The sequence below is a fragment of the Platalea leucorodia genome (assembly GCF_965183815.1).
Source record: "Platalea leucorodia genome assembly, chromosome: 6".
Classification (NCBI taxonomy): domain Eukaryota; kingdom Metazoa; phylum Chordata; class Aves; order Pelecaniformes; family Threskiornithidae; genus Platalea; species Platalea leucorodia.
The window spans coordinates 37,055,802-37,124,646 of NC_138828.1; the positions used below are offsets into that span (position 1 = coordinate 37,055,802).

Consider the following 68,845-nt stretch of genomic DNA (forward strand, 5'->3'; position numbering starts at 1 on the left):
GGGTAGAAACATGTTGGTGTGAGGTGGCAGCTTGGCTGAAAGCAGGACTGGCTGGAGGGGTGAGCAAGAAGTGTGTGTGGCTGCTGTGAAGAGTGTAGGCACTGTGCCAGAAAGCATGATGGGGCACAGAGATGAGGCCAGAGGAGAGAGTGAAGGGTCAGCCACTGCCCACGAGAGCTGGCAAGACAGCCGTAATGATGAATTCAATCTGCGGTCATTATAAGCAGCAGTGAACGCTGCCCCTTATCCAGCCACAGCATTGCTTAATCTTTGCAGGCAATCTCACCCATCCATGCAAGAGACACTCAGCTGCTCATGGGTGGGTTGCCCATCTTCCCACGCTCTTGGCCATAACTTGCAGCAAGGGGAGACAGCAGCACTTCACACTGCTTTAAATACTGGGTCCGGGATAAGCTGACCTCATGGACCTGCCTGGCGGGAGACACCTCAGTGGAGCAGAGTATCAAAGGACTGGAAACAATCCTTCAACATCCATATCAGTGTGTGTGAATCTATATATGCATCTGTGTATATGCGTGTATGTACATGAGTGTGTGTGTCACCAAGTGGAAGGCCCCTAATGTCCTGCTAGCACAGCAATCCCCCAGAGAGACCTGCATGCCTGCGACCCTGGGGAGATGCTTCTGCCTTGTTGGGGTGGGCTGACAGTGATTTTCCTTCCTGCTCCCGAGGTGGAAGGATCAGAGCCCCAGAGCCAGGTCAGAGCTACCAGGGGTAGGAGACTTCCCCCCCCCCCCCCCCCCCATCATCCTGTCCTGGGCTAAACCTGGGCTTGGCCTCCTAGCAGAGTCTGTATCGTCTTGTCCCACCTCCTCAGCGAGGGTGCAGGGAAGCTTCGAGCAGGGTTTGGTGGCAGCCTGTGAGGCTGGAAGGTGGGATGTGCGACAAGGGTGCTGTAAGGCCGGGTGTGGGCTATGGCATCGGCAAGTGGAGGTCCCGAGTTCCTTCCCCGTTCTCGCCAAGTCTCAGGGATAACTCGCAGAGCCTGGGAAGAGCAGGACAGCAAGGCAGGGCCTTCCTGCAGCCTTCTGCTGCTCCCCAGTGGCGGCGTGGACAGCCATCACAGGCGGGTCCTGATGGGTGAAGCCCTGACGGGAGAGGGTGCGGGGGCTGTGGCATCCCTAAGCGGAGGGTCTGCTTTCCTTCTCCATCTTCCCCAGGTCTCGCAGATAACCCTCACCGGGCTGGGGAAGAGCAGGGTGACAAGGGTGTGGGGGAGATGCAATCGCAAGCCTCGAGTTTTTTTGAAAATAAGAAAACTTTTTTTTAGACCCTCTTGAGCACTGAACAGTACCTTCTGGGTTTATTTTCCAGAATCAGCGAAGGAGGTCGAAACCGGCTCAATTTCCTTATCCTGATAATTCACTTGCTTCTTAAAAAGATTGTCCTCTCCTGTTCTGTTCTGAAACAAACGGCGTTAGGGCAAACACATCAAGTTTCCAACCACTTCTAGGGTGATCAGAGCAGCGTAGCCCTTGTCGTTACTGCTGAGAGCAAGAAATTGTTTCCTCAGGGCATTCGTAAAATCGGTCCTCCAGATGGCCTGAATGTCATTCCTTTCAAAATTAACCCTTTTAACTAATGGAAAGAATACTATGGTAAAGGATGCTGTGACTTTAGGTTTCTTGCAAGGCTGCATCACAGCAGGTGCTGTTTCCTCGTTCTCCCCAGCAGCGCCTTAGGTTTGTAAACTTATTTTTCCAGGGCTGTTTGGCCTTTGGGAGGTGGGAGGATTTGCCCACAGGTCTCAGTGTCGGTGCTCCTCCTGCCTACGCTGAGGCTCTTGGAGGCTGGAGGTACCACCTGTGAGACCACTTTGTTGCTCATTAAAATACCCACCAAGGCAGATGCTGCTGCTGCTTGCTTTGGGGCTGGTGCTGGGCACGTCTGCTGGCCACAAGGGTATAGGTGGGAGGGACGTTTAAGCAAAAGAAAGACAACGCTGCTAAGAGAGAAAGGTAGAAAAATGGCAAATGAAGGACAATGTCTCCATCCTATCCCTCTGGCAGAGCATCTGTCACCCACTTTGCAAGGCTGCCCCAGGCCAGAGTTACTGGGATTAGCTGGTATGTCAGGGAGTCTTCCAGCACTGGAGCACCACTCTGCCAGTCTTACAGGAGCGTTGCAGTCAGTGTGGCGGATGCTTTGGGTTGCTGTGGGCCAGACCCTGAAGTAGGAGTTGTAGTTCTTGGGCACAAAGTATTCAGCCTGTTTGTTCAGGACTGAAAAAGGGATTTTTGTTATCTGGCAAAAGCATCAGTTTTTGAAACTGAAATTAAAAATACCTTTATTAAAATAGTTTGGAATGCTCTGAAATTTTATTTTTAGTAACTTCAGCATTGAATCAGATGTTTTCCTAGGAAGAAATGCGTGTTTCATGAAATCCAGTTTTCCTGCTGGAATAAATTTTAGACAAACAGATTGCAGGCAGTTTAATTTTCAGCACAGACACACAGCACAAAGTCAATTAGAACTGTACTTTCTGTAGGGGAACAAGGTTGCAGTAACTTAGTAACTGGTGTGAGGCAGGGTGTCCCACTGGATTTTTTTGGTTTGTTTGGGTTTTTTTTGGTTTTGTTTTTTACAAGCATGACATCCCTCATCTTTAGGAAAAGAGTGCTTAAAAGTTACTGGAAAGGAAACGGAATAGTTTAAAACTTCTTACACCAATAAAGAGAAGAGAATCTGATCAATCATATAGCAGAAAGGATGCATGTAATTTTAGTGTGATCAATTTTATATCGTTCACATATTTAATGTGAAACTGCCTTTAAATATTTGAAAAAATTGTTTGCTGTACTAGGAATAATTACAGGTGAAAATGTTATTTTGCACTTATTAGGATGTGGTGCTGGACTTTTGTATAGCATTTTGCATGCTGCTGTTCAAGTGAGCACAGATTTGCTCCCGCCCATCGTTTTGGTGGGAGCCTTCTGCTATCTTCAAGCCCCTCTTAGCTTTTGGAGGCAGGGAAGGGAGAATCTAAATGTCAGTGAGAAAAGGGGAGTTCCCAACTGATGGAATTGTAAAGAAAAACCTGAAAATATCTGACAAATCTCTCCAGAAGTTGGGGCAAAAACCCCCAGTACCTCGCAGAGCAAAAGCCACTGTGTATGCATATGAATATAATTGTGTACAGTGGGCCACTGTCTGTGCATACATACACCTGTATGTTCTTCTGTCTATACGCATATATTTAAAATACTTTGACTTAAAATCATGCTTTTAAAAAAAAAATCTCCTGCATTTTAAGAGGCTGGCCACACCGGGTGTCCTCTCCATCACTGCTGGCCCAGCTCCCCAAGCTCATGCTCAGGTGCACTGGAGATATCTGCTGCACCCACTAACTTCTGGACCCCTTTCCACAGTCCCTCTGCTTCCACCTGCCCTTCCCAGCCAGCTGCTGCAAGGAGCTACTGCTTCAGTGGTGTGGTTATACCACAGGGGAAGCCTGATATCAGGGGAAGGCAAAGGCCACGCTGGAATTAAATTGAACGCAAGGACAGGTGGGCAAGGAGAGCCCACTAGTCTTCCAGGAGCGATGCACATTGCAGCCCCCAGCCCAGAGAACTATTAGGGGCTTGCACACCCACCTGGGCAGGCTGCCGGGGCCCCTTCCCTGCCTGAGGAAAGGACATGGAAAGCAGGAAAAGGACTGTATGTGCTGGGCACCCCAGGGAGGCAGGAGGGACCCTGCTGGGTCCTGCCCAAAGTGCTGTCCTGCTCCTTCCCATCACAGAGGTATTGCTCTTGGGGGAAGTCTCTGTCCCCTTCCTTGGGCTGGCTCTTGCAGGTTGGTACAGGCTCAGTGCCTGGGTGGAGGCAGTGCTGCAGATCCTGGGGAGAAAGGAGTGTGCTGGGGGTGGCAGAGCTGGGGCAGCCCCTGGAGATGGGGCAGATCGCCAGGAACCTACCACAGCTCTCAGCGCTGGCCTGCAGGGGTGATGAGGGCATCGGGGCTTTCTGCACCTGGGAGTGCCTGGATACTGGTCTGTTGTGCGTCCGTCTGTCCTTTCCGCTCCCTCCTCCGACCACTGGGACCCCCTTGCCTAGTATCCCTGCCCCAGGGATGCTCATCATCCCTGGGTCCTGCACACTTCTGGTCCCTGGGGAGTGCCTGGGGAAACCAATTGCTCAGGGGCACTGGGATGCTGCCCCAGAGAGAGAGGACAGCTCGGTGAATCTGTCCCCTGGGCTGCAGCACTGGTAGGGGTGCGCGTTAGGGCTGTACTGCAATGCTGTACATCTTGTATGTGCCTGAACATCTTATAGACAGACAGTGGTGCCAGTGAGTGTGTACCCACAGTGGTAACTGCCCGGATTCAGCTCATGTGTGGGAAGGTGTCGTGGGGAGGCTAGAGAGGACAAACGCACAGCATCCACGGGCGATGGACGTGCTTGAGGCACAGACTGGTCCTGGGGGTGGGTGGCTGCCCATGCCACCGTGCGCAGCTGGCTGGGGAGCCGAAAGCCGTGGAGGGGCAGCAGGCCTGCAGCTTCCCCCGGGTGGGTAGCGAGGGGGCCCGCCACCCCCGTGCCCGTCTCCTCGGCAGGGGCAATGCCCCTGCGCTTCGCGGGGTGGGAGGGGGCTCCTTTCCCAGGCGGCGGCAGGTGCCTTATCCTCCTGCTGTTTTCCTCCCGCAGCCGCTGCTTTCCCTCTCCTTGTTGTGCTCCAGCAGCTTCTCCACAGCCCTCAAGGTCGAGGGCCGGCGGCGGCCGGGCGGGCGGCAGCGCGCAGCCCCGGGGCCCGTGTTTTCGGAGGCTGCCCCCGCCTTCAAGGCTGCCGCTGCCTTCCCACGCCCGGCGCAGGTGCTGCGGGGCCCGGTTCACACGGCCGGCTCTCACAACAACCCCGGCCGATAAGGCGGCCCCGCGCAGCGGGACGAGACGGGGCAGCCGCGGGGGCCCGGGGACCCTTCGCGCCCCCCGGCTCCCGGGGGGCGGCGGGCGCCCAGCGCGCCCGGCCTGGCACCGCAGCTGCCCCGCCCGAGGCCGGCGCCCCCCGGGCCCCGCTGGGGGCTCCCCGGGGCAGCGCGGCGCAGCCCCCGCGGCGGCGGGGCGGGCCGGGGTCTCCGGCGGCGGCGGGCGGTGCCCGCGGTGCCCAATGGCCGCCCGCGCCCGGGCATAAAGGCGGCGGCGGCGGCACCGCGCTCCCCTCCGCCGGCCGGGCCCCCGGAGCCGCCCCTCCCCGCTGCCGCCGCCATGGGCCGCCCCCCGCCGCCGCTCCGCCTGCTCCTCGCCCTCCTCAGCATCCTCCTGCCGCCGGCCGGGATCGCCGCCGGCGCCGGGACCCGCCGCGCCCGTGAGCCGGGGCCGGGGCCGGGGCGGGGGGGGAGGTCCCTGCCCCATCCCGAGGGGCTGCGCCCGCCGCCGAGGGGCTGCTTGCTGCCCCCCGCCATCGGCTTTGGGGGGGGCCCTGCCACCTGGGGTGTCCCCCTTCTCCCCACCCCCCGGTGATGAATGGGTCCCTGCCCTCTGGGGCATCCTTCCCACCCTGACAGCATGGGGGGTCCCTGCACCCTGAGGAGCCCTGTCCCGCTGCCTAGGGGGCTTGGGGGGTCCCTGCCTTCCCTGGGGGAGGGCCGATAGGCTGTAGTTCTCCCTCCAGCCCCTCAGGAGGTCCTGGGGTGCCCCTGGCTGGGGCCAGTCCCCCCCTCCGCAGGGCTGTGCTGGGACCCCCAAGCGGGCAGCTGCATGGGGCGTGTGCCGGAGGGCGCTCGGCGCGGCTGCCCAGGCTGACTGCGGGCCGGGCTCCCTCTCTCCCGCAGTGCCCACCGGCCCCACATGCGCAGCCTCACGCCAGGCCGCCTGCGGTGCCGGCTGCATCCCCATTCCCTGGCTCTGCGATGGCGAGCAGCAGTGTCCCGATGGGACGGACGAGCAGTGCGGTGAGTGGAGGGAAGCTGGCACCCATCCTCTGTCGTGGGGAGGCTTGGGGGGCTGCACTGCATGGGCATCGAGGGGCCCTGGTGCCTAGGGGGGTGGTGGGGCAGGGCAGGCCAGAGGCACCTCACTCCTTGTTGGCTCTGCCAGTGGCTCCTGTGTGGCACCGTGCAGGGACGCGTGTGCCCCAGAGCTCCTGGGGGACGTCTGCGGCATGGGGACATATCCCGGATCCCATGCTGAGCGAGGCAGCCCCCCACCTGCCAGAGAGCCCTGTTGCGGGCTGCTGTGGGCCAGCCCCTTGGCAGAGCCCCGCGGGCATTGCCAGCACCCGCCCCGTGGCAGGACAGAGGGGACCCTTGTGATTGTGCCAGAGCAGTAGGTCCCAGTGACTGCGTGCTGTCCCTGCAGATGTTGCCTGTGGTGGGGACCCCCATGTTTGGCAGTGTGACGATGGCCGGTGTGTTTCTAGCAGCTGGCGTTGCGATGGTGCTGCTGACTGCCTGGATGGCTCTGACGAGCAGGACTGTGGTACGTGGTCTCTGCTGGGGGGGCTGAGTGGGGGTGGCTGAGGGCACAGGGCAGGGTGCGAGTGCTGCTCTGTTCCCTCAGTGTGCGGGGCAAAAAAGGTGCAGTGTCCCGGCACCCACCACTGCATCCCGCACTGGGAGCTGTGCGATCGGCACCAGGACTGCGAGGACGGCTGGGACGAGGAGGGGTGTCCCCAGCAGCCCTGTCTGCCCGGGCAGTGGCAGTGCAGGAACAGGGTGTGCATCATGGCCGAGTGGAAGTGCAACGGGATTGATGACTGTGGCGATTCCTCGGATGAAGATGTCTGTGGTAAGCGAGCACGCTGGATGGTCCTCAGTGGGGTGAGACCTGTCCAGGCCATGTATGAAATAGGGGGTACTTTGCCTTCTTGGGCTGCAGCTCCCCTTGGGATGGTGGGAAGCATCCCAGGAGCATGTTGATGCTTTGCGGGGCCTCCCCGTGAGTCTGGAACCCATGGCTTCTCCTGTGCCTGCCTGGTATGGGTCTGCCCTCCTGACATGAGCTGTGTGTGCCATAGCCCCCTGCCCGCCTGGCATGGTGCGGTGTGATGAGGGGAAGTGTATCCTGGAGTCACTGATGTGCAATGACGAGGACGACTGCCTGGACGGCACTGACGAGCCCAGCACGTGTGGTGAGTTGTGTGTGGCTGCTGGCCACTGCCCGTGTGGCTGGGGCCGGGGGGAGCCGCAGAGCTGTCCTGCGTCATGTCACCCCTCCGCTGCGTCCCTGCAGGTCGGAGCTGCTTTGTACGCAACGGGGGCTGCGCAGAGACGTGCACTGACACGCACTGGGGTGTGCAGTGCTCCTGCGGGGCCGGCTGGGTGCTGCAGGCGGACGGGCAGAGCTGTGCTGGTAAGGAGAGGTCAGGGTGTGCGCGCTTTGGGCATGCATGGCCTCGGCCACCAAGAGCGGGGTCTCCCTGGAGCCAGCACTCCTGCAGGACCGCCCACCTCAGCCCCGCTCCTGCCTGCGTGTTGCGCCTGGCCCCGCAAAGGCTGTGTCTAGGTCATGTCCCAGCAGCAGCTGGTGCATTTTGGGGCTGGGGCCCAGGTCCTGGTATCTAGGGAGCCTGCCTGTGGTTCCTGGGGAGCAGTGGCGGTGCGGTCTGGGGGCAGCTAGCCAGCCGTGTGGCAGGCTCCTGGCTGTGCCTATCCCCACAGATGTGGACGAGTGCTCCCTGGAGTACAGCCCCTGCAGCCAGCTGTGCAGGAACACCCCGGGTGCTTTCAGCTGCGCCTGCCTCCAGGGCTACACCCTGTGGCATGGCACCGCCTGCGAAGTGGCAGGTAGGGTGAGCTGGGGAGCCCAGGCTGTCTGAGGGGCTGGGCAGTGTCCCCAGCTAGCTGTGTCCCCGCTCATCGGGTGACGTCCCCCTCGCCCGGGCAGACAACGCGACACAGATCCTGGTGGCCGTGGGGCAGGACCTGGCCCTTCTGGATGTGCGGACTCAAGCCTACCGGCCCCTGCTCTCCACTGAGACCGAACCCCGCGCCTTGGTGTATGACCTGCTCCGAGAAACCTACTACTGGCTGACAGAGGATGGCGAGCTCCGCACTCACCTCCCGGGGAAGGGCACACGGCCCCTCTATGCAGGTGGGGAGGAGCGAGGGCGCTGGGTGCCATAGCAAGGCTGAGATGGGTGCTGAGAGCTGGCCTGCCACCTCAGCCCTGCCTTTCCCATAGAGGAAGGAGCAACCCAGGTTTTTCCTCCTGGCCTGAAACAGGGGTGCTGTGCCTTAAACTGCTTTGTCTCTGCAGATGCCGGGGAGGTGAACAGCATCTCCGTGGACTGGTTCACAGGGCAGCTGTACTGGGCCAGCAGCCACCCTGCAGCCATCTGCGCGGGGCTGGGCGATGGCCGGGGCTATGTGACAGTGCTGGGGAAGGACGTGGCACCGGAGCAGCTGACAGTGCATCCGGCTGCAAGGTGAGGAGCGAGTGAGCCGGGGTTGGTCCTGGGCTCCTGGGTGAGCGATGCCGGTGCTGACCGTGTCATGCCTGCTGTGGAGCTGTGGCAGCACTGGTGTTATGCCGTAAAGTGGGTGCTTAGTGCCTGCCCCCAGGTCCCTGTACTGGGTCAACCGCGGGCAGAGGGGCCGGACAGTCATTTCTGCAGCTGGCATGGATGGCTCAAACCGGCAGGAACTCACAGTGGTGTCCATGGAGGAGCCTGTGGGGCTGACCCTGGACCATGTGGCTGGCAGGCTGTACTGGATCAGCGAGTACAAGGAGGTAGGGATGTGGGGCAGGAGGCTCTGCCCCCTCCCACGTGCTGGGAGGCCAGGAGGTGGGAGTGGGGAGGGTGGCCCCGGTTCTCCTGTGGCTACGGCCAAGGCATGGGAGGGAGCAGGGAGCGGTGCCCAGGTCTGGCACACATCCCTGGGCTGGGAGGGGGAAGGCACCGTGAGCCCCATGGCTGCGGGACAGTGCCGGAGTGTGGGGGTGCCACGCGGTCACCATGCCTTGCCTTGTCCCCAGTCCATTGAGACGCTGCGGGTGGATGGCAGCGGGCGCCACTCCTTTCCCGCTGTCCTGCGGAGCCACATGGAGCCACTGGGCCTGGCTGTGTTCGAGAGCCGGTTCTTCTGGACTGACGGCACAGAGTTGGTGTCAGCCACGCGGGCCTCTCCCCAGGATCACGCAGTGTTGCTCCGTGCCCCTGTCACGGCTTTCACTGTGCTGCATGCACTGCAGCAGCCTCCCCGTGAGTACCCTGCCGGGAGCCCACAGTGTGTGCAGGGCTGGCAGCACCCCCACCGCTTCCCTGTGTGCTAGGGGAGGCTGTGCTGGGTCCTGGAGCTCACCGGGTCCTGCCTGATGGCTATCCTGGTCCTGTGACGAGGGGTTGTGGGGTTGCAACAGGGGGGACATATGAACCTGTAGGAAAGCTGCTGAGTCCCATGGCTTTGGGTAGAGCTGAGCCCTCCTACCTCATGTGACACTACTACCCTGCCTGGGGTAGCCAGCCCATATCCAGCCCTGGGACAGCCTGTGGTTTTGGGGGATCGGGAGAGGCATGGGGGGTCATGGCTGCCCGAGGTCTTAATGTCCCCTTGCTCCCAGGGGACACTGCTGCATGTGCTCCGGGCCTGTGCAGTCACCTTTGCCTCCTGTCCCCTGTGCACCCTCGGGGCTACAAGTGTGCGTGTCCAGAGGGCCTCTTCCTCCTGCCCTCGGGGAAGTGCGCAGGTGAGCAGGGTCTGGGAGGTGGGCTGGGCTGCCTGGGGCAGGATGCATCGCTGCGGGAGTCGGAGGGGGGCTGTAAGGGGCTGTGGCTTTGGTGGGATGAGGTTCCCAGCACACACCAGTGCTGTTACGTTTCTGCCTTGGTTCATGCGGGTGACCCCATCCGTTGCCACCAGGGCCACGCTCACACACTGCCCTTGTACCCTGCAGAGCTGTCCATCGTATATGCGTCGGGGAAGGCCATCTCCCTCGTGCAAGTGGGCCCTGGAGCACACAGCAAACGGCTGCAGGAGTGGCGGGAGCCCCTCCACCTGCAAGATGTGGACTGGCAGCGGTCAGTGCTCTATGGGACGGATGACCGTGGGACACTGCTGCGTGTCATGGGGCACCCTGGCAGGAGAGAGACCATTGCAACTAGGCTGCCAGGTGAGATGCTATGGGGTGATGGAGGGCATGCTCCCCTTCCTGGTGCTCCCTGAGGATCTCCTGGGTGCAGAGCACAGCAGTCCCATAGTGCCCACACTGGGGCTGTGCTGAGGCACCAGGCAGCTGTGCCCTGGTTTTAGGGGCAGGGAAGAGCCAGGCGGAGGAGCAGGGTCATGGGACAGCCCCGTAACTGCTTGCCTGCCTGCTCTTGCCAAGTCTGCTCCGCCCATGTGGACATCCGCTCGGGGGACCTGTACTGGCTCGCATGTAACCGGAGGGACATCGGGGTGATCCAGGCATCTGACATGTCCCCACGCATCCTGCACCGTGCTCGCAGCAGCATCCAGCACCTCTTCTTGGACTGGCAGCGGAGCACCCTGTACTGGCTGGCCCGTGGGCAGCCCCTGCAGCAGCTGAGCCTGGCTGGGGGTGCCCCACGGGATGCCTGGAACGAGACGTGGCCTGGAGACCTGCCTGCAGTCATGGATAGCAGAGCCTTCAGCCTGCTCTGGAGCTCAGCCCTGGGTGAGCCCTGGTGGTGTCTGGGTCCCTACATGCAGCAGGTCCCTGCCCAGGCAGTGGGGTGCTCATGGGGCAGACTCTGTCCCATGGCTGGGCCCTTGGCCTCAGCCATGAGGTCCTTGCCATAGCTGTGGGTTCTGGGGGCACAGGGTGGGCCACGAGGGGTGCCTGCGGGCCCCAGGGCACTACTATCCCTCTGCCTTGCAGGCCTGCGGGCACTGAGTCTGACCAAGCGGCAAGCAGTCACCCTGGCACCCAGCTGGTCCCACGGCCTCGTGGCTGCCTTCGAGCCATACCTGGTGTCGGCAAACGGGACAGCTCTGCTGCTGTGGGACCGGAGGACGCTGGCCCTTGTGCTGTCCCTGCCAGCAGCAGGCGTGCAGGGAGTGGTGGCCTTCGTGGGCTCAGAGCCGCAGGCTGGTAAGAGTGGCCATGGCTCTGTGCCTGGTGCTGGTGTTGTACCTGATGGGGCTGGGTGGCCCGTGTTGCTCCGAGCTGAGGCAGGGTGCCTGGCTGCTGTTGGCTATGTGGGGTGCTCTTGGAGGTGCCCAAAATGTGGGGAGGGCACAGCCCCAAATCCAGGCTCATGTTGCAGTGCCTGTGCCTCTGCCAGTGCCACCAAGCAAGGGGTCTGCCCTGCCGCTCCCTCCACCTGTGACCACCACTACAAGGACAACCACAAGCACCACTGCTGCTCGGCCTACCACCTCCGCCACGAGACCTACGCCAAGCAAGACCACCACTGCACTCACCACTACTCCTGCACCAACCAGCAAGGCTACCACAACACTAGCCACCACCACCAGCCAGTCCACATCAACCAAGACCACCCCTGTGCCAACCACTGCCCGGACCACACCAACCAAGACCACCACTGTGTGGCCAGCGACCACCAGCACCACCACCACCACTCGGTTCTTGCCAATGAAGACCACTGCCCCACGGCCAACTACTATCACCCAGCGCCCAACCAGCCCTGCACGAGTAGTGCCACCTACCCCACCCCTCCTGTCCAGCCCTGCACACCCCCTGACCCCAGTCCCCCATCTGTCCTGTCCTCGCACACATGTGCCCTGCCGTGACGGCACCGAGTGCGTGGCCCAGGAGTACATGTGTGATGGGGAGAAAGATTGTGCGGATGGCTCTGATGAGGACGGGTGCGCCCAGCTCTGCGACACCCCAGGTAGGAGCTGTTCTTCAGTCCCCTGCGCAGCTGGGTCTCCCCGTGCCAGGGTTTCTGGCTGCTTCCTGGTGGGGTTGGTGGGATGGGACCCTGGGAAGGTCTGAGTGTGTTGTGCACCCTGAAGCTTGTGATGTGGCATGCTGGTTTCTTCTGAGCTTGGCACTGGGCTGGAGGTGCTGCGAGTCAGAAGGGGACGACAACACTGGCCTCACTGCTTACTGTGACCTAGATGCGGCTGAGCTGAGACTGCCTCAGTCGCCTTGCTTGGGACCTAGATGCACTGGGATGCACTGACTAGGAGGGACCAAGCCCTGTTGCTGTACTGTGGGGCTATTCTAGGTTGCTGGGGGGCTAGCAGGTCTTGCTGGCTGCCTACTGCAGGCTTAGCAAGACCTCTTGTCTCCCCAGGGGCCTTCCACTGCGCGAGTGGAGCCGTGTGCGTCAGGGCTGTGGAGCGCTGCGATGGGGTGCCGCAGTGCCCTGATGCCTCGGATGAGACAGGCTGCTGGAGCCCCACACAGGAGTGTGCCCTGCGCTGCGACGCTGCCACCCGCTGCGTCCCCGAGAGCTGGCTGTGTGACGGCCATGCTGACTGCCTGGACCACGCCGATGAGCAGGGCTGTGGTGAGACCCTGGCACTGGGTGGGACGGGGGCTTCTGGGGGTTGCCTGCCCCACAGATGGGTGCACCAGGCTTCCCATGGGTCCAGAAGCAGGCACTGCCCAGGGCAATCCGCTGAGCGGCTGGAGGGGCTGTACCCTGCTCAGTGCCATGCCGGGGATGGGGATGGGGATGGGGATGGGGACGGTGCCCCTGCTCAGCCTTGGCCCTGCCTGCAGTGCTGAAGAAGTGCGGCCCGGCTGAGTTCTCCTGTCGGAGTGGGCAGTGCGTGGCCCTGGCCCTGCGCTGCGACGGCGACCGTGACTGCCGGGATGGCTCGGATGAGGAGGGCTGCGCCGTGCCCCGGCCGCTGCTCTGCCGCACGGGCGAGGTGGCATGTCCCCACAGCGGGGAGTGTGTGCCGGAGGCCTGGCGCTGCGACAGCGCCGCCGACTGCGGGGATGGCACAGATGAGCAGGTGGGTGGGGTGGCGGGGACACAGCCTGTCCCCGCTCGCTCCCAAGAGGGCTGGTGGCCCTGTTCACCCTCTGCTCTTGCAGGGCTGTCCCTGGGAGGAAGGGCTGTGTGGGGACCGGCAGTGGGGCTGCTCCCATGGCCACAAGTGCATCCCTGATGTCTGGCGCTGCGATGGAGAGAATGACTGCACAGATGGCAGCGATGAGGCTGGCTGTGAGCAACACCCTGCTTTATCCCCAGTGTGTCTCACCCAGTGGTGGTTGGTGGGTGCCCAGCACAGAAGGAGGTGGGGACGTGTCTGTGCCGAGGCGAAAGGCCACGTGTGCTCGTTGCCTCTTCCCAGCATCTATGGTGGCTCCAGGTCTGTTGGCCCTGTAGGGTGGTGGCCTTGGGATTAGGATAGCCTGAAGCCAGGCTACAAGCACACAGCTCTGGATGTGGCTGCAGTGAGCCCTGGCCACCCTGTGGGAGCAGCTGCATCTGCCCCAGCTGAGCAAAAGGAGCTGGTGGGCAAGGCTCAGAGCAGCCTTCCCTGCATGTCCCTGCAGGTCAGCCTGCTCCCTGCCAGAGTCACGAGTACCCATGTGGGCCGGGGGCCTGCCTGAATGCATCCCTGGTGTGCGACGGCCGGCAGGACTGCGCAGACGGCTCGGATGAGGGGGGGAACTGCTCTGTGCCCTGCCAGCGGTCCTGCACTCATCTCTGCTACCCCTCGCCTCAGGGCCCTGTGAGTGCCAGCAGCCTTGGTCCAGGGGCTTACCCTGCCATGCTGCCCTGGTCCGGCTGCAGGAGGGAGCCTCATGTGTCCCCAAGAGGGGACCCTGACAGCCCCTTTCCCCACAGCGGTGCTGGTGTGACCCGGGCTATCGGCTGGCCGAGGACGGTCTGTCCTGCATGGACATAGATGAGTGCACAGAGTGGGGTGAGGAAGCCTGCAGCCAGACGTGCCTCAATGCCCCGGGGTCCTACAGCTGTGGCTGTCTCCCTGGCTACCTGCTGGAGCCCGATGGCCGTGTCTGCAAACTCGGTGGTAAGCCCTGGGACAGCCAAGCAGTGCTGAAGGTCCCTGGCACTCTAGGGTACACCAGGAGCTGGTAGGTGCCTGTCCCCCTGTGCCTGCTGCCCACGGGGAGCCTTGTATTCCCGCGTACGGCCCTGTCCCATCTGTTGTGGCCTCCCAGGCCCCACTCAGCTGTGAGCTGCTGCTTGCCAGCCCATGGCTAGTTGGAAAATCCATCTGCACTAGCTGGGGAACATGCTGTGCAGTAGGGCTGAGTCCCAGCAGGCTCCAATGCCTGCGAATGCTGCGTTCCCTGCCTGCGTATGCTGGGGCTGTGGGGCCACCAGCGCTGAGCAGGGTCCGGGTGGCTCTGTGTTGCCCCAGGTCCAGAGCCCATGCTGCTGGTGGCTGTGCAGTCAGAGCTGCTGTCCTGTGGCCTGCGGAGTGGGCACGAGGAGGTGCTGCTGCCCACTGACAAGGACCGCGTTGTCTTCTCGCTCGACTATGACCTGGTGGAGAGGAAAATCTTCTGGATGGACCTCGCCACAGAGAGCATCCGCTGGCAGGACTTCGACTTGGGCAAGAAAGGCACACTGGTGAAAGGTGGGCTGTGACAGCGTGGGGTTAGCAGGGCTGGCCTCTCTGTGGCTGTGCAATCTTCAGGTTGCAGTGGGGTGCCAGGCTGTGTCCCCTTGCATAGAGAGGTGCTGGTGGGAGCAGGGCTGGGAGGAGCTGGAGCTCCTGGGATGGAGGGGACCTGGGCTGGGAGCATCGTGCCAGAGGGCCATGCAGCTGTCACCCCATGGGTGCTGACTCTTGGGCGCATTGCAGGTGTGAGGTCGGACTGTATAGCAGTGGACTGGCTCGGGAGGAACCTGTACTGGACAGATGGGGCAGCAGGGCAGGTGCTGGCCACTCGCCTGGGGGCTGCCTGGCGAGGGATACCGGAGTACACTGTGGTGATGGATGGAGACCTGGACCGGCCCCACTCCCTGGTGCTCCAGCCTCTGGCAGGGTAAGACTGGGACAAGAGGACATGGGGACCTCCTTGCCATCCTTGCCCTGCCCCATTTTCCTCCACAGAGGCAGGCAACAGGCTGGGGAAGAGTTGGGATGGCCTCACCTGGGTGCTGTTGGGGCTGTGCGACTGGGGAAGGAGCCCACCTGTCCCTGCCCTGGGTGGAGCTCTCAGTGTGTCCCTGGTGGGATGGGAAGCTCCGTGCTGCTCCTCTGGGCTGCCCAGACGATGGATGTGGCAGGTCTGTGGGCCAGCACCTCTCTTCCCACCAGGCTGCTGTACTGGTCAGAGGTGGGGAGCCACCCACGGCTGATGGAGGCCACCATGGATGGGAGTCGGCGGCATGTGCTGCTGGCCGACGGGCTGGGCTGGCCTACAGCACTGGCCCTCGACCTCCCCACCTGGAGGATCTTCTGGCTGGATGAGAAGCTGGGCAGCGTCGGTTCTGCACGTCTGGATGGCACCGGTGTGAAGGTGTGTGGTGCGGCTCTGGTGACGGGGCCCTGACGGGGGCCGGGGTGCGCGCTCACAGCCTCTCTGCCAGGTCCTGCAGCTGGGCTGGGTCCAGAGCCCCTTCGCGGCGGCTGTGTGCGAGGGCGAGCTCTACTGGTCGGAGAGGAAGGCATGGTCTGTGCAGCGGGTGGACAAGGCCAGCGGCAAGAACAGGACTGTGCTGCTCAAGCGACACGGGGAGCCCCACGGCCTCCAGGTACCTACCTGGGGGAGCTCCGAACCCTGCCGCACCAGCTTTGCTCTGAGTGCGGAGCCACTGGGAGCTGTACTCCCGTCCCGGTGGTCCTTGGGCAGCAGTCCCTGTGGTCAAGAGTCTCCGGTTCTCTTGGAGCATCTCTGCCTCACCATGCTGCCCCTAGCTGGGCCGTGTCAGGCCTCGGGAGCATGGCACGGTGTCGGTCATGCTCAGCTCCACTGCTGGGTGCTGGCAGGGCCGTGAGGCTGAGCCTGCCCTTCCCGCAGGTGATACACCCAGCCCTGCGCCCCGTGGCCGCTAACCCGTGCGAGACGCGTGGATGCTCCCACCTGTGCCTGCTGAGCGCCAGGCACACTGGGCAGTGCCGGTGCCCCACCGGGCTGACGCTGGCCGCTGATGAGACCACCTGCCTGCCCCTCCGTGATTCGGCCTTTGCCCTCCTGGTGTCACCGGCAGCTGTGGCGCAGGTACCGTCCTCCGGAGCCAGCCCTGGGGGCTGCTGTCCTTGATGTTGTCGGGGGAGCGGGGTCCCAGTCCTAGTGCTGCCATCTTCTTCCAGGTCTACCTGAAGGACCTGCCCACAACGGCTGGATCCCATGGCCTTCCCCCACACCGGGCCCTGCCCTTGGCCAAGGTGGGCCGCCTGACAGCCGTCGACTACGCAGTGAAAGACAAGAGCCTGTACTTTGCGGAGGTGGGGGGTGACTCTATCGGGCTGCTGCGCCTGAAGGACTGGGGCCGGCTGTCCTGGAAGCAGGCGGTGGCTGTGGAGGGCACGGTGACATCCCTGGCCCTGGACTGGCTGAGCGGGAACCTGTACTGGATCGGGGGGCAGCCGCCCAGCATCCATGTGGCAGCTCCCGGGGGGCGGTGGGCCCTGGCGCTGCTCAGCGAGGGGCTGCAGGGCGCTGCCTGGCTGGCACTGTGCCCTCGCGCCTCCACCATGTGCTTTGTCACGGCAGCCAGCAGCCGCAGGCCCGGCGCCATGGTGGAGTGTGCAGCCATGGACGGCACCGGCCGCAGAGTGGTCTGGAGGAAAGCCCGGGCTCCCACTGGCCTCGCCTTTGGGGGTGCTGGCACCCGGCTGTACTGGGCAGACCGCGGTGAGTGTGGGCTGAGCCAGGGCACCGCTGGGGATAGCGGTGGTGCGGGTGCTCGGTCCAGAGGGCACCGCCGGGCACGGCTCCGAGGGGCAGCCCGGAGCCCTCTGTGCCCCCGCATCTGATGTCCCTGCATCTGTGCCCTGCAGAGAGAGGCACCATCAGCAGCGTCGAGCTGGACGGGTCCCGCTTCCGGGTGGTGCGGGAAGGGCTGCACGGCCTCTCGTTCTTCGCCGTCGGAGAAGGCTTTCTGCTCTGGAGCACGACCTCAACCAACGGTGAGTCTGTTTGCTGTGCTTTGTCCAGCTCCTCCTACTGTACCAGGACACAGGGGTATCTGCCAGTCCCTGTGGGGTGCAGGCTGCCCCACCCCGGGAAGGGCAGGCTGGGGGACCCCACCTCCCATCCCGGGCATCCTTGCGGGAGGAGGTGGAGCAGTGCTGACCCCATGTGTCTCCAGGCTCCAGCAAGATCGGGCACAGCCGGCTGGAGCGGCCCGAGAGCTGGTGGTTCCCAATGGAGCAGGAGCTGGTAGCCATGAGGATTTACAGTCAGTTCTCACAGGAAGGTGGGTCTGGGGCTGCCCCAGCCCAGGGCATCTGGGGGGTTGAGCCATGCCCTGTGGTGTCCATGCTAACCCATGCTGTTTTGGCAGGCACCAACGGCTGTGCGAAGAGCAATGGAGGCTGTGCCCAGCTCTGCCTACCCAACCCTGCAGGGCGGCTGTGCCGCTGCTCCCCCGGCTACCACCTGGTGCGTGGGGTGGCATGCACGCTGGCAGTGCCCTGCCCGACCCCGCTCCAGCCCTGCCCTGACCTCCAGAGCTGCATCTCTGGAGAGCAGGTCTGCGATGGACACCCTGACTGCGCCGATGGCTCCGATGAGTCTGACTGTGAGTGCCTGCCCGCAGCCGGGGCGTGCAGGGGTCCTGGCTGGGCACAGCGGGGGCCTGCCCAGTCTCCCCCAGTTCAGGAAGAGGGTCTCACCTGGGTCTCTGCTGATCTATGCCCATCCCTCTAGGCTCCTCCATGGAGGTGAGGAAGCAGGTCCCCACAGTGGCACCATCAGGAATGTCCCATGTGGAAGAACAGAAAACAGCCTTACCCACAGCTGCACCCAAGCCTCAGCAGCCCAGCCCCAGCCTGCCCACAGCCCCGGGCCCCCGGAAGCATGGAGAGCCCTTCCTGGTACCCCCCAGCACTGAGGAGGTGCTGGGGGCCGTGCCGTGCAGCAGCGAGACGTGTAACCTGCGTGGGGACTGCGCCATCGAGGGTGGGCGAGTGACGTGCCACTGTGCCCTGGGCTATCGTGGTGACTACTGTGAGGAGGCAGAGGTGCAGCCCGTTGCAGGACCTATCGCCCTGGGGGTGGCCGTGCTCCTGCTGCTCGCTGCCGCTGCTGTGGGGGCCCTGGCTTACATGCGGAGGCGGGACAGGCGGAGGAGGTGAGCTCTGGGGCTGGGCTGGGCCAGGTACAACTGAGGATGGAGAAGGACATGGTCTCCCTGCCCAGGGACAGCCTGGTGTCCTGAAGCACTCCTGGGCTATGTGGAAAGCTCCCATCACTCCTGCAGGCTGTTACCGGGGGTCGCGGCAGGACCTTGGGATCTGCCCCATCTCTAGGAGATGGCCATGCCATCCTCAGTGTACTTTTTTACCTCCCCAGGACCTCAAGCACTGCCTCCACACGGGTGCTGACCTTGTACCACCGTGAAAGCGACCCTGAGGAAGAGGACGAGGAGGAGGAAGAGCTTCCCCCCAAGAGTGATACCTTTGTGAATGAAGCTTACGATGGGAAAGAGGTGAGCAGCATCTGGAGCAAGCCCTGGTAGGGACTCCCCTGCCACTCTGGGGTGCCCCACGGTCCCCCTGATATGCAGATCCCTCCCCAGGCCCAGCACTGGCATGGTGCCCACTGTTGAGGCAAGCTCTGCCCTCCTGCTGGGGGAGAGGGGCAAGACCTGGGGGTGCCTGGAGCCTGGCTGGTACAGGGGCTGCCTGTGGCTGGAGCCCCTGTGCCAAGGTGTGGGGCGGACCCAGGGAGGCTGGCTCAGACTCATGCCTGATGCACCCATCTGTGATCTCTGCAGGAGCTGCCAGCCCCACTGAGGAAGGGATCATCTCGCCCTGACACTGTATTTTCATAAAGGAACGTTGTGCAGCATCTCTGGTGCCATTGTGGTTTGTGTGTGGGCCAGGGAGGGGAGGTTGGTTTGTTCTTCCCGGATCTCTAAGCTCTGGGGAACTTACAGTCCAGAGCAAAAAGCTTTGGGAGGTTTTTCAGGAAGTCTCCAGCCCCAACACACTCTCCGAGCGACCTGAATCTGATCCCCCACCGCAGGGTGCATCCTGTACCATCCCTTAACCGCACTTGGAGCATCTCAATCCACCGTCCCTCTGCAGCAAGGCTTAGCTTGCTGACCGGGGTGCTTTGGGCTCACCTGGGGTAGAAATCTGGCTGAATAGTTCTGCAAGGAAGCTGGCTCAGCTCTTGCTCAGCACCCTGCATAACAGGGCAGGATTTTATAGTGCAGTTCTGGCGTCCTGAGTGTCCCCTACAAACCAGTAAGACCAGTTTTACTGCCTTGCACCAAGCTAATGATGAAAGGGGAAATATACGCTACTTTTTTTCCCTGCGATCTTTTTTTTTTTTTTTTTCCTTCCCTCCCCCCCTCCCCCCCCCCCGAAGTGGCTGTGCTCAAGGAAGGAGAAACCTCTTCCAGAGCTGATTTTGACCATGGGGGAAAAGCCCTTGAGGAAGATGCTATAAAAGCCACCTGTCCCCTTCTACAGACCTTTCCTCCCTGCTTCAGGCAAAAGCACGGGAGAGCTGGGTTAGCAGTGCCCGCTGGCTCTCAGCCACGCCTGCCTGGCAGAAAGCCCATAACCATCCCACAGCACAGACCCGTTGCTCTTCATTTATTTTGCTCTTTGCACAGCCCTGAGTTGAGCAGAGACGTGTGGGAGGTGCTCCCCTCCCCTCTTCCCAGCCCTGAAGGCTACACGGTGCTAACCTGCACCTTGCTCACGTTGGAACACCGGAGCTGCCTTTGCCCAAGCTGCTGCACGGTGCAGGAGGATGAGCTAAAAGCTACATGGAGGGGCTGGAGCCAGGGCTGGTCCTCAACCCAGCATGGCTTTGGCACAGTTGTGGGATCTGGAGCACAGCAGGCTTTTGAGGAGGTTGCAGAGATTCAAGCCAGGTCCTTGGTCTTGTTTCCAGCCTGCTCTGAGGTGCCCCAAGAGAAAGGCATGGCTCAGAGGTGCAGGGGCCAGTGCTGCTCTCCGCGCCAGGCACATGGGCTTGCCAGTGCCCGCTGCTGTCCCTGTGCTGGGGCTACAAGTCGGAGTCACAAGGCAGGGTGCTTCTCCAGTGTTGTCCGTCTCGCTCGTCCTCCAGCACGTCCCAAGGATTGCGGTAAGCCCCAGGGGGGGAGCACGGCCCAGCCTCCAGCACAGCGCTGGGGGGCAGTTTGGGGGCCCTGCGCTCCTTGCAGCAGTGGTGGAAGCTGAGGGTGAGGGCCAGCCCCCCCAGGATCTCCAGGCAACTTCCCAAGTAGTTCAGCACCAAGCTGTAGCCTACAACCAGCGTGCTGCGAGCTGGTGCGGGCAGTGCCCACAGCTCATGGGTGTACCAGGAGGCAGGCACGAGGCTCAGCAGCCCCGAGAGGAGCAGCACAAGCCCTGCCACGCCAGCCAGCAGGTGCCGTGGCTCCTTCCGCCAGCAGCGAACCCCCAGGGCGGCCACCACCAAGCCCAGGAGGGTGAGCACCAACGAGGTGGGCATCAGCCCTTGGGCCACCCGCACGGGCACCTGCGCAAAGTAGCCCAGCTCATCGGCCTGCCCGCAGCGGCGCTCATGGCTGCTCTGCTGCTCTCTGCACATGTCCCAGATGCCCTGCTCCAAGACGAGGTCAGCAGGCTGGTCGGGTAGGAGGCTCACCTGCCTCCAGCTGGGGGTCAGCGTGCCCGTCAGCGTCAGCAGGAGCCCGCAGGGGCACAGCACCAGCCCCACGATCATCGCCGTCGGCGTCCGCATGCCGGGGAGGTGGGTGCAGCGGGCTCCAGCGCGCTCCTGCTTGCCAGAGGCAGGGAGGTCCGGGGGGGCTCCGGGGGAGCAGGGGCTCGCTGCTGCCGCCCCTCACCTGGGCAGAAGAGGTGGCCCTGGTGCCCCAGGGCTGCTCGGTGCAGGCAGGGGGATCCGGCGGTCGGCCAGTAGTCCCAGGGCCCCCCGGTGCGGTGGGCGAGCCCGCGGAGCTGGCGCTGGCCACCGCCCTGGCTGTGCCCGGGGCCGTGGGGAGGTGCCAGCGGCAGGAGGAAGTGCGGGCAGGGGGGAGTGGAGTGCGGGCAGGGAGGAGTGCGGGCAGGGGGGAGTGGAGTGCGGGCAGGGAGGAGTGCGGGCAGGGCGGAGCCCGGCGCAGGCAGGGCCGGCCGGCCCCCAGCCCCGGCTGCGGCGGGGGCAGCGCCTTCCAGGGCCGCGGGAGCCTGCGGGCAGGGCCGGAGCTCTGCCCCCCGCTCTGCCTGCAGCCGTCCCCGGGCTGCAGCTGGCACCGGGACGTCTCGGCGACACCCTGGGGCTTGGCCGCGCTCGGTCCCCACTGCTCCCTGCTGGGGAAGCACAGGACCCTGGGATGGCTCACTTAACCGAACGGGCTGGGAACTTATTTTACTATCAACTGAATCAGTTTATGAAAATCATTCATTAAGATGAAGTGCTAGCAGCTCTCATAGTTGGTAAGGGGTCCTCCCCAGGCCCAGGAGATCTTCCCAGCCCCTGGCCTTCATCTTCTTGCTCTTCATCCCAGCAAGCATCTCCCTGTCCTTCAGGGACCACTCCTGACCGCTCTTCCCTTCCCAGGCTGCGCTCAGAGGCCGCCCTCTCAGCGGGAGAAGTCCCTGGGATGTCCACTGAGACAGGTATGGGAAGTCACTGCATTTGAGAACCCCTGTGTGGGCTTTTGAGCCCCCAAAAGCACTGGTCTTGGGCCTCCCCAAATTTCCCCGAATTTCTGCCAGTCACGCTGAGCCCAAGAGAGGGCAGCATCCTCTGTGGATTAATTTGGGACCAGCAACCCCAGCTGATCTGGAGGGCTGGCTGTATGTGTACCCCAGAGCATCTTTGCTGGTTTCGTGGCCCTGGCCACCTGGAGGGCTGGGTGGGGCTGCTCTGGGCCAGCTGCTCCCCGGCTGCCTTCCCCACTCCTCCGTCCTACAGCTGTTCCCTGAGTGCCCCGAAACCCTGCTGCTCTATGGGTGCCAGGTCATTTTGAGGATGGATGGTGGAGCTGTTGATGACTGGATCTCAGCCCAGCTGGAAGGCAGAGGTGTGTTGGACTCAGCCAGAGGCTCACGTCCCCAGCTGCATCTGCAGGGCAGCAATGCTGACAGCCAGCTGTGCGTAGCTCCAGACTGGGGACACCTGGCTTTGTCATATGCAGCTAGTAGTTTTCTAAAATTTGGCACTCCTCAGCTGAGAAACTAAGCTAGGGATTGCTGTTTCTCTTTCTATCCCATTAATTTTTTTTTAACTTTTACCCTGCTCCAGCCATTAACTCCGTACCAAGCCACCCATTACTGCCCTTGGAGCTGTGGGTCCAACCAACACCCCAAATGCTGCCTGCCTGATGTGTTGCCTGAGGCTGCCTTATGCCATGGGACCTCCATCCCTGACAGAAGCAGGCGCCAAAAGAGCCTGAAATCTTCTAGCAGGAGGCTGCATTGTCCCTTCCATTTGGACATGAGGTGGAGGTTGGCTGTGAGAAGACGTAGTCCTCCTAGGGGAGAGGGAGGCAGAGGGAAAGGGCTGGTAGCGGGATGGGTGGCACGGTGAGCCTGGGTGCTATGGGTGAGGGCCTGTCAGTGCTGTTTGGCTCCTCTGGAGCTCAGGAGGTTTTTACTAAGGTGACAAAACACAGCTGGGTGGCAATGCTGGCAGGTAAAGCAGTGGTCACCTGTGGACCAGCCAGGCCGAGCTGTAGCTGTGAGCAGGTGGGAGCAAGCCCTGAGCCCTGAGTGGCGGGCGAGGTCTTTGCTCCCCATCCCAGATGGGCGGGCGGGGTGGGTGCCAGCCCTGCTGGAAAGGAAGAAATTCTGCATCTTGTTGGATTTGGCCACGTTTTTCCCAGACAGGCCAAGAAACCTAGAGGCCTGTTGTTTGCGATGCAAGGGGTGCCACAGGTACCCCACCCTGGGCTTTGCAGTGCCTGCCCTAGGGTGCCTCTCCCTGCAGCGCCTTCCTTCTCTCGTCTGCTCCCCCAGCGATGCTCTGCCCCTTTTGCCCTCGCTCCCACAGGCTTGGGTTTGGGAGGTGGCTGCTGCTTGGATCTGCAGCAGCAAGTAGAAGCTGGGTGCTGGGAGCGTCGCAATTAAGCACTGGGGTCAGGTTTAACAACCTGGGCCTTTCCAACTTACTAATAATGCCCAGGAGGATGCAGCTGCCATTTGGGCTGGTGCCCAGGCTCCTGATTGCAGGGCAACAATAAGCAGATTAGGCTATGTGGCCCTGATGCTGGGTGACCTGCCCTGAATAAGCTCGGGGAAGGAAACGGGATTAACAGAGCTGTTTCCCGATGCCATAAAGTTATAGATTGTTCATTTCTTCCCTTTTACTTTCTAATGAGGTGGTATGAAAAGCAATTCAAAGCAGAGCATGGCCCTTTCCAAGTTCTGGGGAAGCATTTAAAACCATCTGGTCTCAGAGATAAAATGGTCTGGCTGAAACGGCCTTCCTTCCCACATTTCCCTAGCTGCTGGGTGGGGAGAGCTACCTTACTTGGTGTTTCCTACTTCTCCAAGGCTGTGACTTAGTTTTTCCTACCTTGGTGAAGTCACCTCTTTAAGAACATGATGGAAACTATCCAGGCCTGGTCAAGTTGGCTTGCATTTTATCATTATTATTTTTTAACCCTGCTTTGTAAATTGGAGGAGCAGCAGAAGGCCTTGAGCTAACTGGAACTGGAAAAGATCCAGGGCAGGATGGTCAGAGCTTGAGATTGATTCCAAGGGAAAAAAAAAAAATTTTAAAAAAAAAATCTATAATCGGCTATTGAGTGTCGGGTTGCTGCTTCCAGCCTCAGATACCGTGCATTGTTGAAGGCTGGGAATGCATTCAGGGCAATATTGCTGTATTCAGCCTTTTCTGTGCCTCCCTAGGTGTCTGCTGCCAGCCACTGGTGGTGACAGGACCCCAGACTGGACAAGTACTAGTGCCTCTTAGGTGGCAGTGGCTCAGCGTAGGATCAGTGTGGATAGGACTAGCGGCTTTTGGGTTACACCGCTATCACACCAACCGAGCAGAGTTTGGTGTAATAGCTGGGCCTTGCCTGATGCCAGAAAGGGCCACAGCTGGGGAACACGCGCACACAACAGTTTCCAAAGCTTCCTCTGTGATCCTTAGCCTGATCCAGAACTCCTGGGTCCAGCTGAGCTTTCAAAAAGTGGCTCTGGAGAGGAGAAGAGCTTCCCTGCTCTGAAGGCAGCTCTGGCCCTACACTATCTGCTGAGCTCATGACACTGAGACCGGGGTGGGGGGCACGTATTTGCGAGGGGGTTACTTTGACCCCCTTCCCCTCGCCACTGTGGGGCTTGTCCTCAGCCGCAGCAGGATCTCTCAGCATCCTGTTTGCCGTCCGGGGAAGAGCCGGGGCCAGGGCTGTTTAGCAGGACCCTGCAGCTGGTAATTCCTGTTTACATCCCACTGACCCCGGGGCTTCGCCTGCGTCACATACAGCAAGATCCCCCCATACCACCACGCTGCCTGCACGTCATGCAAGTTACGTTGTACCTGACCACTTCTCGGGCTTGAAGTGGCCTCGGCCCATGCTGGACACTGAGCCACGTGGCAGTCAGGTCTGCGGACATGGCAAATGGCAGTGCATATGCTGTGCCTTCCTGGGCTGTCCTACGTCTGGCAGGTGCCCAGAGGCACAACGCTTGACCCTCGCTGATTATCCTTCGCCTTCTCTCTCACTTTAGGAGAATTTGCTTTGCAGAGCCCGGCAGCCCCCTGTGTCCTGCGTGCTGTAGAAGATGGGGACTGGCTGGGAACGGCACCTGCGGGCACTTGGAGGGGGTTGCAATTTCCTCTGCTCTGGCCCCTTGGACAGGTCCACTAGCCACCTGTGTCTGCCTCCCTGTTGAAACCCTGAATCCCTGCAGACTTGGAGCAAAGCAGGATGGCTCGAAGAGCCCATGCTGGGTTTTTTAGCATTAGACCTGGTTGTCTAAGCCTCTCCTCCATCTCCATCCCACAGGAAAGTCTCATTAGGCAGGTGTCCAGGTTGAAGGCCTTGGTTCTGACAGTTCTGCTGCTTTTTCTTCTAGAATTTGGAGTGGGGGAGTTTCTAGGAGTGCAAAATGAGGGTTCCCCACTGATGACTCCTTGCTTTCAAGCCATGGCTCAGGCAGCATGTGAGTGCAGCCGGGACGTGCTCCGCATTCTGCAAACAGCTGCAGTTGCAATGGGCTTCTCTCAGGCCAGCTCCCGGCTTCCTCCCCAGACACACACACTGCTGCCTTTGTGCCTGCTGGGAGGCCAAGGATGAACCCCTGGGCAAGACAGGGTCTGCAGTCCTCCTTGCTAGCTGAATGTGGAACAGACGTCCATGTGTCCTCCCCAGAGCATGGGCAGCAGCGGTTGCCACCCAGTATGCAGCTCTGTGCCCCAGCTCTCCAGCCTTTGGGGCGTCACTTCTGGAAGCAGATTTATTAGCCTGCCATTTGCCCATTGACCTGCCAGCCTCCAGACTGGCCATGGTGGTGATGGCAGCCCCGAGAATGCACTTCAGAGGGGTTGTCGGAGACCAGGGGATGTGTTGGGTGTGCAAGGGCTTGCAAGCTCTGTGCTGGCAGGTCTCACTCCCGGGCTGTGACCCAGCAGTGGCTTATCGTAGTCATGCCTGTGGCCCATAGGAGTCATGGCTGTTCCCTCTGCTCCAAACTCAGTGTAAGGGAGCTGCATACACCCGTGCAATCTGGCGGCAGCATCCTGTTATGCCTGCAGGGAGCAGTAAATCCATCAGTGAGCGCTGAGGTTGTTCCCGCTCTGTTTCTGCAGCCCAGCTGTGACTCTGAACACTATTCAGGCTAGATCCTGGAAATGAGTTGTTGAAAGCCTTATTAGATGCCCCCCAGGTATTCACTCATCCGTTAAACTCCCTCACTTCCAAACTGCTGCACTTGGACTTGCCAGATTGCCCAGTGCTGCTTCTGGGTCTTTGCTTTCAGTTCAGAGAATAATATAAAAAACATTTTTGCAGCTATTTCTATTTTTTGTCTGACTCAAATCCTGAAATGGTTGAGAGTGGTGACATGAAGCACTTGTACTGGGTTTTGGAGGTGCAGCCCTTTTCAGACAGGGAGAAGAGAGTGGTTAAAGCTGTGTCTGGCTGTGGAAATTGCATGTTTGTCCAGTTCCTGGGCCACAGAGCTTGGGAGCTAAAGGGCAATGCCAATGCCCGTGGGTGCAGAGCACGTTGCAACTGGCAAGGCGAAAGCAATGCTTCATGATGGGGTTCATCTAGTTACTGTAAACGTGACTCATCTGCACGTCCTTTGATCTCTCATTGGGCTGAAAGGCCTGAAACTAAAGCGCAGATGGCTTATGACTGTGCCTTCACGTATTTTCTAGCAGTTCGGTCAGCTCTGTGGGTCAAACCACTGGATGTATGGCCAAGGCTGTGGGAGAAAAGACCTGCTTAAACCTTTCCTCTTGAGAAAGCCCTGGACGGAGGCAGCTGTGTCCCATGCCTGTTCTGGTGAGTGAGAAACAGTGGGACTTCTAGCCTATGGGAATTTGATTCTGAGATTGGACAGGATAAGAACATGGGTGGGACGAGACCTCCATCCTGATGATAGCAAATTCCCCCACTGTATTTGCAAAGTATGCGGACGTTTTGGATGAAAGGATAGTTGCATCTTGTTCCCATGTTACTTGCTGGTGAACAGACTGCCCAGTTTTGCTCTGTAGGAGGATCCTGCCTGCTTTGGAGGAAAGCACAAGACTCTTCCAGGTTAGTCAGAGAAATCTTGCAAATGAAAGGACAATACTTTTCTTTTTGGCAAGGTGTCAGATCTGCGCAGTACAGCCCACCTTCAGTGTACCTGATGATAACATCAACACATACTTTCAAGGCAGCCAGTACATCAGTGGAGACAAAACTAATTGATTTTGGCATGGAAAGGCCAGTGAAATCACCAGCTACAGAGAATGTGAAGCACAGGTACAAGCAGAGCAGGGTTAGTCTTGGGTACTTTGTGCCTTCCCTTTTATACCAGGGTAAAAATCCACCTCTCTAGATCTGTGCCCTGCAGTTCTGACAGCGTCTGCTTCTTTCTAGCCTTGTGTCCCCTTGGGGAGGACAACAGGCAACCCCTGCAATCCCAAAGCGGTGCGTGCTGCCTGGACCTGTCATTTGAATGTTCAAGCACACATGCTTGGCTGAAAAGTCACTGACCTACGGGCTGGGAGGGGGAGCGCATGAGGGGGAATATCGCCATTCACCATGGTTCCTGTCCTCTCAGAATAAAAAGTCACTGGGTAAACAGCATCACTGGCAGCCCTATCTGGAGGACTTTTTGCTGCTGAATTTCAAAGGCTGATGCTAAATCATCAGGGTGAGAAAGTTCTTTATGAAATGTCACAGAATTCCTCTCTTTTCTTAAAATGCCAGGCTGCTTCAAAGCTCAGAGAGACTGCTCGAATCCCAGAAGGATGCTGAGTGTGCCACAGCCTGTATGAAGTGCCTAACAGGACTTGCTGCTCACATGAGGTACAGGATTGCCTGCCGGTTGGTCCTGGGATGTACTGGGTACCCTCACTCAGAGACTGGGGGGCTTAATACAGGTGACAGTGGGAAGCTGTCATATGGGTGGATGGGATTTTGGGTACCTGAGAAAGTATGGAGGGCTGCAGGATGGTGGTCTTGCCTCCAGGATGGGATGGCCTGACCATTCTTGCCCTGGAGATAGGAGAGGTTTCTACTGGTGGTGTTGGTCTGTGCCCTGCTCAGACGGGACTTTCTCACTGATCTGGCTATGGTGGCCAGGTGTTTGCAGCTGGCTGCTGGGCTGCCCTTCTCTGGGGGTGTCCAGGGCAGGCTGCCACTCACTGGCCACAGTATCCTTCAGGAATCAGCTCCCTCTCAAAGCAGGCATAAGTGGCAGTCCACATGGCAACTTGGTACCCAACACTATTCCCAGCCTGGTGGAGTTTCATTAAGGCTATGCTGTAATGAGAGCAGCTGGCCCTGGCTAGCTGCCTGTCCCCATCACCCTTGCCTCTGCCAGCCACTTGGGCAGGAAGGAGAGGGCAGGTAGACACAGCAGTCATGGGCAGGGTAAAGCTAGGGTGAACTGTCTCCATCCCCTAAGTATGAATCCCTCTGTGGCACCTATTTGGTCCCTGAGACTTGTTCAGCGATGGGAACAGAGTTGCAAACATCCTTAAAATGTGTGACGTGTCCTCCTCTCCACCACCCAAGGAAGGCTTGCTTCCAGCATGCTTCCCTGCCCAGTTTGCAGCCTGTTTCATCCCACGTCCCAGTCTTTCCTTGCGTTGGATTGATCTGATTTCAAAGCATTTCACACCTGACTTGATTGAATTTCATCTGACTGATGTCAAATCCTGTCTTTGCCAGGTCTCTAAGGTCATCTGATGAACCTACTTCCTGGCATTCCTCTGGTCTCATTTTCTTTAACATCATTCACAATGTTTCTAAGGCAGTGTAGCGTGGCTTCTAGCCCACAGTATGGAAGCATTGTGTAATACCAAAGCCAGGACCATTTTCCTGCTGTTCCTTTCTGTGTATGTCCTTCTAGTCTGACCATAAGCCATCAATAGCTCTTGTCCCCAGATCAAGGTGCTATTTTTGCACCAATTTTACATCCATCTTTCATATAGATGGTATTTCCCTTTCTGACAAGAAGTCTGAATGGGATAACACAAACTCCTCTATGGAGGTCAAAATTATCATATCTGCTGCTTCCTCTTTATCTGCCAAATCTTTGAGAGACGAAATTAAAATAGTTTGGCATAAAATAGTTCTTAAGAAATGCCAGTTGTCTGCTTCTCAGCCCCCATATTAGCCCCTTGGTACCTCTGAATTAGTCCTTTGTGCAGGTCTATTTTCCAGGCGCTGAATTATGGATCTATAACTTGACTTCAAGCCTTTTAAACAGGATGCTGTGCTCGTTCTTTGCCATTTCCTTGGTTCTGCTCCAGCCCTCCAGCAGTTCTTGGAGAGCCTGGCTTGGGAACTGGAGGTGGCTCCTCCTCTGATAATGAGTGTTGCTGTAGCTCATACACATTTCACCTAGCTGAAAGTTCGTGAACCTCTTCTTTCGCAATCCTGGCCCATTTCCCGACCCCTTTTCTGTTCATCGTCGTGGCTAAATGCCGGGGTAAGGGTTTGGCTGTAGGTGCCTAAGAGAGAGACTGCAAAGTCTCAGCTAGTTATCTTTTTATCTTGGTGGTTTGTGGAGGGTAATTGATCCCTTCAGTGAGTTATTTACCTCTAGATTCAACTTTTATGTGAAAGCTAAATGCAAGAAAGGCAGCAGAGTCACCAGTTTCTTCCTTTTGCTTTCCTCAAATGAACGATAGTGATGGCATCACCTGCCCCTTGGTCCTTCCTCTTCACCCTCCTGCAGTTGCTTCTCACGTCCATCACTAGCTTTTCAGCATATAAACTATATCTTCTCACTGGTAAGCAATCATTGGCAAGGCAAACACTGGGCACAGAGCTAGCCAATTCAGTCTAAGGCCACCCGAAAACATTTGAGCTTTGCTAATTCTCAGATCTATCCTCTGCTCTTCTCTTTTCCTCTCTCCTCCCTTTTATAAAAAGCCACTTGCAAGGAATTGCTTCTACAGCACTGGGACTTTAGGAAAAAAATCTTCCCCAAGAGGAGAGGCAGCTCTGGGACAGGTCCTCAGAGTGGTGGTGGCTTGCCACCCTTGGGGGTTTCTGAGTGTTGCTTAGACAAAGCTGTCTGGCCTGCATCAGTGTTGATGATAGTCTTGCTTCAAGAGTAAGGCTGGACCAGAGACTGTGGAGGGCTCTTCCAGACAATGCTGCCACGGGTCTGCAAAAGAAAATATTCAATACATACCAAAGCTGGGTTATTCCCCTGCATCAGGAGCACATCTGCATTGCACTTGGACACAACAGTCCTTTCTTTTTCTTTGGCCAGGCATTAGCACCCTGTGAAGTGGCCCCATATTACTCATATGTACAATGGAAACACAGTGCATGCAGAAGAGCTGACCTTGCATTCCTCCCTCAGGCCTGCCACTGCATTTGAAATAGCCTTACTGAAATGTCTGAACTTGCAAGCTTGTTGCTGAGCTTCCTGAGCACCAGAATCTGGGATTTAATAACCAGGGCTGGGAATGCTTGCATCCCTTCCCATGGCCAGGACTGCTCTGGGTGCCCTGGGTGCTAGTGCCTGTTCCGTTGTTTTGCTGTCTTTGCTGCTACAGCAGTAATTTGGATAAGGTATAATTACAAAGTTTGCCTTGGGACATATGAAAGGCCACTGAGCTGCATTGCAAAGTTCTCTGTGTTTTCTGCTCCTTTTCCTTCCATGACAAATGCCTGACCTCTGGTTTAAAGTGAGAAGCTAGTGGTGATGTAGGTATGAGCTGGTACTGAGTTCCTTGCTCCCTCCTTCATCCTCCAGACCTTGCCATTCATCTGGCCTCTCCAGAGTAACCTGTGGGTACTCCAGATGTCAAAGACTCTTGCCAGTTGTAGACGCAAACAAATTATTGTAGCTTAGGTGCCTGGCAGAGAAACCAAGGCCAAAGAATCTGGAGATGCGTCCTGGAGGCCAGCAGGAGATGGAAAAATAAAGGTGCTCTCATCTTTTGGAGACACCCAGGATCATCCCGGCAGCACCAGTGAGACGCTTTCTCTTGCTGCCTGGCACAGAGGGCTCACTGGAGATGTTTTGGGAGGGTGGGCAGAAGGTATCACATACAGATGGCTCAGCCTGGCTCTTCTAGCCTTTCACACCAGTGCCTACCTTTGGAGGATGGAGCAAGGGGCTTGCTCCCAAAGCACACCCCAAATCTGGCAGCAAAGAAGACCCAGTTTTTCCAGGAAGTTCACTGCAGACCTTGGAAAACAATGGCAGTTTACAGCTCGGTCCCTGAATAAACCTGTGCATGTCTTTGCTAACTACCACTGATACTCTTCCCTCAGCCCTCTGATTCACCCAGACCCACCTTGTTTTTGCATGCCAGCAATGCCTCAGAAGCTGGGCAGTTATCAGAAGACAATGAATCACCTAAAGCATCTGCTAAGTCATTCCGTAGGAGCTCGTCTTACAGCACAAATTCCAGCTCTCAGCTGCTCTGAAAATGTTCTACCCACAATATATTCAGCCACTCCCCATTTTGGCCCATCTCAATGAGGGACACAGGCCCACATAGCTAGAAGACAAGGTCAGCAGCTGTAAACCTCACATAGGGACCAAGGCTTTCCCTTCCATTCAGGAGGAGACTGGTACCCATTCCTGATGCTTGGTTTTAGAGAAGGTGGGTTTTTTTATGGCAGACGTTCCCTTTTGGTTCTGAGTTTGTCTGGCATAACACCAGACAGGGAATTTCACTTGGTGACTGGTGCTTCTAACCCAATAATATGCCAGCAGGCTTGTTTTTGCAGGGCTGACCTTTCAGAGAGATGTTCAACTTGATGTCAGCTACAGCTGCAAAGCCAAACAGGATCCAGTTCCGATCCTGCTTTTTTTTCTACCTTGGCTGGAATTGCTCCTGGACTGCTTCATAAATTATTGCCCAGTGATAAAATACCAAGGGGGACTGGGTTTGTCTCATGCTGCTCTTGAGAGGTCAAATCTTATCTTAGCAAAAACAGCTCCTGGGAAAGGGGATAGCACAGAAACATACTGTATATCTTCCCACCCCTCTGTGTTTTTTTCTGCACTGCTCCAAGAGCCGGTTGGTACCAAAGCCAAGGTACTCTGCCTGTTGCGTATCGCAGCCTGGCACAGTACCTTGGCATTTCATCATTCCTGGCAGTGATCAAGCTGCTGTCTCCAGTCCCTGCCCTGTTTCGGTGCCAGTGGGACTCTCACCACGCTCTGCATGAGCCTTCTCCATAGGTGATACCCGCCCTGGGACAGACGGTATTGCATTCTGCTTGTAAACCAGTCTTCTCATCAGCATTATTCTCATATGCAGTGCCTTGTGTCATCCTTGCATGCTGTTTGTTGTGAGCTGCTATGTTGGTTAGGCTGTGAATACGATCCACAGGGGAGCACCAACAGCCTGGTGCAGTGCCTGGGAGGAAGAAAGAGGATACAACTGAGGGACAGTATGAGAAAGGTAGATAAATCAATGTATGCTGAAGAGGGCATGAGTGTGCACTGCCTTTCCAACACAAGAACTAGGATCCAGAAAGTGTTGAATAAAGCTAGCAAGTGACAGGTTCAAAATAAGCAATAAGAGGTGGTTCTTCCCGCAGCCCAGCGCAGAGTTGCAGAATTATGTGCAGCAGGATGTTGCGGAGGAGCTCCTACAATTCCTAGGGACGCCAGGGGAAATTGGAGTTATTCATGGAAGAGTCTGGGAATGGTAAATCCAAAGACACGAACTTTGACCCAAGAAGCCCTGCAAGTTTGCTGGAGATTGGGAGACCTCCAGGTGCCTGTGCTTTTTGGCCATTGCTGGACACATGATTATGGCCTTCGTGGACCTTGGGTGTTCTTAGGTAGGAACATTATTGTGGACCCTGGAAGAGGCACAACAGTATTATCAAGTGGTTGTGCTTCAAGGAATAGGAAGATTTGGTCATCTTGGATTTGTGGCATAAACCCTTAGGAGTCCTGTGTGGGTTTCAAGGGGGGATCTGGTCAGCATGGCTGTACCTTCTTGTACCCATATGTCTCTGGACTGTGTCCTTATCCATCACACCCTCTGTGCCAGAAAGCCTGTAAGGTGTTACAGACCTCAGGTCCCAGGTGGCTTTTTGGAGGTGCATCCTCCAGGCAGCCTGGGCTACAACATTCAACCGGTAGGCTCTGTCACCCCATTTGGGGTGCTGTCCCCCACCTGGGGGCTGTCCCGCAGCATCAGCTGGCTCAGCACAACTGGTTCCATGGCATAAGTGTGCCCTCCTGTGAGGGGTTAGAGCTTTGCAGAATCACAGAATGGTTGAGGTTGGAAGGGACCTCTGGAGTTCACCTGATCCAATCACCCTGGTCAAGCATGGCCACACAGAGCAGGCATGTCCAGTCAGCTTTTTAATACCTCTGAGGATGGAGACTCCACAGCCTCTCTGGGCAATTGTGCCAGTGCTCGGTCACCCTCACAGCAAAGCTGCCTTCCACATGGTCGGCCCCCATCATGTGTCAGAGTTGCTCCAAGGATCAAGACTGTGCAACTTCTCTGTGCCAGTGCTCAGTCACCTCACATTAAAAAAGCATTTCCTGATGTTCAGATGGTACCTCCTGTGTGTCAGTGCCCATCACCTCTGGTCCTGACATTGGGCACCACTGAAAAGAGCCTGGCTCCATCTTGTTTACACCCTCCCTTCAGATATTTGTACATGTTGATAAGATCCCCCCTGAGTCTTCCCTTCTCCAGGCTGAGCAATCCCAGCTCTTGCAGCCTTTCCTCATAGGAGAGATGTTCCAGTCTCTTCATCATCTTCATGGCCCTTGATGGGACTTTCTCCAGTACGTCAATGTCTCCTTTGTACTGGGGAGCCCAGAACTGGACACGGCACTGCAGGTATGGCCTCACCAGTGCTGAGCAGAGGGAAGGCTCACCTCCCTCCACCTGCTGGCAGCACTCCTCCTAATGCAGCCCAGGATACTGTTAGCCTTTTCTGCAAGGGCACGTTGTTGGCTCCTGTTCAACTTGGTGTCCAGCAGGAACCTGAGGTCCTTTTCTGCCAAGCTGCTTTCCATCTGGATGGCTCACAGCATGTACTGATGCCTAGGATTGTTCCTTCCTGGGTACAGGACTTTCCATTTCTCTTTGTTGAACTTCATGAAGTCATTGAACTTTGTTTGCTGTCAGCCCACTTCCCCAGCCTGTCCAGGTCCCTCTGGATGGCAGCACAACCCTCTGGCATATCAGCCACTCCTCCTGGTTTTGTGTCATCAGCAAACTTGCTGAGGGCACACTCTGCCCCATCATTCGTATCATTAATGAAGATATTGAACAGGATCGGACCCAGTCTTGACCACTGGGGCACACTGCTCGTGACTAGCCTCCAACTAGACTTCCTGCCACTGATCACCATCCTCTGGGCTTGGCCATTCAGCCAGTTTTCAATCCACCTCACTCTCTGGAGTTAGAAAAGCTAAAGGCCAGCTAGAATTGAATCTGGGCAGAGATGCTTGGACAACATTTCTGTATTCCCCCCCCCCCCAGATTACCCATCCTTGCTTTCACTCTCTGTATGCTTCCTTTCTGTGTCTGAGTTTGGCCAGGAGCATCTTCTTCATCCACGCAGACCTTCTGGCATTTTTGCCTGGCTACATATTTGTTGGGATGGAGCTCTCTTGAGCTTGGAGGAGGTGATCCTTGAATATTAACCAGCTTTTTTGCCCACCCTCCCCTCCCTGCCCCCCGCCTTCCCTCCAGGGCCTCATCCCACGGGACTCTTGCAAGCAGATCTTGGAAAAGGCCAAAGTCAGCTCTCCTGAAGTCCAGGGTTGTGAGCTTGCTTCTCACCCTCTTCCATCCCCTTGGGATTGTGAACTTCACTATCTTACGGTCACTGAAGTGAAGGCTGCTTCTGATCTTCACATCCGCAACGAGCCCCTCCTTGTTGATGAGTATGAGGTCCAGCAGAGTACCTCTCCTTGTTGGCTCCTCTGTCACTTGAAAGAGGAATTTATGATCAGTGCACTCCGGGAACCTCCTGGATTGCTTATGTCCTGCTGTGTTGTCCCTCCAGCATATACCAGGGTGGTTGAAGTCCTCCATGAAGACACCAGAGCCTCTGAACATAAGGCTGCTCCTTTCTGTAGAGGGCCACTTGTTCTTCCTGGTCAGGTGGTGTATAGCGGACACCCACTATAACAACATCACCTTTACCTGTTCTCCCTTTAGTCCTAGTCCATAAGCTCTCAGCTGGTTCCTTATTCATGCCCAGGCAGAGCTCCACACACTCCATCCACTCTCTCACGTGAAGGGCAACTCCCTCTCCTCATCTTCCCATCCTGTCCTTCCTAAAGAGCCTGTATCCCTCTGCTGCAACACTCCAGTCGTGGGAGCCATCCCACCACAAGATTGCAGCCTTGCAACTGCACGCAGATCTCTAGTTCCTCATGTCTGTTCCCCATACTGCATGCATTACTGTACAGACACGTTAGAGAGGCTCCCCAGCATGTTGAGTTCCGGGAGACGGTTTGGGGGATTTCTCCACAATGGTGCCTTGTAGGCAATTCCTTGCTTACACGTGAGTTCTGGCAGTGACCCTGCTTAAGCCCCATTTTGTTGATTTTGCGACCCCTTCCTGTCACACCACCCTTTGCTCAGCCATCATATCCATCGCTCCCTCATGGGGCTGCTGGCTACTTTTTCTCTCCCCTGTCATTCCTAGTTCAGAAGCTGGCTTTGAGATGTAAGGGGTGTGAGCACACAGAAACTCTGACGTTTCCTCGCAGACATGCCTATGCTCATGGGTGTGTCTGCCAACACTAAGTGTGTCCATTAGCTAATTGAGTTTTGCTGTTTTCTTAAATTGCGTAGAGGTAATTTGCATTCAGTTGTCTCCATTCTCCTATGTAGTACTGCTGACTGCAACCTTTTAGGAGCAACACACCTCCAGCAAGCAGATAGGTCACTGTCTTGCATTTTCCTGCAACTGGGAGAGCACAAATTGGGCATAAGAAGCTTCATCCTCAGCCCGAGCACCTTACCGATATGTTTCTAGGGGTGGCACAGTCCTGCTGGAGGCTGAGTGGCTGATGACTACATTTAAACAGCCCTGCTGCAGGTGAGATGGTGCCTCTGTTCCCTCTCGGGGCTAACTCCGGTAACTGCCTTTTTCACTTCCCAGTTGACTTGGAGAGTTCTCATTTCAAAAATGTCCTAGGAGGACTATCTGCTGAATCATTGCAAATAGAGCTCAGCTCTGAAATCCACTGATTTTCCCCAAAATAAGCCCCCCTTTGGGATTTCTCAGGCTAGGTGCAGCCTAGGGTGGGGTGTTCTCTGCATTTGTTGCTCCCTGACAGCCAGGCCAAATGCTTCAGCGGCTCTTCTCTGAGTAAGTGCAGATGGTTAGGATGTCAGCAGAGATGCTAGTTCTGCTAATGAAGGTGTTTCTGCAGGGAAACCTGGTCATGAATGTAGCCCTGGGAAGGGGAACAGCCTCTGTTGGAGTGAGAAGTGACCCCGAGGTTGATATCAGGTTGATCCCTCCCCATAGGTAGCTCCAGGCTCCAAATGACCTTCAAAAATTGCACCACCTTCCTGGAAACCTAGGGCTCAGGTGGTTGTGTTCTCTTCAACTCTGTGCAGGTCTGTGCACTTTGGGGTCTTCTCAGGCTTGTCTCTGCAGGGCAGTAGAGGTCAGCTGCCCTGAACTCCCCCAACCATCCCCTCTGTGGTCATTGGGGCTGCCTTGCCTTGATGTCAAAAGAGTCCTTTCTTCCAAAGCATGAGGGCTGCTGTCCCTGTCCTCCACGGCCTCCCCATCCATCCACTTCCCAGGCGGCGTGAGCCCATGTGCCTACAGCTGTGCTGCCCAGACATCCAGACCTTGCGTTTGGCTCTCTCCCTTTTCTCCCCCTCGCTTCAGTCAGGCCACCCTGTTTTGAGGGCCAGGTCTTAGACCTTGTTCCCCGCCAGCCCTGTGTGCTGGCACTGCCTATGGAGGGGGGTGACAATGCCCATCCTGAGGAGAGGGGGTGTTGTTGTGATTTGCTTTTAAATTTTCAAGAAAGGCATTCCTGCCTTTTTGAGTTCTCTTTGTGGTGGCCTAGGAGGCAAATTACTTTGGCGCATTGCATAATTTGCAGAGAAAAGCCAAACGCTGCAGTACCCCTAGGGGTTTTACCAACTCAAACCTAATCTACCTTCTTCTCAGTGTCTTCACCCTCCCTTTCTTGATGGCACAGGATATGCAGGGTTGCAGCCTGCACCTTCCCAACATCCTTCCAACAGCCCTGGGCTGACATGTACTACTGGGGCCAGTTTGGCAGATAAATGGGAACGGATGGTCTGGGAAGGAGCTGTGATGGTCTGGGAAGGAGCTGATGGTCTAGGAAGGAGCTCAGTATCAATGCAGATCCCCGCTACTCAGGACGAGGTGCTTTTTGTCAATGTTCTGCCCATGGCGTGGGAGCAGAGACAATACAAGATCACCAGGAGCTGGCAGCTGCCCTGTGGCAGGACACCTGGAGATGCAGAGCTCAGCTTCTTGCTTTGGCCTTCGATGTTCCCAAGCTGAGTTTGAAGGTCTCCATGGCCAGAGCATTTCCCTGCATGAGGGGAGTGCTGTGCTGTTCACAGGCCTGGAGAGGCCCGGGGAGCCAAGGAACAGTGTGTGACATTGAAAAGCAGCAAAGTTGAGGGATATTTGTTGGCTGAGCTCATGGAGGCTTCCAAAGCTTCTCTTGGGAAGTACCCTCCTCTGCCTGTGCTGTTTCTTCCCGTTCACTCACCTCCTAGCCCCACTTTCTGGGACACTGGTTTTGTTTCCCTTCTGTTTACTGGCTGTAGAGGAGTCCTTGGGTGCTATCAGCATCTCCTTCTGTTTGGGCTAACCCAAGTGGTTTGCCTTATTTTCATACTTTTCCTATCAACACATGCACCCTGGGGCATGGAGAACTCTCCCCTGCTTTCCAGCCCGTGAAATCACAGCGGGGGGGCAGACCATCAGTCCCAGGGCTCTTAGCATGCAATATAACCACTAGTGGTCGGGGAAATCTCTTCCCCACAGGAGTCTGTGGAGATGGGGACCAGGTCGCAGCACCTGTCAGTAGCTATCCTATAGGTACATGCAGCTCTGGTCCTCCCAGGCCCTCCCACACAGTCCAGCTGGACCAACCCCCAGCAGGGAGGCACGGCGAGAGCAGGCACGTTCCTCTTCTGGCACTCATCCTTTGAGGGAACTGTGTTTGGAGGCTTCCTGCCTTCTCTGAGTCATGTCAAAATCAGTCCCAAATATTCTCTTTGAAGCTCTTCACGCCGCGCTGAAGCGATCTTGCCTTCAAAGCAGCTGCTGGAGACAGGCAGGCTGCTTAAAAGACACTTGAGCGCTGTCACATCATGTTCAGGCTGTATTAAAATTTTACTGTGCTGTTTCGCACCTCAGATGAATCACAGTCGCTCCTGAAAAGCATTGGGGGCTGAGGGGAAGGGGGATGTGTGTGCAGGGAAGGGGGGTGTGTGTGCAAGGAAGGGGCTTTTGAAAGGGATTATTAATGCACAGAGATGTTTTGGTGTCTGAGAGAGGCCCTGAATGGCAGCTCTGTGCCTTTTTTCTCCGTGCTCATTAACAGTGGAGGGTGTAGTTGCTGAAGAGCCAAGCAGAGCGAGGGGAGGACATGGCTGCTGCTCAGGCGGGGATGAGCCGGGGGAGAGGACGTGGGAACAGAGGGAGGTGGGTGCTGGCTGTCTCCATGAGAGGCAGTTTCAGGTTACGAGTTCAATGCCTGCCTTCCTTTGGAAGGTTGCAATACGGCAAGTCATTTCTTGATGTGCAAACAATTAAAAAGAGGGTGTGTGTGGGGGAAGATGGAGAAAGCAAACACCTCCTCTGGGATCTGGCTGTCTCTGCAGCTGCTCACCTAAGGCACCTCTTGCGGAGGGAGTTTCACACAGGAAAAATTGTGCTGGGGGCATCAGGTTACTTGCAGGATGGAGTTTGGAAGTGCACACGAGATCTGCCTTCAGCCTCTGGGTATAAAGAGTATTCCTCCCTCTTTTGTCCAGGCATAGAGTGGGTCTCTTGGGTCATATCAGGGCTTACAGTTGTCCTTTTGCTGGTCCCCAGGGTTGCCTTGTAATACTGGAGAGAGGGCTATGGGGGGAGGCAAGGGGGCAGGGGTGCCTTTATTCCCCTCCTAGCGGCATCCCTGGGCATGGGGAGCACCTTTCCTGCGGTGCCTGTCTGCACTGGGGAAGAGGCCAGGTCCCTGGGGGCCCCATTTTCTCCACGTTTGTTACTGTCTTGTGAGCTCTGCAGACTCCTGTTGGGTCCCTCAGCCTTGTTTGCTGGAGAAGGAGTGATTTCTGGTCCTCCAGGCAAGGAATTGCATGGCTTTACCTCCTTCTTTCACTTGAAAGTTCCCTGCCTCCCTGCATCACCCTAGCCTTGTTGCAAATAGGCCCCCCAAAGCCACCTGCCCTCCTGCAGGCTTGCTTAGCCAGGCCTCCTGGACCATGTGGAGAGGCCAGGAGAGGAGGCAGACATTGGCTGGCGGGGTGGGAAGCCTCCTTCTGCCAGCTCTCTGGAGGCTGAGGTGCCGGCAAGGACCCAGCAGGTGGGCTGGCAGACATTCCCGTCCCAGCCCTCGGGAGCTTTCGGCACATAGGGCTGACAGCACTTGACGCCTGTGTCTGCCAGGTGCCGGTGCAGGGGCTGCCTTTGCCGGGCAGATCCAGCACACGGCAGCCAGATGAGGGGTGGGAGAAACCCTGGTGTTGCTCCTGACAGGGGAGGATGCTTTTGTATTTCTGCTTGCTGCCTATTTGCTCCAGAGCCAGTAAGCAGGGGGGGCAACCTCCATTTTTTTTCTTTTCATGGTAATTTTCCTTTCTTCTTTGCCTGCATCAGTGAGCCAAGCACCAAACCGAGGGCCCTATATATCCTCTGGGAGTGAAATGCCCCCCGAATCAAGCCCTTATTTCTTTCTACTGAAGCTGAAATGTGTCATTTCCCTTATCTAAAAGGGGGGAAGGTGCACACAGGCCCCATCTGCCCTGCTACCACTCCCTCTGTCCTGGCTGATTTGCCACTGCCCCTCAGCTTGTACTGATGCCTGTCACTCTGCTGACAGCATGAGAGACAAACGCCAGTTTGCCTTGGCCAGAAAACTTGCCTTGCAAAGGAAAAAGCCAGCTCAGGGCTTTTCACTTGGAGAGAAAGAGGGTGAGAAGAATAGACTTGAAAGCGAATTCCCGTGTTTTTTTGCTTCGGGTGAGAGCTTTTCCCACGCTCCATTGGAAGGAGTGCAAGGAGCAAATGTTTCCCAGTGCCTGTAAACACCAAACAGTGCTGAGGAGCAAGGAAAAAAGCCAGTCTTGTGGGAGAGAGGCAGAAATCAGCGGTGCCTCTCCTGCGGTGCCTCGTGTCTGTGTGCCTGCTCCTTCCGTGGTGATGGCTTTTCCAGACGTAGCTATGTCTTCTGGGTGCGGCGGGAGCGTCAGGCCCTGGGGTACTTGGACACGAGACCAGGTGGCGTTTGCTGCCCCCCGCAAAGCTGCTCCACAGTGCTGGAGGCTACTGCTTCTTCCGTGAGAGTCCCAGCAACTGGACTGGGAAGCTGCTGGTGGGTTTATTTCCCAAGATGGCACCTGGGAAGGTGCTTGACATTTATTTGCATTCACCTGGCACTGGTCAAGGATCATTAGCTCGCTCTGCAGCACTTTTGCTTCCCGGTCCAAGGAAGGCTGGGAAAGCAAGTCTGGTTCGCTGCATCTCCTGTGCCAGTCGCTTTGCCTGGCCCAAGCCCTGTCCCTCACCACCCTTCCCTGGTCTGATTCCTGACTCCTGTGTTCAGAGAATGGAGAAATCAATGAACATCTTGCCTTTTGGGAGTCCTCAGCCCTGGCTTCAGAAGCAACCTCTTCCAAAGCACCAAGTGCCTTGGGCCCCGCCATCCTTTCCAAGTTGATCTGCTTTCCACAGAGAGCTGGCGTTTAGCAGCCAGTCTCCAACAGGGCTATGCGAAACCCATCTGTGCGTGGGAGAGCTTGCCCATGCAACTCGCACCCCGGGAACCGGTTCACCAGCTCTGCAAGCGGAGGCCTGTCTCTGGCAAGGGAGTCTCTGTGTCTCAGTACATGAGGGGGCTACGTGTCTTTAAAATGCCCCGAAAAGGCAGATGAGAGATTTGAGGGCAGCTTTTGGAAATGAGGAACCAACTGAGGCTGGGGATGCTCAGCAGGCATCCACATGGGTTTGGTTCAGCTTTTCAAGGAGACTGCTGTGGGGGGAAGTTTGGAAGCTGGTGCCCATTGAGCTGTTTAGAGATGTGGGCCCTGCTTTATCCCAAGGTGGCCAGGAGCACTTGGAAGTCTGTCCTGAAGAACGCCCCAGCAGCATGCTGAGCCCGCTGCCTTTCCCAGCTGGCCAAGCAAAGAGCATTCGTGATGACAAAAGCCCTGCCCAGGGGTCCCAGTTTTAAACGAAGCACTGGCATCCCATTGCTGGGGCATCTTAGCGTCTTCCCATCAATGAAGAAACTGTCTCCTTTGCCCCCCCCCCCCCCCTTTCCTTTGGTCTTGCTCATAGAAAGCCGTGACTGTAGCCTGCACGCACCCGTATCTGCTCCTGCGATCTCCCTTTGTTTGGCTGCCAGCTTTCTGCACCTGCGTGTATGCCTGCTCTCCCTCCCCGCTGCGGTTAGTCCTTCCCTCTCCCAGCCCATGGGCAGGAAAGCGGGTTTTAGCCGGGTCCAGGGGGGAAGGCAGCGTCTGGCAATGGCAAGCATTCCCACTCCAACAGCAGCCGGCAGCCGTGGGTGGGATGGGGGGACACAGGCAGCTTGGTTATTTGTGGATGAAGCACAAGTTGCCCTGTGATTAACCCTCTGGAGGGGTCCTGCCCACATCTGTCCCAACAGGAGCTGGAATCTCCATGCTTCCTTTGCTAATTGAGCCTGGATTGTATTAGCTAATCCCATCTCCAAATCCCCCAGCTGTTCAAAGCTTAATAAGAGCAACCACACATGCCGGCTGGGAAGCTGTGCTCGTGTCCTGTTGGGACAGGGATTACAGAAACAAAGTGTGTGTGGGTTTTGGGGTGGGGTTTTTCTGCTTGGGTTGTTTTTTTTGGGGGGGCGTGGGTATTTTTTTTGGCAATCTGTAGCCAGCTGCCATCATCACTATCTCCCCATCCAGAGAGAATTTGTGTCATAAGGAAAAACCACTGTCCTCAAGTGATGACAGGTGAAGTAAAGCCAGGGATACATGGAGTTAATACGGGTTAGATCCCGTGTGCTCCCTCTGCCATGGTACCCACCCTCAGGCTTTTTCCTTTTCTTGCACTGCTCACTGGGACAGGCTGGTTTGGAGCTGACGGCCTGCCCTGCCTTCTCCCAGGGGGATGCTCCAAGTTGCCACCAGGCTCCACACCAGCACCGCCAAGGCCCTTGGAATGATGGCAAGAAGCAGGTGAGGGCCTTGGCCAGCATGGGCCACAAGTATTCACCAGCTACACGGGGAAAGAAAACAAACTGGACAGACGTGCTCGAGGGCATTCCCTGCCCAGGAGGCACTGCAGCAGCCAGACCACCAGCTCAGAGCAGCCTCTCCTCTCCAGAGAGCCCCTGCCTGAATGGCAGGAGGAGATGCTCTGCCACAGTTTTGCTTTTTAAAGAGAGGTAGAGACTGAATCATTAAAATCTTAATCTGTGTCATGCCCGTTTGCTTGAGCTTTTGTAGCCTCTTCTCCCACCCAAGCTACCTCAAGCGGGAGAGGGGACTAGAGCAGCTGTGGGAGCCCCTGGCCATGGCGTACAAAGCGCACTTGTTATCGGCACTGTCATATGCCTCTCTGCCCCCTCCCCCTTTCCAGCTCCCCCCTCAACCACTACATCCCGAAAGCACAAGCTGAGCATCCATCAAAAGGGCTATTATCCCATGATTTCTTAACAGCCACTGTTGCTCTTGGGTACGGAGAACCAAGCTCCCCCTTTGACACAGTCCCCCGAGCAAAGGAGTAGCGGTGCCTGTCGCTGGTTGGCATACTGATTTGCAGCCCGTCGCAGCAGCCAGGGTGGGATGGGGGGGGCTGCTGCCTGCACGTGGGGTGGCGTTAGCGATTTGTCTACAAGGTAGACAGGTCCTACAGAGATGTTAGCAGGGGCCTCCAGATGTTAGCAGGGGGGGTAACTCCCATGGAGGGTGGTTAAGAGACCACATTAGGGTTTCATTCTTTATGGCTGATGCTTTTAATCTGCTCTTCCCAGGAAAGAGGGTCTGGATTTTGAGGGTTTTTTGGAGTTGGGTCTCACAGTGTCGTTTTGAACAGAAGGGGCACCTATGGCCGCAGGTATGTTCTCTTCCTACGGCAAGATGGGGTGCCAGGGTGGCAACAATCTCCCCAAGAGCAAGGAGAATTCCCAGGGGCAAGGGGCAGGCACTGCTGGGGGCCGCTGGTGCATCTGCTCCGGCAAGAAAGGAAGGGCTGGGGGAGAAAAGGGGCACGGCAAACAAAGCCACCAACCTCTGGAGTAGGAAAAGGGTCTGCAGTGCACAGAGAGGCAGTTTCCAGGGACGTGCTCGTTGAGTGGCAGCAGGTATTAACATCCCAAGAGCCTGCTGAAGGACAGCCCTTTGCTCTCTGCCCAGGCAGGCGGTAGGTGCTGGCACTGGTTGCCCCGGCTCCAGCACAAGTGCATTTATTCTTGCTGCATGTGAGCAGGCAAACCGGTCGCAGCACAGACGATACCACCCCACTTCCACCCGAAAGATCTACCAGCTGTGGTACCATGGGCGAAGCTGGGGTCCTGGCAGGGACAGGAAGACTCCCCAGCACGTCGGCGACCACGGCCAGGAGGAGATCTGTGCACCACAGGTGGAAACTAAGATTTGCTCAGTCACACAGTCTGGAGCATAACTGATAAAAGGTGTCGCATTTTTTCCTGTTTGTTATTCTTTTTAGTCCCCTGGAGTAAAAGGCACTGTTGGCACTAGCGGTCTTGGGAACTGGGCAGCTTTGCTGGCCGTGAGCAGTGCTGAGCCCATCTCCAGAGAGCTTTGCTTATTTGTCTGCCCACAGAGAAACTCCCTGTTGGTTTATGCCTGTTTGTCTTCCTGTCCTCGGGGGGGTCTCTCTTACAGCTGACACGTTGAAAACAAGACTCGGTGATGGTCTCGCTTCCGCTAGCGAGGGATGGGGCTTGAAGCGCCAGTCGGCCTGAAGTTTTCCTTTGTGCCGTCAGGGCTGCTCCGAGCCATGTGCCTTGTTGCTGAGTCAGCATTCTGGAAAACAATACATTGGAAGATATATGGCTGGCCAGGACATGTGGTCGCGTCTTAGCAGGCTTTGTGTGCTGCTTTCCACTTGAAAGGGCTTCTTTATCACAAGTTTTCTTGGCTATTGAGAAAATACCTAAAACGAACAACGATGAATACTGTACTGGGGAAGCTACGGGAGTTACAGCCATGCAAAGAGCCATCATGCTTAGTCTCAGACCTTAAAGAACAATTGTTTTATCAAAATTTGAGGTTGGTCAATTTTCCACTGAAATCTTTGGACATAAAGAGGATGACTTTACTAGAAAAAAGGAATTTTCATTATCCCATAATTCCAAGGCCTCTGGTATGGGAAAGGTTTTTCTACCTGGGCTGAACATCTCAGGACAGTTCACTCAGCAGCTCCAGTGCTGTTCCAGTATGAACCTAGGATGAATTTTGAATCTGGTTTTCCTTCCCTAAGATGTCCCTGACTCTTCACTAAGAAGGCATGCTGAGAAAATTATAGCACCTCAGCTATTAGAAAATTACAGTGTTCTTACTGAAAAGAGCGGAGGCTCTTTTTAAACTTCCAGGTATAAAATTCAGATGCTTGAATCTGGGGAAGTTCACCATCCTCTGAAATCAGCCAGCCATACAGAGCTCAACTACAACCTCAGCTGGGCTGGTTAGAGCTGGGTTCTTTCACCCGAACCTTTTAAAATAGTGAAAATGTCGGAAATTTGGGCCACTCCTTTTCCCAGCTCATTTTCCCCTCTCACAGATGAGACATGGCTCTGTGCTAGAAGAGAGGTTTCTGTCACCGTGAAGGCATTTCTGAGAGCTAATTTACTGGTTCAACTGGTCACACTGGCGCTGGGATCCTGCATGCAAAAAGACACAGCAAATTGATTGCGAGTGGGTTGCTTGAAAGAAGATGCGGGAGGTGTGTTAAGCAGATGTCTTCATGGCAATATGGCAAATTAAGTGGAGGAGTTCCCATATTTTCCTGTGTTTCTGCTTACTGCGGGCTCTCTGGACTATTTTAATAACAGATCAAAAAAGAAGCGAGAGCATGAGCAGATAGCTGTAACTGCAGAAGACCAGCCAGCCGGGATGTTTGCAAGTAAAAAGGTTTGCAAGCTGCGGTACTGCCCAAATTCCCTGAAGGAGAAGAATTTACCGGGATGATTGGTTCCCGAGAGGGAAATTTTTTCTATGATGATTGCTGTGCATATCTCCAGCTTCTGTTTTTCTGTTCGGGGCTTGGGTTTTCCATTATGCAAGCCTATTTGCCTTTTTAATCCACTATTTTCTCCTGAAATGCACGAGAGTAGGAATGCTTTGTTGTGCTAAAGGAGAGGTGGCTGAAGCAAGGAACTGAGCTAAGGCCCTGACCAGGGCAGGGGGAGACCTGTTGTTTTTTGTTTTTTTTTTTTACCTAGTTTCAGAGAATTTAGATGCTCAAAACTAGATACCAGAGAGCAAGTGCTCGGGTGAGGGAAGACCACTCCTTTTCCAGCCTGCCCTAAAGCGCAGCTCAGACACTACAGAGAGCAAAACCTCATCTCGCTCCTTTAATGACCCCCAGCCTCCCAGGCCAACAGAAGTTCGGGATTTTCCTGAGATGCTGCCTGCGTTTTTCTGCACGGTGGGGTCAAATCCTGCTTTCAGTTGCTGCAAACTTATCTGCCTTCCACAGCATCCCCTGGGGCTGAACTTCCCCGCGTCCTTGTCTGGCAGCCTCGGGGAGGATGAATGGGCTCTCTGGCTCCCAGAGCCTTCCAGCTGGGTCCAGGACTGTCCCAAGCCTGCTGTCGGGGTGCAGGGGTGCGGGGGGTGTGTAGGACCCTATGGGGTCTGTGCGGGGCTGCTGGGGTATATGGGTGCCTGCATCCCCCCTCGAGGGCTTTGGTACCCGCGGGGGGTGTCCCTGAGACCGTGCGCGTCTGCGTGAGCGCTGCTGGGGGGGCGCGGGGCTGCCGCTGCGGGTGCGGGTGCCCCTGCAGCGGGTGCGCTTTGTGCGAGGGGGAGGCACGCGTGTGCGGGGCGCGGGGGTGCCGCCCTGCCCCCGCCCGGGCCGCTGCCCACGCCGTGCCCCGAGGGGGCGGGCCGGGAGGCGGGGCGGGCCGGGGCGGGGCGGCGGCTGCCCCCCGGCCCACGCGGGGCACCACTCGCCACTCGCCCGGTGGCGACAACGGCGGCCGCGGCCGGGCGCAGCGCGGAGCGGAGCGGAGCCGAGCCCAGCCCCGCCGCGGGAGGCTGGTGAGCGGGGAGCGGGGCCGGGGGCGGGCGCCGCGCCTCCGCCTCCCGGGACAAAGCCGGGCTGGGAGGGACCCCTCCGCCGCCGCTCGGGGCCGGGGCGGGGCTGCCGGGGGTCCGGGCCGGCGGGGCCGTGCCGGTGCCGGTGCCGGTGCCGGTGCCGGTGCCGTGCCGGTGCCCACCGAGCATGCGGGCGGAGGGCGGCGGGGCGGGGGGAAGCCGGCCCGGGGCGCGCACCGGTCCCGACCGGCACCGCCGGGAGCCCCGGCGGGCCCTGCCCGGTAAACTTTTCCCAGTCCCGGCGGGCGCCCGGCGCCCCGGAGGGACCGCCCGGCAGGCAGAGCCGCTTGGGCTGGGGGCTCGGGGGCTTCTTTTTGTGCCGGAGCATCCCGGTGCCGCATCCTGGCATCTCTGCCCTAGATCACAGGGAGCCTTTACATCGGGCCCTTGCCGGTGCCCCGGGAGGCGCGGGGGCTCCGGGGAAGCCGCGGACCCGGCTCCTGGCTTTCGGCTTGGCCCGGGGGGGCCGAGCCCGGCCGGTTTCCCCGGGCGGCACGGCGCGGGTCGGTGCGGGCTGGGGGACGGGGCCGCCTGCGCCGGGGTCTGGGCAGCGAGGAACAACGGCCGGTTCGGCTGCAGAGAGGGAAATCCCGATCTGTAAAAGGCAGTTGGCAGCGCCGATTATTAAAGCAGAAGTGAAGAGTTTTTTCTGGCTCCGGTCCCTGCTTTCCTCCCTTTGATTTTTCTTTTTCCTTTGTTGGCTCCTATCAGGACACTTGTTCAACTTTGGGTGATGCCGGACACTGCTTGCCAGATCTGAAAGGGAACAAAGCAACAGTGCTAGAATATTTTTTTAAAGATGTTTTCCCTGCAAATAATGCTAGTCTTGTTGGAGGTGTTGGGGTGCATCCAAGAGTGAGTTGCTGTCCTTTGGTTAATTTGGACTCTGTGAAGTCCATGGAAAAATTGGTGGAAAACAGTCTCTTCCCTAAAGAGAGAGAGACATGCACTAAATCTGATTTGTGAATCCCATTGATATTCCCCTTTTTTCTGCTCTTTCATGAAACAGATCCTAATTTATCAGCTTGCCAGACAGAAGGAGCCTGCAGGTATTAATGCTGTAGCCAATCAAAGCCTCCCTTCCCAAAGGTGGCATCTGAATTCAGATGATGCTTGTGGGTCAGTAGCTCTTCCCCCACTTCACTTTGTCCCACCCAAGCTCTTAGCAGTAGTCTTCCTTTTCGCCGTGCAGTAGGGCGGCTGTCGGAGAGGACGGCCAGGGCATCTCTGGGCCTGGAGGCAAGAGGCTTTACTGAAGCGCGGGCTGGTTTAGAAGCACGTGCAGGTGCGAAGGTGCCCATAGCTATGGTGGTGCTGCAGTATGTCTGTGTGGAGGAAGCACTGAAGGATCACGCTGGTAAATTATGTTCTTGTGCAGTCAGGATTGGGGTGTAAAAGTGCCTGTTCACTTAGGGACCCTTGGGGAAGGAGCCTTGGCTTGCTTTGCCTTTGCATTGGGGTCAGCTGGCCGGGAGATGATGACCTGAAGTTGGTTAGGTGGGGAAGGACTCTGTGGGGCGATGTGGGGGACTTGTGTGCCCTGACACCCGTAGCAGCTGGCTGCAATTTTCCTGATCTAGTTGCGTTTTCTGATCTTCCCTTCCACTGAGCTTTGTGGGAGTCCTCGTCTGAAGTATCTCCAAAGTTGTTAGCTCCAGGTAGCTACTGGCAGAGTGCGATCAGACCTGGCCGTGCGGGGAGGGGGGGCACAGGAATGCAGGAATGTCTTGTTCCTGGGGCATTTGCTCCTGGGGAAGGAAGATGGGAAGGGATCCTTTTCTGTAAGTAATCCAAGAGCAAAACGTTTCTCCCCTTGCAGACAATGAATTGTTTCAGCGAGCTGACGCTGTTATTTGTGGCTTTTGGCACACCAGGTAAGAGCTGTCTGCCAGGCACTTGCTCAAATCAGTGCCAGCCCCAGCCTTGCTGACTGCCTTTCTCTGTTGCACTGGGTGGGAGGGAAGCCTTTGTGTGCCACAGCAGTAATCACGGTGGTGCTTCTGGGTGAAGGAAGGTTGTTGTCGGTCCCCTTGGTTACACAGTCACTGGTTCTGGTCCTTGTATCTCCAGGCCTTTTTATTTTCCAGAGAGCAGATGCCACTTTGTAGAAAGAATTTTTCCTGCCTGGCTCTGCTTGTGGGGCTGTGAACAGCTATTTCCAAGACCTCTTTCCTTTACCCTTGATCTAAACCTTGCATGAGGCTCATTAAACAGGGAATTAAATCACATAGGAATGCTGCTTGCTTGATGTCTTCTCTATTACAGAGCTATGCTTAGAAGTTGAGGCTTTTTAAGTGATTGTGTGGGCTTTAGCTAAGCTGTGAAAAAAGCCTTGTAAACAATAAGCCTTTGTGATGAAGGCAGAGTAAGCGTAATTATCACCTGTCCTATTAACAATCTTCCCATTTTTGGGCATAACCAAACTAATCACTGTTGTGCTTTTCTAGATAACTAGGTGATCTTTAAGAGCGGCTCTGGGAAGCAAATGCAAAATGAGCAGCGGAGGACAGTGCAGAAGACGCAGAGGCAGAGGGCTCTCGGTCTGAGCCACGAGAATTTGAAGATGTCTGCGTGCAGTGATTTTGTGGAACACGTTTGGAAGCCCGGCTCCTGCAAAAACTGTTTCAACCCAAAGAGTTCCCATCAACTGCAAACACCCCCAGACGTGGGAGCTTGTGGCGTGCTCCCGAATGGAGTTAGGACCAAGCCTGAGAGCCCTGCATTGGAAGACGAAGGTGTAAATACCTCCCCCTTCTCAAAGCCAACAATTGCTGTGAAGCCAACTATGATCAACTCAGATGTTTCTGACGCGTGGGCGGATGTGAATATGAATGCAGATCTGTCACAGGTAATGATTAATCCAGTCAAAGCATGACTTCCCGTTACTTACCTCTCCTCGGGAGTGCTAGGAATATCTGTTAAAACAGTTTCCTTCCCTTCGTTTTTCCTTCTGGTCTTGACTCAGGTTTTTAAGCCTCATATTGGCTTCTCAGAGTATCTTTGGCTGAAGCTGAATGAGATGTTGCTCACAAGACATGTGCAAAGGAGCTTAAAAATATGTTGTTTGTTTAGGAACTTCTGGATTTTAAATGAGGATGTGGGTTAAAGTTCTTTTCCTGGGAAGATGTACTGGAAAGACATCCTGGCTGGTTGCAGTCAGTGCTAACTGGATCCATGGTCTTTGTGGATGAGGAAGAAAGTGCCCTACCTTCCTAGTCCAGCTCCTTGGGCTCCCAGCCTTTGCCAGAGCAGTAGTGCCCTCTGGGTGTAGCACTGCTGCCTGCCTGCAGACTGGCAAGCCCTGGTTGTGCGAGTTGCTCTTGAGATGGGTGGTTCACGCCTCTCCCCGACCAGTTGGTATCAGCGCTGCCTCAGCGATGCGGAGTGAAGCCTGGGCTGCCGTCGCCCTGCTTGTGGTGCAGGTGGGCTCCTATCTCCCGCCCTTGCCCCAGAGGAGAGCCGGGGCTCGCCGGCTCTGTTCTTAGCCTCCTGTTGCTCTCCCTTGCTTCTCCTCTAGGGACCAAGGGCACATGTCGGTGGGGTTTGCTCTGTGCACGCAGATTTGGCCGGAGGCCGAGTTTTATGCTATGGGTGCAGGTTCCGCCACCCTGGGGCTGGGGGTCGCTTCACAGGCACGTGTTACCCTCTGCCTCTCCTGCTCCTCCTCTCCCTTGGCAAGCAGGATAAATCTCCCTCAGATGACGAGATTTCAGATACATTTCCCCACCTGCTCCCCGGTCCATTCTGCTGAGGGTAGCCAAGCTGCTATCCCAGGATAACCTGTGATAATCCATGTTTGTGCTCCGGAGTGTGCGACTCCGGAGCAGCAGTGTGAAATCAAACGAAAATAAGCAGAGGGAGGTGCAAATACTCCTTCCCTCTCTAAATCTTTAATTGCACGGTGATTTGCAGACAGGATGACAGGTTGGACACGTTTCTGGCAGCGAACCCACAGAAAGAGAAAGGAGAATGCCTCATTCAGTGCATTGCTATTGTTGGTAATGCAAGGATTGCAAACGGTCCAGGAAATGGGACAAGTGTAATTTAAGTAGAAATTGGTAGTTATTGGTGGGGTGAGCACAGAGCAAAACAGACTGCAAACGCCAGAGGCCTTTTCTGTGGAGCTGCTGTTTTGGTTTTTTTTGTTGTTTTTTTTTTTTCACTATTTCTCTTTCATTTTGCATGTGCACATCCTGACAGCCCACTTGTCTCTTTGGCCCATGCAGGTCAGCTGGGGCATGGTTTCTGGCAAACACCTCCTTCTGAAATCAGGAGATGCGCAGCGGATCTGCCTCGACAATTTTGGCAACGGTGGTGTGAGAAAGCCCTTCCTTCACAACCCGCCAAGCGACTGCTTGTCTTGCTGTCCTCCTAGCTACTCCATGGTGGGCCTGCGCAGCCTGGAGAGTCGAGTGGAGAGAAACGTCTCCATCCACAGCCTGGTGCTTGTGGGTGAGTTGGGCAAGCAGGAGGACAGAGCCAAAGACAAGTTTGCCCTGCTGCATCGGGCCCCCTGCCCTAATCCATCTGCCTTAGGGGACAGAAGCACTGTGAGCTGCAGCAGAAACCCTTCTTCCCAAGCCAGAGAAGGAGCAGCGCTCCCCTCGGAGGGCGACTGCAGTCGCCTCTCCTCCAGCTTCGAAAGTGAAGGGGGCGAGTACTGTTCGATCACAGACTGCCACAGAGAGTGCCCGGTCCCACGGGAGCCACGTTGTGCAGAGGGCAAGGGTGCCCGGTGCGAGAAGGAGAGCCCCGCTCCCTGCGGACGGAGGCAGTGGGATGCTCACGAGATTCCCAGGCCAAGTGGCAGGGCGGTCAAGTTCAGCGAAGAGGAGCGCAGAGCTGTGAACGTGGCCTTCTGCATCACGAAAGACCAGGGTGATCCTCTTCCCTATGCCCTGTGTTCAGAGAGGAAAAAGCTGGCTCTCCATGCTGAGCCTGCTGCCCTCCCTGAGAGCACGGGGAGCAGCAAGGCGGCTGCCTTTGCTTTGTCCCGAGAGGACGAGGACTCGGCTCTCCCTGGTGAGCCCTCTGTCACCGGAGGCCCCCGGCCTGAGGGTTCAAGCGCTCCTCAGCAGGCTCTGGTGGAGCCGCAGCGCTCTCGCCTCACCGAGCCAGCCCGCAGTGATCCCATCTACGCCGAAAGCACGAAGAGGAAGAAGGCGCAGCTGAAGGCTGTCGGCGGACAGGCAAAAGCGGAGAAGCTGGCCCGCAGCAATGGCAAGGAGCAAGCTGATGGGACGTGGAGGGATGGTGGCTGGGCTTTGGGGGGTGAGAAGGAATACCAGGACTCCACTGGCCAGGTGGCGGCAAAGATAACCATCATGACTGCGCACACAGAGGATGATCACAAGACAATATTCCTCAGCAGCCCTGACTCAGCGGTGGGAGTTCAGTGGCCGTGCATCAGCCCCACTTCCCACCCCGATTTTGGGGCTTCATCACCTGCCATTGAGCCTGGAGAGATTTTTCAAGCATCTGGAAGTGAAAACAGCCCAAGATTTCACCTGGCAGCTCCTGCCAAGACCTCAGTTACTGAGAGTCCAGCCATTCCCCCAAAGATGTCCAAAAACAGCCAGCTGGGCAGCGAGGGGAACCGTGTGCCCCCGGTAAGCTCCCATGTGGCAAAGTTTGGCGACGACAATGGCCACGATGGAGCTGGTGTTCAGCTGCTGCCGAGGAGCTATACTGATGCAGGTGCCTTTGGGGCGTCCTCTTCTCCATGCACTCATGTCAATGGGGTCGCCGTGGAGGAGCCCAGCAGAGGCCTGGCAGGCTCATCCTATGACAGGAGGCAGAAATACTACACCCCAACGTGGACCAGGCAGTGCCGGATAGAGGAGGAGGAGGAGCAGGAGCAGGAGGAGGAGCAGGAGGTCTTAACCCACCCATGGGCAGTGGGAGCTGAGAATGGAAGAGCTGGTGCCGACCTTGTGGATGAAGGCCCGATGCAGGAGAGCCAGACTGGGATCAGCAAATCGTTGTCTTTCTCCTTTGATTTCCCTAAAGACAAGAGCAATGGTGTGGAGTTTGCACCACCTCCACCACCGCCGAAAAAGCAGTCCAGGTACAGCCCTGTGAGTGTGTGCGTGGCGGTCTGTTAACCATTTGCAATTGGGATGTTTGCTGCAGGGATTGATTGACTAGGAGGTGCTTCCCGTTCTTTTTTTCTTCCTTTTCTGTTCAAAGGTGGGCTTTCAGGAGCACGGATGAAAAATTACTTATTTTCTTACTCTGAAAAGCTGTCAGATCTTTGCAAGTCCTCGTTCAAATGCTGTGCATACTTGCAAAATATGTCTTCAGGGCTGCAAGGTATAGCCTTGGGTCCCAATATTCGAGAGAGAACAAGGTCCATGCCCGGGATGGCTGGTGTTTCCCAGGTCAGCTTCATTCTGTCTCAGCACAGTTCCTTCATGTTGAATAGAATAGAAAATCTGGGGTTGCGAGCTCCTCTTGCAGGTGGAACTGGGCAATGTCTCTTGGTGCTAATAGCAAGGGCCTCTGAAATCCTCATTTTCAGTTTGGCTCTAGTGTCTTTTTGCTTTTGAGGTTAACTCTTGAAGCTGCAGTTTCCCAGGGTGGACTTCTTGCCTGCGAGCAGGTAACTGGAGCTTGCCTAATGTGTGCTCACGATGCGTGGGAGCCGCCTGGCTTCAGGCAGCCTTCCCCTTGCCGCTCTCCTGGAAGTCAGGTTTGCAGGCAGGGTGACTGCAGGCCCTACAAAACATGCGAATGAGGGAGAGCTGTCCATCTGGGAAGGAAGTAGCTCTGCTAAGCAATTAAAAAAACCAGGCTTCCGATACTTTCGGTGCATTCAGTATCTGCAGCTGTGTGTATCACAAAAAAAAAAAAGAAGAAAAAAAAAAGGAGAAGGAAGAAAAAAGTTTATTTCCTTTCAATGCAACTAATGGATTAGGTTGTCTGATCATAGCGGGGAGGGATACTTTCACATTCTGCGGGTGTCCTGCATTTGCTTTATTGCATGCGTCAGTTTTGATACCTGGAACTGTGCATTGCTCAACAGATTTGACTCCAGCTCCTTGATTTAAAAGTTGAGAGAAGGGTTGGACGTTCAGAGGAGAACTTGCTCTTGAGGTCCATGGTCAAGCTTATGCATAGGCATCAGTGACCTCCAGGTTGAGCCTGTGGTTGAGTTGGCCCATCCTCTCTTTTGTTCTCACACTGAATTTTCAATGTTTTTAGGGTTGGCTAGCCCAGGGAACTAGTGTTTTAAATTGACCAAGTGGTGAACAAATTAGGTTTCTCAAGGAAAGGGAAGAAATGAACAAGAGGCTTTAGTTCTCCTTAATGCTGGGCTTCCTGCTGTGATGCTGCATGCCTGCTGGAGTCAGAAGAAAGAAAAGGTCCATGAGCAAGTGAGCAAACAGATGAGCTTTATTGCCTTTAAAATCAAAGAGAACACTAAGATGTGCTTTATCTTTGACCTTGTGAACTTTCTTTCATGGCTACTGCCTCTTGGTGTCTCCTATCAGCCTGTGACTTGGGGTTGTATTTGCCATGTGAGGTGTTGGGTTGTTGAGAACTAGCAGAGTTGTGATGATACAATGCTGCCAAGCAGTGATCATTTAGGAAACAGCAAGTTGCCTGCTGAAAGTCCTTTAGGACCTGATTCCTTCCCCTGCAGAGCAGGGGTCACTGGGCAGGCCAGAAGGCTCTCAAGCTCAGCAATGTATATCCCAGCAGCATCTTCCACTTGCAGTGCTAGGACCTCCTTCCACTCCAGCCATGCAAGAGCCCTTTGTACTGGGGGCAAGGATGCTTCCCTGGCAGTGCTTGGAGTCTCCTTTCTGCCTTCATGAGGGCTGGGAGTGGAGGCAGGGGGCTCCTTGATGTGTTGCGGTGTCTCCTTGGCTGGGTGACTTGGACCATCTGTGCTCCAAGCCAGAAGCATGCTCTGCTGTTGCCCTCCACATGGAGTTACGATCCATCCTGAGGGGCGTGGAGCATTTTCTGCTCCTTGGAGGGGTTGTTTCATGCTCCTGGTGCGATCAGGCTGTGCCAACTGTAACAGTTGTTTATCTGAGTCATCCTGAAAGCATCTGTGAAAGAGGGCAGGGAAACTGAGGTCAGGGAACACGTGGCATCCATGACCGGGATCTCTGGCAGAGACATAAACCCTGCCAGGTGGTTGAAGTAGGTGCAGGCATTGCTTTTACCCCTGTGGCTGTAGGCAATGTGTTGTACTGCATGTATTTGTCTCCTAAATGCCTTGATGCCTGCAGCTGAGTCTTGAGGCACCTTACTCAGAGCATAGCCCTCCCTCTGGCTACCAAACCCCTGCGCAGCCGGCCTGAGGAGCGATTTGATCAGATGGGAGGTTTTGCAATCCATGCAAACCCAGCTGGTTGCTTTGTTTGTTTGCTTTGAGGGTGCTCTCATTTTCGTCTCAAGCGTGGCTTCTCTGAGCGTGTTGATGCAGGAACCAGGGTGTTGTTACCTGCGCGTGGCAATGGGAGGGATGGCTACATGCACAACTGGTTAAAATCACTGTAGCGGGATTGTGTTACCCTGGGCAGTCATTGCTTGCAGCTTCGGGTCATGACATGACTCTCACCTGGTGCTGGAGGAACATCTCCTCTGGCCTTCCTGGGCTGCAGCCAAACGCCTGAAGAAGGGAGGAGATCTGGCACTCAAAGATGACTCTGAGACACATCCATACTCTCCTAGGCCCGGGCAGTCTGTGGGCATGTGTTTGTCTGTAATGGAAGAACCACCACCGATACATCTGTTATGCTTATGTAGTCCCTCGCAGAGACGGAGCTCATCAGCCCAAGACGTCCTCTGGTGGCACAGCTGCAAAGGCTCCTTTGATGGGTGGATGTAGATGAAGCCAGCGTAGACCTGGTTGTGGCACAGTCTTGCAGGTTGGGGCTTAGCAAATCAGGGTTCATCTCAGCTGCAGGAAAGGCATGTCACCATCCTTGTTCCTTCTAGATCTCAGGCTCCAGCAAGATACTTGTTTTCATGCTGGAAAATGAAGCCTGCCTGTTTGACTTTCCTAATTAAACTTAATTGCTTATTTTAAAGAAAACTTGCATGTGTGTTCAAACTAGTTTCAAAGCAGAGAAAGAAAAAAGTGAGTCTGTAGATTTTGTTTTGTTCATCTTGGCTCTAACAATTAAAAGGGAAAAAAGCTTTTACAGGGCAAATTCCTGCCAGGCATTGAGGAAACTCTGGTTTTGCAGTAAGCTGTCTCTTAGGGCGGTGGCAGGAGTGATATTAGGGAGTTTTAAAAGTTGGCACAAAAGAAGAAAATAATGAATTTGTGCCTGTTTCATCCTATATAAAGCTACTCTGGATGTCTTGTGACTGTTTCTTCATAAAATCCTTTTTTCCTGCTTGTTTGAAAGATTATAGATATTTAAGGTATGCTTGGTCTGAAATGGAACGGAAAATGAGTCAAATTACAAGAGGAAAGAGATTGGAAAGGGAAGATGGTGGCTGGTCTTCTTCCGAAAGCCGGGAAGGTAGTTGGCTACGGAAAGGCCTCACCAGGGGAACCAGGATCCCCTGGACTTGTATGTGCAATGACGACTTAAAGGTTCTTCGGTGTGAAATGCTCTAGCATGGCCTTCAGTTTCTTGGCATGAGGGATGAATCTTTGCTGAAATTTATGTCTCTTATACAGAGGGTCAGGCTAAAAGATCCCAACGGTTCCTTCTAGCTTGCAAAACCTTGACGGTTAATTTATTTCATGTGCCTCTTAAAGAAAGGAAACAGTGACGCTGTTTTGCATCTTGAGCTGTTGGCTCTTGAGCTGTTTTCGTCATAATTAATGCCACCTTCAAAAGGCAGCGCCGTAGATAGCTTCTGAAATTTGCTGAATGTGCTCGCTTGGGGTAACAAAAGTGTGTAGCGTGGCACATCCCGACACCCGCCATCGCTGAAAACAGCCAGGACAAATGAGCTTGAGGTGTGCCAAGGCTGCATGTTACAGTGCTGCTGCTGCCGCTTGTTGCCAGAGGGAACAGAAAACAAGAGCATTACAAAAACCGACGATGTTGGGAATTGGATCACCAGGAAAAGAGCCAGGTTTGTTCCTCGCTGGGGAGGTGGTGCTGGCTGGTGGGACTGTGCTGTGTGTTTCTTGCCAGGAATTGGTCTGTGACGGAGCAGTGCTGCACCTGAGACAGAATATTCCCCTTCTCTTAGCATTCTCGAGGCACCCATTTCTCTTTGGAGGTCAGTGTTAGGGTGTACCCCAGTGAGAAACGCAGGCTGGCTACATGGAGCTGCTGGGGCAATTAGAAATGCAATTGGATGTCACGCGGGTCCCAAATGTTGACCTTCTCTGTGGCTGTGATCTCTGTGACTGTGGATAATAGCAGGGACTTGCTGTGTTTGGTCTAGGTCAAGCCAGATTTATTATTATTAACAAGTAAATAAATAAAAACTCTGGATGGAGTCTATTTAAATACATAATTAATAATTAAATAAGTAAATAATGCAAAGAAAGGAGGGTATGGCTCAAGCAGGAGAAAGAATCGCACTCCAGGACAGGGAGGGAATACACTTTTTGGATTCTCCCTGTGTTTTTTGTGTGAAACTAATCAGGCATTTCTCACGCTGCTTCTGCCAGTGGATCATTTTTAAAAGGCTGTGATTTATCAGCCAATCTTTTAGGAGAGACGGTTTCTTTTAAAATTAAAGTTGTTCACTTTTCTGTGTTTTTCCTACCTTGCCACTTAAAAAAGCACAGAGTTGGAAATTGGAATGAGATTTGTTGTCCTCTTCACCACATCTGCACCCCATCCGAATTTCGCCTTGCATCTCCAGACTCCAAACCCTTCTTTCAACTTAACCTGCACTACATAAAACCTTTTGGTACAGGGAAGAGAGATGTAGTCCTCCCTTTCCCTCACCTCGATTTTGGTTTCTCCACATTTGCCAGCTCGTAGCAGAAGGATGAGTACAAATCCAAGCCTCAAATGTTGTAAGCTCCTGTATGCTGGTTTTTAACTGCCCTGTGCATCCAGGGGAAGATGCTGGAAGAAACAGCAGTGGAGGCAGGAGGAAGATATCATTGCTCATGTTTCATGATAGACAAGCATATGGTACAATGGTGCTTCCTCTTGTGTAATAATTATGCCCAGCCATGTGTTGCGTTTGATGCTGTAATGCAGTCTGGCTTTTCTCTCTGCCGTGCATTAGTTCCAGTGTTTTATTTTGGGAGGGGGTGTCCTGTTGACACTATCACCAGACTTCTCCTGGAGCGCGGTTTGGTTTGTGGTGGTTTGTGGGGGTCCTCTGCTCTCCTCTGCTTCCTTCCCCTGTTGCATCATTTATAAAGCTCAGCATCCGTGTTATCTGTTCAAGTCCTGCCATCTGTGCTGAGTAGGAGTGACCCCCTCCTGCCGGCACAGCAAGGCTGGGAGACCCCTGTGATGGGGCTGCAGAGCGGGTGCTCCTTGGGATCGGGTCTCCGCACGGGGCAGAGATGCCTTCCAGCATCCTCCACCGCTGCCAACAGGCTGCGCGTGTGACGGCTGCTGGAACGGAGCAAGCGGGAGCCTTGCAGCTCTTGCGTCTCGGTGGCCTTCTCAAAACCTCCCTGCCCCTTGCACTTTTGGAAGGTAACCAGATCTGTGTGTCGGCAGGAAATTCAAGCCGAAGGCATCCCCAGAGTCCAAGGGATCCCTGGGGCCATATCCCAAGGCACGTGTGTCTGCTGTGGTTAGGGGAGCCGTGCTTTGGTGACCGTCTCCACTCTCTCTCCGAGAAGTGCAAGGCATGCAGCCGGCGATGCTGCAGTCCCGCAGCAGCGTCAGGTGGGACCCCAATCTGTTAAGAAATGTGAGATTAAACACATGGCTACTGCTTGAACACAAATTGCAGGAAATACAATGCATGCCCTGGCCAGAGATGCAATGTGGGGCACGGCAAATGATCCAGGTCCCTTTGCAATGTTATAGAACTCCAAACTGGTGGGTTTTTGTTTTGTTTTGTTTTGTTTTTAACAAGACTGCTGTTTTCAACCTTGACTTGTTTTAGGCAGGACTGTGGGAATGGTGTGGAAAGCCAGCTGGATGAAATTGTTTAGGATGGGAAAACTGGAGAATAGTGAACAGGAAGGGTTGCCTGAATATGGCAGCGTGTTGCATGGAGGATGCTGAGTAATTGAAGTGTATTTAAAGCTGCCAGAATAATCTGGAGACCTGGAAATCCTGTGTTTTTAGGTTATTAGATTGGGAGAGCTGACTCTTGTGACCTGTTCTTTATGCACTGACACATGAAGGAGGCTCTGGTGCTGCTCTTGAAGTTGCTGGTTACATTTAAGGTGCTGAGCACAGATTTTTGAAATGGAGGTAAATTAACCACTGCTACATCTTTCTGAAGGGGAATGGAGCCCACAGATGTTAGCAAGCAGGTGGGGGGGCAATCACGACGATTTCTTCAGGTTTAAGATAGGTTGATGCTGTTTATTTCCAATATGCTTTGGTGAAAAGGGTGAGACGGAGAATAGCCACCTCTGCCCTTGTAGTCACACGTGGTGGAAAGGGACACTACCAGAGCAGGGGAAATTCAGGTTAGCTGTAAATTAGGATCCCACAGGCTGTCACAGCAATGGGTTGTTCGCCTCCTCGTGGGGTGGAATTTTACTGAAATGGGAGAGTTTGACTCTAGCAAGCGTTTTCAGTAATGCTTTGGTATAGTGGGCAGTATTTTAATCTGTGCAGGCTACAGCCTGGGCTTCAAGCAGCTCTTAGGAAAAGAGGGAGATGTAAAACTGAGAGATTTCCAGGCGGTATTAGCTGGCCTGGCTGTAACATCTGAAACAAGAGCAGGATGTCGTTTAAGCGGCAAACAATTTCTATTTCGGTGTGCCTATTCAGGAACTGCATTTTACATAAGTCACAGCGGTACGGAGAGGAAACGGGGCTCTGTACATCTGACTTCACCGCGACATTGAGCTCGGCAGACGCAGCAGCCAGCACGGTTCTGGCAGACGCCGCGTTGCGCCCAGGTTGCTTGGAGGAATAGGTGTGGCTGCGCACGGTGGACCTTGGACCCCGCCGAGCAAAGTCCCATCTCTCTGAGTGCGGGAATGGTAAGGCAGCTCTGCGGATTTGTGTTTTAAGTGATGGGAAGGAAACAGAAATGCACCAACTTTTCTTGGGGGGGGGGCGGCGGGGAAGGGAGGAATGTGTTGGAAAACCTCTCATCTGTGCAAATCGAGACCGGCTCTCTTGCAAAATCTTCTTCTTTCCTTATGGATTCAAATGCTTCCTTGATTCTTGCCAGGTCAGACAGTGCGCCCGCGTGGGTGTGCATCCATGTATGTTTTCCCCTCAAATTACTGAAAATTAAACGTCTGGGAAAGTTATAGGATAAAGATATATCTTTATAATAAAAAAAAAAAAAAGGATTTAAGTCCAGTTAGTTGCTTTCAACAGCATTAATCGTAACAGAGCTAAAACCCTCAATGTGTCTCTCATTCTCTCTCTCTCTCTCTCTCTCTCTTTTTATTTTTTAACTGTGTGGTGCATTGCGAAGTTTTGTAAATCATCCCCGAGAGGCTTGCTGTGGTAAATTCATCACTGGTGCAAGACCAGTGTCTTTGCTGAGTTATACCTGAGGTGGTTTTTAGAGCCTTATTTTCATCAGCCCCTGAGTATTTTTAGAGCGAGGCTGCTCAGGCAAATGAGGAAGTCTGGCAGAAGTTTCTTCCGGGCTTCTCATACGCTCTGCTCTCCATGTGGTGGTGTGGACACGAGAGTAAGTGCTTTGTCTGGATGGGGAACGAAACATTTCTCAGTCTTCAAATAAAAATCGCTCGTGGCATCTGCTGTGCTTGGGGGTTTTGGAAGGGGAGGGATCCTGTGCGCATGAACAGGGTGCCAGGAGAACACGGTCCTGCGCTTCTTTTGTTTGTCTTTCTCAGCAGCCATTCAGCCGCCTGATTAGGAAATGCCAGATACCTTCCAGCAAGATAGCTGGTGGAAATCCTTTTTCTTTTTTACAAGTCTGCCACTAACCTTTTCACATTCTTCATCAACAACGTGTTGAATTTTATCAGCAGATTGGCAGTTTTACTTAAAAAATGTGGATCCATAACCTTTGTTTGCTGGCCGATAGAGAGTCTGAACTGTACCAAAGCTAGGAGTGTTTGTGCTTTGATGTGCTGCCTGATTTCAACAGTTTCTGTTGTTTTCCAAGGAGGAAAAATGAAGAAAATACAGGGGAAATTCTTTATCTTAGCGAAAAGTTCTGCTTGCCTACAACTGATCGCTTAAACCGTGACCTGGCAGGTTATAACCCCAGTTTATGGTTTGTTTGTTTATTTATTTAGATGGATGCTGCATGGAAAACTGTAGGTCTTACATTAAAAGCTGCATGGTAGGTCCTGAGTTTGGCAGACACTTGTTTTCTGCAGAGGCGCTTCTTCTTTTGGAAGGTGTCAGTTGTTATTGTGATGCACTGAGGAGGCAACAGCTGCTAGGGATGGACTCTTCTTCCACTTATGCCTCTGCCATGAAGGAATCGGGTTCTGACACCCAGCCTCAACCTGCCTTTCTGTAAAATGGGAGGAGTGATGCCACTCCCTTCCCTTGAGAACTTTACCAAAGGCAAACACTGATGGGTCCCCACTTCCCAGTGATGGTGGCCAAGATGGGATGTGGCCCAGGACCCCGCATGTGCTAGGCAAAGGAGGCACAGACAAGGGCTGGATGCAGTTGGCTCAGTGCTTCTCTCTCTGCGCAAGCACAGCTGGTTTGGCATGGGGGGCTGGCATGGGGCTGCAAGGCTATAATCTGCTCAGTGTCAGTGGGATGTGATCCCCAGATGCTGGAGAAAGAAGAAAAGTGCAGAGGAATGAGGTACTATGGCATGGTAAAAGGCTGCACAGTGTCTGTATGCATGTGCAGGGACCAAGCTAAGGCTGCTCTTGGCTTGATTCTCCATGCACAAGTGCATGCAGGGTATCGTTTGCCATCTGTCTCCTGACTCTTCTCTTTCACTCTCTCTAGGCATGCTCTGAAAATGAACCCGAATAACGCTGAGTTGGAGAGGGTCAGCAACAGCTCTGCTGAGAGCCTTAGCCCACCTTTCAGGAGTGTCCACGTCAGCTTCACTGCTGGCTCCACCGACAGCCTCGACTCGGACACGCAGACCGGCAGTGATGGCAGTAAGTGAGCATTGGGTGTGGAAGTGGGAGCATTGGACCTGAGGAAGGAGTTACCTCCATCCTGAGGCCCACTGCTGGGGCAGCATTTCAGAGCAGGGATCATGAGGGTCCCATCAGCTAGTTCCCCCAGCAACCCTTCATCTTTCCACTTCTCCTACCCTTCTGCCTCTTGATGCACTGAAGATGAATGTGGCAGTCATGCCAATATCGTGGGCTTTTTCCTCTTTCATTTGGCAAGTGCCAAAATCATTCATCCTGCGGCTCTCCTCTTGTCTGCATAAAACCTCCATCTGAAAGCAATTGTCCTTATCCTGCTTGTGCTTCGTACGTTGCACGAGATCACAAGTAGCCCTGCCGTAGAAAGTCCTCCATAGGTTTGAGGAGTACCAGAAGGAGTCTTGTGCTAGAGGTGATCTCTCCCTCTCATTGTGTTCCCAGTTATTTCTTGAAGGGGAAAAAATCTGCCTGCACTCGTTTAACTGAGATTAAAAAATACTTACTATGAAGTCACTTTTTTCATCAGTGCGTAACTTAGACATGCACAAACGTGTTCAGCAGCTCAGAAAGTATTTCCTTTGCAAAAGCAGCCTTCGTGTAGTGGAAGCTCTGTCTTTCCAAGAGCAACAATGTGCAGCAATAAAATTAAGAGCCAGAGCTCTGGAAACTCCATTTTTCCACCGCTAACTTGGAGTCTAAGAGTGAGACCATGCCAGGAAATTGTACAGAGGGAAGAAAAACTCACATATGTTGGATCTTTACTTGCTGAGCACAGAAGCAATTCGCTGTCAAAAATGATACAGGACAAGAGGATTTCTCTGCCTCCTCTAACAGAAGCAACTGTTTCAACTCGTCTCGGGAAAGCTGAGTTTTTAAGTAAATAACCTGAACGCAATTTTTCTTGCTGATGCAAGCAAGAAGCTATGCTATGCAGTCAATCACTGAGTGAGGTGAGCTCAAATTAATTGGCTGTGCTGTCAGATGTTAAAATATGAAGGGGGGAGCTTTTACGCCCTTGACATGCAGAAGAACTGTACACTGAAGGTGCAAAGCACTGTTAGGAAAGTTGTGAAAGGGTTTCATTTGTTACCCTCTGCTTGGGGCAGAGCCCAGCAGCATGTAAAAAAAAAGGTAAGAGCAGTTTGGCATTTGTGGGCTAGGCATGTGGACCAGTTGCCAAAGCTTCCAGTGCTGACGTTTGTTCCGTAAGACTCTCGAGTAAATCTTGCCTCTTGAAACAGAATCGGCTGCGTGTCCTGGCAGAGGTGCCTCTGTTGAGTTGCTCTGGGGCTGCATGCCGAAGAATTTCTCTTGGCTGTACCCTCTGTCAAACCCCCTGGGACTGGAAGTGGCAAGATATGCCATGCTAAACGATCCCTGCCTGTAGCTTTTGACAGTGTTTTAACGGAGGGGATCTTTCCCATGGACCAGGCAGGTTATGATGCAGATGTCTGCGTTTTCATCCAGTCTTGGGGCATGCATCTCTGTTGAGCCATGGGCTCCACAGGTAACTGTGCAGCTGGAGAGCACCTGAAACTGGAGAGCAGTCAATTGCTCAGCGACTGGGTGTACAATGCAGGCAGCCACCCGGGGCAAGGGCCCCACAGGAAGCTCGGCACCCAGGGACGGGGGCAAAAGAGACGCGTGCCGATTCACAGCGTTTCCTACAGAGCTGTTTCTGAGCGTGCTGTCAGAAACGGGGCGCTGAAACTGCCTTGCATGGGAAGCTCATCTTCTGCAGAAGCCAAAATCAGTGCTGCTCATTCCTGGGGCGTCTCTCAATGCTGCTGCTTGGGATGGGGTGCATTGCAGCAGGAGCATACAGGTAGCCTCGGCAGTGGAGGGGACAAACTAAAATTGATGTCATGCTACCAAACTCTGGTGGGGAGGGACAGGGACGGATCGTGCCAGCATCCACTGTGGTAGCTGAGAACTAGGGGACCTGCCCCCACCTCGTGCGGTCTCAGGTGGCGAGCAGCTAACAGGCATTGCTGTTCTGGCACAGCCAGGACGGCTTGGAGCTTGCCTGTGACATGCCAAGACGGGCTGGGAGGTCGGGATCCGAGGTCCTGCACTTGGAGGTTGCGCGTGAGAGCTGGTGAGTCACTAGGGTTGCGAGCCTGCTGCGGGCTGACGTGAAACTGCCCCAGGGCGTTCCTGGTGAAACTAACTGCCCCAGGGCGTTCCTGGTGAAACTAACTGCCCCAGGGCGTTCCTGCGGGGCAAGCAGAAAGCCACGGCGAGGAAGTGCCTGCTGGCAGCTGAACCCTCCCCGGCAGCCTGGTGAGGAGGAAGGATGGCTTCCTACCACTCTGCAGCTTTGGAAGCTGGGTTCAAAGAAAGCAAGAGATCCCACTATCTGCTGAGCTTGCTTGGAGCAAAACCCCACCATCCACCTTTCAAGGTGGTTGCATGCAAGGTGTTAGCAGAGCTCAAGTTTATCAAGAGTCCCACCTGTCATTTAAGTGGTGTAGAAAATTCTCTGAAATAATTATGTCTCCTCTTTTAATTTCCCCTGCAGACCCTTCCACTCCACATTTGTTCTGTCTCCATGACCTGAAATTATTGCTCTTTCTTTCAATGTCAAATCATATTTTTTTTTTCCTTCCCACTCCTCCCCCCTTCCCCCGCGCCTTCCCTACTTCCATAACATGCAAGTATTACCTGTCTCCAGTCCGGCCAGGGTAGGAAAACAGCTGCCACAGCTGCCTGAAATGAGCCAGCCACCCCACTCCCAATCCGTGTGTGGATGGCATGTGGTGCTGCTTGGGGTTTAGTGATATGTAGTGGGACCAGGCTGCCCTCTGAGCAAAGAGGTCTGGCAGTAAGCTGAGGGACAAGCAGCGGGGGGGAGGCCAGATTTTTTTCAGGAGGATGGAAATTGCCAAAATCCCTGGCCTTGCCCAGTGACCCTTACCCGGTGTGAGGCAGAGAGACAGGTTCAATATATTTCTTGGGCTGCTCGGGTACCGCTTAAGCCGGAGGGCTGGAGCTGTGTAGCGTCAGTCACTCTCGCTGTGCCACTGAAGCACTGGGTGGCAGCTCCCAGGCGAAACAGGCTTTGTTTAAGAGATTGTCCTCGTATACCCGAGTGCTTCATTCTTACCTCCTTGTGGATGACATCACAGCTTAAATATTTACTTTCTACTAGCTTTTTACTACTGTGTATGCAGTTCATAAGGGAGTGGTTTCGGGGGAGCATTTCTCTAGATGGCTGGTTGCAGCCGCTTTGCAAACCTACTGTATTAAACTGGATTAAATACCTAACCCCTTTAGTGAAGCTTTGCTGTTGTGAATAGATGAGGATTGTGCGCTGGGTTCAGATGTAATCTGCCTTGCTGCTTTGTTCCCAGCCAGGGCCCCGGGAGAGGTAGCCTGTGTGGGTGGCAGGGACATGGAGAGGGACCTGTGCTCCCAGCCTGCAAGGGCCACTCATGGCATCTTCTTGTGTGTCGCTGTCTCCTAGGGCACTCGTCTGAGCCGAACCACTCGCCTCCTCCAGCTGAGAGCCAAGTGTTTCCCTCTGTCCCTTTCCTTCCCGCCTCCAGTGAGGATGGTCCCTCCTCTGCCCCCAGCTGCCCACCCCCTCTACCCCAGAAGAAGACAGTGAGCAGAACGGTGTCCTCCCCAGACGGCTTTTTTGGGGGACAGGCGTCTTCAGGCAGAGCGACTGGTGCTGCCAGCCCCAGGCTGAACGTCAGCCACTCCGAGAGCAATGTCTGCCTCCGAGAGGAACCTCCCTTCGTCCACTCAGCCGGCCTGGGGAGCCACCCTGGTGCCTTCTCCTCCTCTGAGTCCCTGGAGAAAGGCTCCAAAGGAAACGGCTACTGGGGCTCAGCCACTGGTAAGAGCACAGGGGCTTGTGTCCCCAGCAGAAACCTCCAGTCCCTTTCCTCCTCGCAGCTCAGTGTGTCCAGCCAGGTGTCATCGGGCTCCAGCCTCCAGCTCCACAACCTCCTGAGCAACATCGACAGCAAGGAGGGGGTGTACGCCAAGCTGGGGGCCCTCTATGCCGAGTCCTTGCGCCGCCTGGTTGCCAAGTGTGAGGACTGCTTCATGCGGGAGCAGAAGAACGAGCTGCACTTCAGCGAGAACAACTGGTCGCTCTTCAAGCTGGCGTGCAACAAGCCCTGCTGCGATTCGGGGGATGCAATATATTACTGTGCCACCTGCTCCAAGGACCCTTCTACCACCTATGCTGTGAAGGTAAGCCCGCGCCCAGGAGGTATCCAGGCTTATCCCCATCTTCCAGTTGGGAGGACGAGGCAAAGAGCTGCAGGGTCCAAGGCTGCATGGGGGCCTGTAGCAGAGCTGGGACTGAACCTTTGAGCTTCTTTCCCCCCTTTCTGGTGTATGGATTTGAATGAAAGAGCGGGAAGCAGACTTAGTGGTACGCCTTTGAGAAGCACCATAAGATGCACACAGTGGCCTGTTTTCTCTGCTTGTCTTTCTCACAGGTGAGGTCTGGCAAGCAAAACCCCTTCCAAAATTGCCATGTTTCCCTTACCCCTTGCAAAGATTAATTTGGAGAGGTAGTTTTCCTTGTAACAAATGCCAGTCAGATGCTTATTGCTGCAGACTAGTATGGTCTGCAACCCAACCAGTTTCTCTCTGAAAAGTCTTTGTGCAAATACTACGTTGTAAACTCAGAGGTGTTTGCCTCTGATGACACAAGCTGATGAAAGGCTGTTCAAAAGACAGCATTTTTGCCTCTGCCTGCCTTTTAAGTGGAAGGTCTGACCCAGAAACCCTGTGAGTGCTTATATGATCTTGAAACTGCAGGCATTGTTAAAATATTGCAGATCTCAATTAAACAATGTGAGGCTGACCTAGCCATGCTGTGTAAGGTCAGGTCTGAAATATTTTCCTGTAACTCTACAGAATCCATGTTTGAAATGGAAACTTGAGGTGCAATAGTTCAGCTCTTTGAAACCTGGATAAGTAAGCTTATCCAACCTGTTCCATGGACATCCCAGGGATTTTTGGGTTGTTGACCCACGTTACTACTTGAACACAGAGCCTTTGACTTCTATTCTGATGTAACCCTAGGGGCATCTCATTGCTGGTTATTCTTCAGGTTGTTTTCAAAACCTAAAGTAATTCCCCAAAAAAGCAGTATTAGAGATGCATTAAGCAAGAAAAAAACCCCAAAATCTCTACTGAATCGTTTCCACCATTATGAACCCCAAGGGGATATTTTAGTTAAGTGATAGCTTTAAAGCCAGTTCGTATGCTAAAGGAAGTATGGTCAGCCCAAGAGGGGGGCTGTAAATAACCAGAATGGAGTTAGATGAGATCTTGCACCAATACCCCTAGTCCAGCACTCAGAGCTGCAGCCTCTCTTGTGTGTTATACCTAAATCCATCGCAACTTTCCCCCTGAAACCTGAGAACTGCGTGGTGAACTGGAGCGTTCCTTTTCAACCTGCGGGTCCCTGTGGCACGCACACACCTTTGCTCTTGCCTGCTGGGTTAGGCAGGGTTCAGAGGCTCAGCTCTATGGCTGTAGTTGCATGAATTCTTGCCAAGGCAGAAACACCACATTTCAGTCTCTTAACGGGACTGCGCTTGTGTCCCCGCATGTGATGTGGGCTTACTCTGTGCCCTTGGTACGCTGCAGAGCACCTTACCAAAGCCAAAAACACTCCAACAGGGCCGTACTCTGTGCCATCGTAAAGTGAGGTTGTGTATGCATTTACACATGTGCATGCGTACACCTCCTGCAATGCTCCTGTGTGCCATCTTCCTTTTGGTAGCCGAAGTAGAGAATAATTGTGAAACTTTACAACTGGCCAATTCCTAGCTGCCCCTCCTGGCTTCTGGTACAGATTTTCTGACATGAAAGAGATCACAGACCTGTAGTTAAAATTAGGCTTGGAGAGCTCAAAATTGGCAGAGGATCTGACTTGAGCCAAGAAGCCTGCTGAGGAGCAGGAGCCAGAGTTTGGGCTGTGCACAGGCAGACATGGCTACGTATAAAACAGTTAGAAGGAGCCAGGGTTACATGAAATGGCTTTAGAGGAATTAAGCCAAGATATGCTCCACGCCTTGGCTTCTTTCTCCACTTAAAGATGCGTGACTAAGCCAGCCCCAGGCTCCTGCTTGGAGCTTGCTACATGGAGAATGCCTCTGGTGCAGCCAAAGTCATGAAGAATGGCTGTCCGGGGAAGATCTCCCTGTCTTCGTTTGGTTGCAGTTACTCTTCCAGAGCCTCTTCTCTCACAGGAGTTCCTCCCCTTTTCCTAAGCCTTACATGTCTTCCCTACCTGGGGAGGAACAAGCAGGCTTGTTCAGCCGAGGGCTGGAAGGCCCCCTCTGCCTTTGGGGACCTTCTGAGTCTTCCTGCATCCCACTGCGTTAATCTGCAGTCTGCCTAGCTCTCCAAAGCTTGTCTTTCCACAAAATAAGCATGCGGCCATGGCAGGGTATTTTTGTTTAGAAAAGAGAGGACAATAGGGATTTGAAATGCCCTGTCTCCACAGTATCGTCTCATCTGAGTGAATTACCTGCAAATGCCTAGATTCAAACCCTCGCTAGAGGAATACAAAAGCAGGCCGCTTCTCCAGCTTCTCTCTATTCTTGGATTTATTTTAACTCCGAGGCAAAATTGATTTCTTGTCCGATTTTGCACGCATGCTGTGACTGGCAGTGGCACGCTCCAGGGTTTGAAACCTTTCATGCTGAGTTTCAGCCTGTTGCTGATTCCTGTGGGTAAAATATAAATACATCGCTAAATAAAAGAGTATAACAGAAACGCCAGAAGGCCCCATAAGCTAATGGATACTCCTATAATAAACCTGGGTTTGAGTTTGTTTAGTCTTTAATGCAGTCATAAAGCTAAAATACAGAACAAAATGAAGATAAAAGTCATGTGGGTTTAAGAGAATCCAGACTATAAAATGCTTTTTCCCCTCGAGTTTGCTGCACTCTCGCTTATTTCTAAGCCTGTTGTTAGCTCCCACTTTCTCTCTGGTGTTTTTTCCCTGTGCTGATGAATACAGCTTGTTGCTGGTTTCCCTTAGCCATTGATCAGGGGTTTGAGAGTAGTCGCTGACACAAGGAAGCAGAGTGGTTGAGGAGGATGTGAAAGTGGCTCCAGGCTTGGGACCAGAGAAGGGTTAGGTAGGAAGAAAGTGCTGGAGGTCTCTGTCGACCCCTCACTCCAAACAGGGCCACCATCGCAGCCACATCACATCGCATGGGGCCTCATCCAGGCAAGTGTTAACCATCTCCAGAGATGGAGGTGGCACATCTTCTGCCACAGGCTTTGCTTTTCCCTCTGCAGAATGTCTCCTGCATTGCAGGGGGGGGGAATCTCGATGACATCTGTGATGTAAAAGCTATGTTGCTTCTGTCAGCAATGAAACAAAATCTCCAGAAGTTACTCATGGGAGGACTACCTTCCTCCTTTCCTGCAAATATTGGGCATCGCCTGACAAAGGAAGCATGCCCAGAAATGCGACCCAGACACCTGGTTGCTAAGGTTGGGGTGTTGCAAGACAAGAAAGATGCTCAAGCCAGAAGATAGTTTAAAGTACTAAAGGGACCAGTGTGCACCCCGCTTCTACTGATGTCTTCCTTAGCATCTGCAAAT

The 68,845-nt window shown here is 55.1% G+C and overlaps 3 protein-coding genes across 3 annotated transcripts in view; 2 read left to right on the forward strand and 1 right to left on the reverse strand.

The window, feature by feature from the left end:
- Nucleotides 1–3,910: 3,910 nt before the first annotated feature.
- Nucleotides 3,911–18,508, forward strand: LOC309592033 (uncharacterized protein; the record flags this gene model as incomplete). Its single annotated transcript, XM_082315057.1, has 33 exons — nucleotides 3,911–4,010; nucleotides 5,790–5,909; nucleotides 6,316–6,435; nucleotides 6,517–6,744; nucleotides 6,974–7,087; nucleotides 7,189–7,308; nucleotides 7,617–7,742; nucleotides 7,843–8,049; nucleotides 8,215–8,383; nucleotides 8,520–8,688; nucleotides 8,935–9,160; nucleotides 9,520–9,645; nucleotides 9,853–10,068; nucleotides 10,285–10,593; nucleotides 10,798–11,010; nucleotides 11,204–11,773; nucleotides 12,182–12,397; nucleotides 12,613–12,851; nucleotides 12,934–13,063; nucleotides 13,399–13,577; nucleotides 13,694–13,880; nucleotides 14,235–14,453; nucleotides 14,682–14,865; nucleotides 15,141–15,342; nucleotides 15,413–15,577; nucleotides 15,844–16,044; nucleotides 16,137–16,680; nucleotides 16,827–16,955; nucleotides 17,138–17,245; nucleotides 17,333–17,569; nucleotides 17,698–17,711; nucleotides 17,847–18,121; nucleotides 18,343–18,508. 33 exons carry the CDS (start codon nucleotides 3,911–3,913, stop codon nucleotides 18,506–18,508), a joined length of 6,528 nt encoding a protein of 2,175 aa, XP_082171183.1.
- A 1,505-nt stretch (nucleotides 18,509–20,013) lies between these two features.
- CLDN23 (claudin 23) lies at nucleotides 20,014–20,715 on the reverse strand (the record flags this gene model as incomplete). Its single annotated transcript, XM_082315022.1, has 1 exon — nucleotides 20,014–20,715. The coding sequence occupies one exon, from the start codon at nucleotides 20,713–20,715 to the stop codon at nucleotides 20,014–20,016; it is 702 nt and encodes a 233-aa protein (XP_082171148.1).
- A 27,877-nt stretch (nucleotides 20,716–48,592) lies between these two features.
- The window catches only part of PRAG1 (PEAK1 related, kinase-activating pseudokinase 1), a gene marked incomplete at both ends in the record, with an annotated part of 21,383 nt that continues 1,130 nt past the window's right edge, over nucleotides 48,593–68,845 (forward strand). The window contains 4 exons of the mRNA XM_082316586.1: nucleotides 48,593–48,955; nucleotides 50,334–52,174; nucleotides 61,098–61,255; nucleotides 64,719–65,458. Of these exons, the coding sequence (XP_082172712.1) occupies nucleotides 48,593–48,955; nucleotides 50,334–52,174; nucleotides 61,098–61,255; nucleotides 64,719–65,458 (3,102 nt within the window). The remainder of the gene's footprint in view (nucleotides 48,956–50,333; nucleotides 52,175–61,097; nucleotides 61,256–64,718; nucleotides 65,459–68,845) is intronic.